The sequence below is a fragment of the Cricetulus griseus genome, chromosome 3, assembly GCF_003668045.3.
Source record: "Cricetulus griseus strain 17A/GY chromosome 3, alternate assembly CriGri-PICRH-1.0, whole genome shotgun sequence".
Taxonomy (NCBI): Eukaryota; Metazoa; Chordata; class Mammalia; order Rodentia; family Cricetidae; genus Cricetulus; species Cricetulus griseus.
In genome coordinates this window covers 112,156,791-112,228,879 of record NC_048596.1, presented here as the reverse complement: position 1 = coordinate 112,228,879, position 72,089 = coordinate 112,156,791, and the positions used below count along the sequence as shown (strand labels likewise).

General features: G+C 37.1%; 1 protein-coding gene and 2 pseudogenes across 1 annotated transcript; 1 reads left to right on the top strand and 2 right to left on the bottom strand.

Moving 5' to 3' along the window:
* Window positions 1-13,787: 13,787 nt before the first annotated feature.
* LOC100753278 lies at window positions 13,788-50,715 on the bottom strand (annotated as a pseudogene).
* A 3,076-nt stretch (window positions 50,716-53,791) lies between these two features.
* Window positions 53,792-54,862, bottom strand: LOC113834856 (igE-binding protein-like). Its single transcript, XM_027407486.1, has one exon. The coding sequence runs from the start codon at window positions 54,860-54,862 to the stop codon at window positions 53,792-53,794; it is 1,071 nt and encodes a 356-aa protein (XP_027263287.1).
* A 6,776-nt stretch (window positions 54,863-61,638) lies between these two features.
* LOC100773004 overlaps window positions 61,639-72,089 on the top strand; it is an 11,572-nt pseudogene continuing 1,121 nt past the window's right edge.

Sequence of the window (72,089 nt, the reverse complement as noted above, 5' to 3'; positions counted from 1 at the left end):
TAATCCACACCACCAGAGAAGCTAGGCAACAAGGAGGACTCTAAGAGAGACATGCATCATCCCCCAGAGAAGGGGAAAGGGATAAGATCTCCTGAGCAAATTGGTAACATGGGGGGAGGGGAGATGGAATTAGGAGAATGAGAAGGGGAGAAGAGGAGGGGTGGGGAGGACATAAGGGAGCAGGAAGTTATAGTAGGAGGGAGAATAGAGGAGAGCAAAATAAGAGATACTGTAAATGAGTTTTTCAAAACGTCTCTTCAATAATTTTGATTCCACGGCCAGGAGCTCACAACCTACCGAAGTACCTCAAGTGTCACCCACATTCAGTTAAGTCCCATGCAGGTCACCAGCTGTCAATCTGGAGTCACTGAGCTCCCACTTGCTAGGGTCAGCATCTCTGAGGGTTTTCCCAACTTGACCACTTTGCTCATATAATCGCTTTTCCCTCTCTACAATGGGACTCTAGGAGATCAGCCCAGTACTTATCTGTGGATCTCTGCATCTACTTCCACCATTTACTGGATGGAGGCTCTATGATGACTCTTAAGGTAGTCATCCATCTGATTATAGAGAAAGGGCAAATAAGGTAACCTCTCCACTATTGTTTAGATTCTTCTTTGGGGTCATCCTTGTAGATTCCTGGGATTTTCCTTAGTGCCAAGTTTCTTGTTAATCTCATAATGGTTCCTTCTATCAAGGTATCTCTTTACTTGTTTTCTCTCTGTGTCATTTCCCCAACTCAACCTTCCCAATATTTCATATTCTCTTCCCCCCTCCTCTTTACTCCCCAGGCTATTGGCATTCTCACGCTACACTCCCAATTTATCAGAAAATCTTGAATATTTCCCTTCTCAGGGAGGTGCATATATGTCTCTCTAGGGTCCTTCTTCTTTCCTGGGTTCTGTCAAATTGTGGACTAAGGGCTTGTTATCCTTTACATTCTGTTGAAAATGTACTTGTAAGTGAGTACATACCATGTTTGTCTTTCTGAATCTGGGTTGCCTCACTCAGAAGGGATTCTGATATTTTCACACATTGGTCTACAAATTTCAAGGTATCAATGTTTTGTTTGTTTGTTTGTTTGTTTTTTGCTGCTGCTGTTGTTGTTTTTACAACCGAGTAGTACTTCATTGTGTATAAGCATCACATTATTTCATCCATTCTTTGGTTGATGAATATTTTGGTTGCTTCCAGGTTCTAAAATAATGCTGCTATGAAGACAGTTGAACAAATGTCTTTGTGGTATGAGTGTGCATCTTTGGGTATATGTCCATGAGTGATATTGGTGAGTCTTGAGGTGGAGTGATTCCCAAGTTTCTAAGAAACTGCTATACTGATTTCCAAAGTGGCTGTACAGTTTGCATTCCCAATCATGAGTAGAAGAGTGTTTGCCTTACTCCATATCCTCTCCAGCAAAAGCTTTGATTAGTGTTTTTCAACTGAGTCATTATGACAGGTATATGATGGTATCTGAGAGTTGTTTTGATTTGAATATCCCTGATGGATACAGATGATTAGAAACTCCTTAAATGCTTTGGGCCATTTAAGATTCCTCTGTTGAGAATTATCTATTGAGATCTGTATCACATTTTTAAATTTTTTTTAATTTTCTCCTGTTTATTTAAACAAGAAACAAACTTCATCTACATGTCAATCCCAGTTCCCTCTCTTCCCCTCCTCCCCTGACCCTACCAACACCCTATCCCATCCCCTTTCTGCTCCCTAGGGAGCATGAGGATGAGCAAGATCCCATTGGGGATCTTAAGATTCTGTCATATCACCTGTAGCAGGGCTTATACCCTCTCCCATGTGTCTAGTCTGAGAGAGTATCCCTCTATGGGGAATGGGTTCCCAAAGTCCATTCATGTACTAGGAATAGTGAGCCAGTACCAGAGGCTCCATAGATTAACCAGACCTGCAAATTAACATCCTCATTCAGGGGGTCTGGGACACTCCTATGCTGATTACCCATCTATCAATCGGGGATCTGTGAGCAATTCCTTGTTCAGGTCAGCTGCCTTTGTGGGTTTCTCCAGCATGGTCTTGACCCCTTTCCTAGTCACTTTTTCCTCTCTGCAACTGGTTTCCAGAGTCAAGTTCAGTGTGTAGCTGTGGGTGTCTGAATCTATTTCCATCAGCTGCTGGATGAAGGCTCAAGGATGGCACATAAGGTACTCATAAATCTCATTGTGGGAGAAGGTCTTTTAAGGTAGCCTCTCAACTATGGATTAGGTTGTTAGTTGGGGTCAACTTTGTAGATCTCTGGACATTTCCCTAGTGACAGATTTCTCTTTAAAACTAAAAAGGCTCCCTCTATTATGGTATCTCTTTTTTTGCTCTCCTCTATTCTTCCCCTGACTCAATCTTCCTGCTCTATTGTGTCTTCCTCTCTTCTCCTCTCCCTTTCTTTTTCTTCTAACTCCCTGTCCCCTTCCCCCATGCTCACAATTAGCTCAGGAGATCTTGTCCCTTTTCCCATATCCCGGGGACCATGTATGTCTCTCTTATGGTCCATCTGGAAATGTGGATTATAGGCTGGTAATCCTTTGCTCTATGTCTAAAATCCATATATGATTGAGTGCATTCCATTTTTTTCTTTTTGTGACTGAGTTACCTCACTCAGGATGGTTTATTCTAAATTCATACATTTGCCTGTGAATTTCAAGATTCTATTTTTTTCCAATGAGTAGTACTCCATTGTGTAAATATACCACATTTCGACATCCATTTTTCAATTAAAGGCCATTTAGGTTGCTTCTAGGTTCTGGCTATTACAAAGGATGCTGCTAAGAACATTGTTGAACACATGTCCTTTTTGCTTGATTGTGCATATTTTAGGGATATGTCTAAGAGTGGAATTGCTGGATTATTCGGTAGACTAACTCTCACTCTCCTGAGGAGCTGCCATACTTATTTCCAAAGTGGCTGTATGAGTACTCCTACAAGTTGTGGAGGAGTGCTCATCTTTTCCAATCCTCTCCAGCATAAACTGTCATTGCTGTTTTTTATTATAGCCATTCAGACAGCATTAAGATGGTATCTCAGAGTTGTTTTGATTTGCATTTCTATGATGGCTAAGGAAGTTGAACACTTTTTATGTTTCTTTCAGCCATTTTAGATTCCTCTATTGAGAATTCTTTATTTAGTTCTGTATCCCAACTTTTTATTTGGTTTAGTTGGTGTTTTGGTGACAGGCTTATTGAATTCTTTGTATATTTTGGAAATCAGCCCTCTATCAGATGTGAGGTTGGTGAATATCTTTTCCCGATCTGTGAGCTGCCTTTTTGACATGTTGACTGTCTCCTTTGCCTTACAGGAGCTTCTTAGTTTCAGGAGATGCCATTTAATAATTGTAAATTTCAGTGTTTTTGCTACTGTTGTTATGTTCAGGAATCAGTCGCTTGTAAGAGTTTGTTCCAGGGTACCACCTAACTTCTCTTCTAATAGGTTCAGTGTGGCTGGATTCATGTTGAGGTCTTTGATCCATTTGGACTTATGTTTTGTGCAAAGTAATAGATGTGGATCTATCTGCAATCTTCTACATGCCAGCATCCAGTTATGCTGGCACCATTTGTTGAAGATGTTTTCTTTTTTCCATTGTGATCACAGGTATGTGGGTTAGTATGAGGGTTTTCAATTGGATTCTATTGGTCTACATATCTATTTATGTGGTAATACCAAGCTGTTTTCAGGACTATAGCTCTACCCTAGCATACTTTATTGTACAGAGTTGTTTTGGCTATCCTGGGTCTTTTGTTTTATTCTACCTGAGATCATGGAAGATCTTTCCATTTTCTGGTATCTTCTTTTATTACTTTCTTTAAAGACTTAAAGTTCTTGCTATACAAGTTTTCACTAGCTTGATTAGCATTATGTCAAGTTATTTTATATTGCTTGTGGCTATTGTAAAGGTCGTTGTTTTCTCTGATTTCTTTCTCAGTCCATTTATATTTTGTATATAGTAAGGATACTGATATTTTATAGTTCATCTTGTATCCTGTAAATTTCCTGAAGGTGTTTATCAATTGTAGGTGTGCCCTGGTAGAGTTTATCAGGACACTTATGAAAACTGTCATATCATCCATAAATCATGAAAGTTTCACTTCTTCTTTTCCAATTTGTAACCCCTTTATCTCTTTTGTTGTCTTTTTGCTCTAGCTAGAACTTAAGCACAATATTGAAGAGGTCCGGAGAGAATGGACAGCCTTCTCTTGTTTCTGATTTTAGAGGAATTATGTTGATTTTCCAGCCCACCTTCCTCTACCCTGCTTTGATTCACCTGTGGCCTGGGTACTAAGTAGTTTGATCCCATCCCACCACGTTCCACCCCACTCAGGGACTGCTAATGCCCCAGTACTATTCCCTGCCTCTATCCACAAGAAGAGTAGAGTCATCAGAGTTTTGGATCTGTTTGCACACACCAGAAGGGAACCTTGGTCCTGTACTCACCAGGAGATGAACAGACTCCTTCTACCCACACCAGAAAGGATGGGAAAAACACAAGATAAAAACATACTCAACAACAGAAAAAAACAATATAACACAAGCAGAGTCTAGGCACTCTACACCAGCAAGACATGAACATCCCAATGCAGATGAAGCTGAAGTGAAGGACCTTAAAAATCAACTTCATGAAAAATGAAAGAGGTACTCAAGGAGGATATGAGAAAATCCCTTAAAGAAATGGAAGGATAAACAAACTAAAAAATACAGTAAATCAACAAATTTCTTAAAGAAAGTCAGGAAAAAAACAATCAAATAGCTAAAGGAAACAGTTCAAAACCTGAAAACTGAAATAGAGACAATAAAGAAAACATAAACTGAGGGAATGCCAGAAATATGAAAGCTGAGTAAATGATGAGGAACCACAGATGGAAGCATAACCAACAGAATGCAACAGATGGAAGACAGAATCTCAGGCGTTGAAGATATACTAGGAGAAATTGATTTCATCGACCACAGAAAATGTTAAGTTCAACAATTCCCTAACACAAAATAGCCAGCAAATATGAGATACAATGAAAAGACCAAACCTAAGAATAAGAGGTATAGAAGAAGGTGAAGAAACATGACTGAAAGTTGCAGAAAACATATTTAACAAAATCATAGAAGAAAACTTTCCCAACCTAAAGAAAGTCATGCCAATGGAAGTAGAAGAAACTTACAGAATATCAAATATAGTGGACCACAAAAAAGTTCTCCTTTCCTTTTCACAGTTCAAAGTTGAATTATTTGATATTTTGGTGTCTATTTTCCTGAGTTTTTTCTATATTTTGGAGATCAGTCCTTTGTCATATGTGGTTGATGAAGATCTTTAACCATTCTGTACACAGCCATTTTGTCTTTTTGATTGTGTCCCTTGTCTTACAGAATCTTCTCAGCTTCAGAAGGTCCCACTGGTTAAATGTCAATCTCAGCATATGTGCAGAGTGCCACTAATACTCCTCAAATTGTTGCATAAAATAGAAACAGAAGGGGCATTGTTAAACTCTTTTTATGAGGCTACAATTACCCTGGTACCCAAATCAAACCAAGACAAAACTAAGGAAGAGAACTACAAACCATTCTCCATCATGAATATCAATGCAAAAATACTCAACAAAATACTAACAAATCAAATACAAGAACACATCAGGAAATCATCCACCATGATCAAGTAGGATTCATCCCAGAGATACAGGGATGGTTCAACATACAGAAATCCATCAATGGAATCCACCATAGAAACAAACTGAAAAAGAAAATAGTACATAATCATCTCACTGGATACTGAAAAAGCCTTTGATGAAATCTAACACTCCTTCATGATAAAGGTCTTTGAGAGATAACGGATAACCTGAACATACCTAAACATAATAAAGGTGGTATATTGTAAACCAACAGCCAACATAAAAGAAAAACTCAATGTGTTTCTTCTGAAATCAGGAACAAGACATGGTTTTCCACTCTCACTCTATTTCTTCAAAATTGTACTTGCTCCAGCTAGAGCAATGAGATAACAAAGTAGATGAAGGGGATACATTTTGGAAAGGAAGAAGTCAAACTTTCACTATTTGCAAATGATATGATGGTTTACATAAGTGACCTGAAAAATTCTACCAGGGAACTTCTACATATGATAAACATCTTCAGCAAATTGGCAGGATATAAGATTAACTCAAAAAATAATTAGTAGCCCTACTACATATAGATGATAAATTGACTATCATTTTCCTGGGTATAATACTTAGACAATGGGAAGTGATTTAATGTACTATATGTTCCTCCATACATCTTCTCCCATATAGGTTTTACATGTCTTCATTTCAACTTCTTTGTTTTTGGAAACCTATAATGTTCATTTAGAAATGTTTATATGTGGGTGGATATGGAGCATTTAATGGAATTCTGAAATACTACAAGTCTTCAAATTATATCAGAAAGAAATTAGTTACTTCATAGTATCATCATTTGTACCATCTCAAGTTGTAGTATACATCTACTCTCACAAAGAAAGTTTTAATAAAAATATTTAACTAATAGCTATAATGTGGACATGGATAACCTCTTACAGACTATTTAGCCCCTGTATTTGATGCTTTAGTCTATCTAGCTCATATATGCCTTGCTTAGTTGATTCCAAAGCCTTTTTTCTATTGGTGTCTTCCAACACCTCTGGTTTTTAATATGTTTTTGCCTACCCTTCTGTGCTATTCCCTGAACTCTGATAGGATGGATTTGATGGAGACCTGCAATTTAGACCCTGGCTCAACATAATGTCCAGCTGGGGGTCTCTGAGTCTCGTTTCACCTGTTGCCAGAAGAAGCTTCTATGATAAAGACTAGATCAGATACTGATCTGTGAGTATATCAGATAATCCTTAGGAGTCATTTCATTGTTTTCTTAGACTATTTTTTTTTATCCTTCATCTCTGGGCTATACAGTCTCTGGTTCTTGGTTTCCTAAACCTTGTCTGGTGTGGGTTCTTTTTCATGGAGTAGGCCTTGGCCAAGTCGGAAACTGGTTTGCTATTTATAGAAATTCTATGCCACAACTGCATAGTATATATTGTGGCAGTACAGATAGTAGGTTAAAGAACTTCCTAATGTAAGAGTGAAAGGTTCCCTGTCTCTTATGCCTGCTCTTGGAACTCTTTTCCCCATATAGGTTTCCTCTTTCTTATTCCATATTATACTTTTGCTTTACCTAATTATATTATATTTTGTAATATTTGGTTGTTATCTCTTAGCAGCCTTTTCTATCATACTGAGAGATATAATAAAGTGTTTCTGAAATTAAGGGTGAGCAGGGAGAAACAGATTGAGGAAAAAGTATAATGAGGATTTAAAATAATCTATTTTCCATACATATTTAAATTATAAATAGGAAAATATTTTAAAAATTTATGCTTCCTAATGGACAGTTCTATGTGATACCATACAAATAATATGATAATTTATTGACCAGCCTTTATTTTCTCACCATTTCTACTTTTTTTTTTTTTTGAAAATTTGGGGATACTGGGAAAACTTGACTCTTCATTAATACTCAAGTTGTTATTAAAGAATGACTTTTGAAACATAAGATAATATCTAGGTTAGACAGAATGGTGTATTTGCGGTTGTTTTTTTTAAGATTTTATTTATTTAATATGTATACAACATTCTGCTTCCATGTATATCTGCACACCAGAAGAGGGCACCAGATCTCATAACGGATGGTTGTGAGCCACCATGTGGTTGCTGGGAATTGAACTCAGGACCTCTGGAAGAACAGTGAGTGCTCTTAACCTCTGAGCCATCTTTTCAGCCTGAGCATCTCATTTTTTTCTCTAATTTTCTTTTTTTTTCTATTATTATTATTATTATTATTATTATTATTACTATTATTAATTCAAGTTAGGGAACAGGCTTGTTTCACATGTAATTCCCCTCTCCCTCTCCCTCCCCTCACCCCCATTCCTTCTCCCCCACCTCCAACCTACCCCCAACCCCATCCACCCACCACTCCCCAGGCAGGGTAGGGCCCCCAACCGGGGCTCCACCAAGTCCACCAAATCTTACTGTGCTGGGCCTAGGTCCCTCCCCATGTGTTCAGAGACAGAGTGCATCCCTTCAAGTCGGATGGGCTCTCAAAGTCCCCCACATACACCAGGGCAAAATGCCAGTCCACCTCCGGAGGCTCCCAGGAGTTCAGGGGCCTCCCCATTGGCATCCAAGATCAGGGGGCTGGATTAGTCCCAAACTGGCCTCCCAAAGAGCATCTGGGGTCGATATGCTTTCCCTTTTTTAGGCCAACTGTTTCTGTGGGTTTCTCCAACCTGGTACAGAGCCCTTCATTCTTCATTCCTCCCTCTCTTCAACTAGGTTCCAGATTTCAGCTCAGTGTAATTCTGTGGATGTCTGTCTCTTCTTCCATCAGGCACTGGATGAGGACTCTAGGATAGCATAGAGAGCAGTCATCAATCTCATTCTAGGGGAAGGGCTTCTAGGCCATCCTCTCCTCCACTGCCCGGACTGTCAGATCATGTCATCCTTGTAGGTCTCTGGAGATCTTTCTAGTTCCAGATCTCTTCTCAGACCTATAATGGCTCCCTCTGATATGATATCTCTCATCCTGCTCTCTCTCCTCTATTCTTCCCCCAACTCAATATATCTGCTCCTCCATTTCTTCTCCTCTCCTCTTCTTCTTGTGCTCTTATTGTGGCAGTACCCACTCCCCTACCCTCATGCTCTCAATTAGCTCGGGAGTTCATGCCACTTCCCATTCCTGGGGTCCATTTATCCCTTAGAGTCATTCATGATTTCTAGTTTCTTTGGGGAAGAGGATTATAGGCTGGTAAACATTTGCTCTATGTCTAAAAATCATATATGACTGAGTACATACCATATTTATCTTTTTGTGATTGGGTTACCTCACTCAGGATGTTTTCCTCTAGTTCCATCCATTTGCCTGCGAATTTCAAGATTCCATTGCATTTTTCTGCTGAGTAGTACTCCATTGTATAAATGTACCATATTTTCTCTATCCATTCTTCAGTTGAGGGGCATTTAGGTTGCTTCCAGGTTCTGGCTATTACAAACAATGCTGCTATGAACATGGTTGAACATATGTCCTTGTTGTCTGGACATGCAGTATTTGGGTATATACCCAAGAGAGGAATGGCTGGATCTTGAGGTAGATTGATTCCCATTTTTCTGAGCAACCACCATACTGATTTCCAAAGTGGTCTTACAAGTTCACACTCCCACCAGCAATGGAGGAGTGTTCCTTCTTCTCCGCAACCTCTCCAGCATAGGTTGTCATTGGTATTTTTGATTTTAGCCATTCTGACAGGTGTGAGGTGGTATCTCAGAGTTGTTTTGAGTTGCATTTCTCTGATGGCCAAGGATTTTGAGCACTTTCTTAACTGTCTTTCAGCCATTTCAGATTCCTCTGTTGAAAATTCTCTATTTAGTTATGCACCCCACTTTTTAATTTCATTGTATGTTGTTTTGGTGGCTAGCTTCTTGAGCTCCTTGTATATTTTGGAAATCAGTCCTCTGTCAGATGTGGGGCTGGTGAAGATCTTTTCCCATTCTGTGGGTGGTCGTTTTGTCTTACTGACTGTGTCCTTTGCCTTACAGAAGCTTCTCAGTTTCAGGAGGTCCCATTTATTGATTTCAGACCTCAGTGTCTGTGCTTCTGGCGTGATGTTCAGGAATAGTTCTCCTGTGCCAATTTGTTCAAGGGTTATTCCCACTTTCTATTCAGTGTGGATGGATTTATGGAGAGATCTTTGATCCATTTGCACTTAAGTTTCGTGCATGGTGACAGGTATGGATCAATCTGCAAATTTCTGCATGTCCGAATCCAATTGTACCAGCACCATTTTTTGAAGATGTTATCTTTTTTCCATTGTATGGATTTAGCACCTTTGTCAAAAATAAGGTGTTTGTAGGTGCATGGGTTAATATCTGGGTCTTCAATTCGATTCCATTGGTCTATCTGTCTATTCTTGTGCCAATACCACGCTGTTTTCAGAACTATGGCTCTACAGTAGAGCTTGAAGTCAGGGATGGTGATGCCTCCAGAAGATCATTTATTGTAAAGAGTTGTTTTGGCTATCCTGGGTTTTTTATTTTCCCATGTAAAGTTGAGTATTGTTCTTTCAATGTCTGTGAAAAACGGTGTTGGGATTTTGATGGGGATTGCATTGAATCTGTAGATTGCTTTTGGTAGGATTGTCATTTTTACTATGTTAATTCTGCCTATCCAAGAGCATGGGAGATCTTTCCACGTTCTGGTATCTTCTTTAATTTCTTTCTTTAAAGTCTTGAAGTTCTTATTGTACAGGTCTTTCACTTTTTTGGTTAGTGTTACCCCCAGATATTTTATGTTGCTTGTGGATATTGTGAAAGGTGATATTTCCATGATTTCATTCTCATTGAGTTTATCATCTGCATACAGTAGGGCTACAGATTTTTTTGAGTTAATTTTGTATCCTGCTACCTTGCTGAGGTGTTTATCAGCCATAGGAGTTTCCTGGTAGAGTTTTTCGGGTCACTTATGTAGACTATCATGTCATTTGCAAATAGTGAAAGTTTGAGTTCGTCCTTTCCAATTTGTATCCCTTTGATCACCTGTTCTTGTTTTATTGCTCTGGCTAGAACTTCAAGTACAATATTGAAGAGGTATGGAGAGAGTGGACATCCTTGTCTTGTTCCTGATTTTCGAGGAAAAGCTTCGAGTTTCTCTCCATTTAGTTTGATGTTGGCTATTGGTTTGGTGTATATAGCGTTTATCATGTTTAGATATGTTCTTGTTATTCCTGTTCTCTCCAAGATCTTTATCATGAAGGGATGTTGGATTTTGTCAAATGCTTTTTCACCATCTAGTGATATGATCATGTGGTTTTTCTTTTTCAGTTTGTTTATATGGTGGATTACATTGATGGTTTTTTGTATGTTGAACCATCCTTGCATCCCTGGGATGAAGCCTACTTGATCGTGGTGGATGATTTTTCTGATATGTTCTTGGATTCGATTAGCCAATATTTTATTGAGTATTTTAACATCGATGTTCATGAGGGATATCGGTCCATAGTTCTCTTTCTTAGTCTTATCTTTGTGTGGCTTGGGTATCAAAGTGATTGTAGCCTCATAGAAAGAGTTTGGGAATATCCCATCTGCTTCTATTGTGCAGAACAGTTTGAGGAGTACTGGTATCAGCTCTTGTTTGAATTTCTGGTAGAATTCTGCAGTGAAGCCATCTGGTCCTGGGCTTTTTTTGGTTGGGAGGCTTTTGATGACTGCTTCTATTTCATTAGGGGTTATGGGTCGATTTAAACTGTTTATCTGATCTTGATTTAATTTTGGTAAGTGATATTTATCCAGGAAACTGTCCATTTCCATTAGGTTTTTGAATTTTGTGGAGTACAGATTTTCAAAGTATGACCTAAAGATTCTCTGGATTTCCACAGTGTCCATTGTTATATCTCCCTTTTCATTTCTGATTTTGTTAATTAGTGTGCTCTCTCTCTGCCTTTTGGTTAGTTTGGCTAGAGGTTTGTCTATCTTGTTGATCTTCTCAAAGAACCAACTCTTTGTTTCATTGATTCTTTGTAATGTTTTCCTAGTTTCTACTTTATTGATTTCAGCTCTCAGGTTGATTATTTCCTGGCGTCTACTCCTCCTTGGTGAGTTTGCTTCTTTTTGCTCTAGTGCTTTCAGTTGTTCTGTCAGTTCTCTAATGTGACTTTTCTCTAGTTTCTTCATGCGGGCACTTAGTGCTATGAACTTCCCTTTTAGCACTGCTTTCAGGGTGTCCCATAAGTTTGAGTATGTTTTGTCTGCATTCTCATTAGATTCTAGGAAGTCTTTAATTTCTTTTTTATTACTTCCTCAACCCAGGAATGGTGCAATTGGGTGTTATTCATTTTCCAAAAGTTTGCAGGTTTTCTGCCTCTTGTATTGTTGCCGAATTCTAGTTTTAATGCATGGTTGTCTGATAAGATACAGGGGATTATTTCAATTCTTTTGTATCTATGGAGGTTTGCTTTGTTGCCTACTATGTGGTCAATTTTAGAGAAGGTGGCATGTGGTGCTGAGAAGGTATATTCTTTTGAGTTTGGATGGAATGCTCTATAGATATCCGTTAACCCCAGTTGGGTCATCACTTCTTTCAGATCCCTTGTTTCTTTGTTGAGTTTCTGTCTGGTGGTACTGTCTAGTGGTGTAAGGGGGGTGTTGAAGTCTCCTACTATAAGTGTGTGTGGTTTTATGTGTGGTTTGAGCTTTAGTAATGTTTCACAAATGTGGGTGCCTTCGTATTTGGAGCATAGATGTTCAGGATTGAGATTTCATCTTGATGGACTTTTTCTGTGATGAATAAAAAATGCCCTTCTTCATCTCTTTGATTGATTTTAGTTTAAAGTCCAATTTGTTAGATATTAGGATTGCTACTCTGGCTTGTTTCTTGAGGCCATTTGATTGGAAAATCTTTTCCCATCCTTTTACTCTGAGGTATCGGCTGTCTTTGAAGTTGAGGTGTGTTTCTTGTAAACAGCAGAAGGATGGATTCTGTCTTCGTATCCATTCTGTTAGCCTATATCTTTTTATGGGTAAGTTAAGACCATTGACATTTAGGGATATTAATGTCCATTGTTCATTGGTTCTTGTTTGTTTTGGATTTATTGTTGGTGGTGTCATTGTGTGTGGATTTTGCCCTCCTGCTTCTTTTTGTGTTTGGCAAAATTAGATTATCTATTGCCAGTGTTTTTGTGAGTGTAGTTATGTTCGTTGGGTTGGAGTTTTCCTTCCAGAGCCTTCTGTAGTGCTGGATTTGTGGATATGTATTGTTTAAATCTGTTTTTGTCATGGAATATCTTGTTTTCTCCATCTATAATGACTGGAAGTTTTGCTGGGTACAGTAGTCTGGGTTGACATTCATGCTCCTTTAGTGCTTGTAGGGTATCTATCCAAGACCTTCTGGCTTTCAGTGTTTCCATTGAGAAGTCGGGTGTGATTCGAATTGGTTTGCCTTTATATGTTACTTGGCCTTTTTCCTTTGCAGCTTTTAATATTTTCTCTTTATTCTGTAGATTTGGAGTTTTGATTATTATGTGTCGGGGGGACTTCTTTTTGTGGTCCAGTCTGTTTGGTGTCCTATAAGCTTCTTGTACTTTCATAGGCATATCTTTCTGTAGGTTGGGGAAGTTTTCTTCTATGATTTTGTTGAATATGTTTTCTGTACCTTTGAGCAGTGTTTCTTCACCTTCTTCTACACCTATTATTCTTAGGTTTGGTCTTTTCTCTACATTTAGCTCCTTCTAGATTCTCTCCTTCTCTCCTGTCACTACCTAATACTCAAGTTTATAGCATCTTATTTTTAATGTATTTCTTTCAAGTGGATGTATGTATATCCTGTAAATGAAAAATATTGGAGTTAAAAAGATGGAATTATCTTGTGTAACTTCCTCTTTATCTCATATCAAAATAGTCTCTTTATTTAGAACCATATCAATATACTCACCCAGTGTAATTATTTATTATAGAACACAACTATAATATAATTATACTTAAAAAGACATTAGATGTTACTTAATAAAATATAAACTAATGCACAGTTATTAAACTACTAAACTACAAACAAGGACATGGAGATAGAAACCAGCATTATACATGAAGAAATGTCTGATAGCAAAGCTTGATCTGGTCTAGGTCAATCTAATACATAGTTTATATTCTACGTTTTCTCAGATGATAAATTATATATTTGGACATAAATTAGGTAATAAGAAGTGCCTAATTATGGTCTATTAGTAAAAGTTAGTGAGCACTTTCCACTTTAAAATGCATAATCCTGAACTGTTGAAAGGAATTCTTCTCAGGTCTTGACAAAATAATGAAGCACTTTGGAACAAAATTGCAAAGAACATCCATGCACTGGAGGCCAAGATACAGAAGACTTCCACAGCTACCATTGCCTTCTCCTTGGTGCTATGGTAGACAGGAAGGAAGGTGATCCAAACACTGCAGAACACCAGCATGCTGAATGTGAGGGACTTTGCTTCATTTAATGTGAGAGGTAGATTTCCTTCAAGGAAAGCTACAGAGAAACTTCCTGTGGCAATGAAGCCCAAGTATCCCAAACACAATAGAAGAAAATAAGTGAACCTTTGTTACAGACTATCAAAATGTGTCCTTTTTCAACATAGACATCAGCCTCAAAAAGTGGAAGAGAAATTCCCAGCCAGATCCCACATAGAATCATTTGAATAATTGTGCAAATTGGAATGATGAAGTTCAGTGCCCCTGACACCAGCAGCCTCCTCATCCTTCTACCTGGAGTAGTAACCTTGAATGCCAGAACTACTGTAATTGTCTTGGCAAACACAGTAGAAGCAGTCACAGTGAATACTGCACCAAATATGGTCTGCTGCATGATGCATGTGATTATTGGGGTGGCCAATGAAGAGCAATGAACAGAGAAAGCAAAAGATGAGGGAGTTGAGTAGAACATAGCTGAGATCCTGGTTATTGGCCTTGAATGTGGGAGTGTCCTTGTGCATCAAAAAGACAACAAGTACAATAGCTGTGAGAACAGAGAAGCACAGGGTCAAGCAGGCTAGAGATATTCCCAAAGGGTCTTCATATCCCAGGAATGTCGTAACTATTTTGAGACAGTGATTTCTTCCAAGGTTGGCATACTGATCATCAGGGCACTTCACAAAGTAATTCGTGTCTGAAACAGGAAGCAAAGTACCATTAGGGTTACTATTTCTTGGTTATTCACCAGACATGCTATTTTAATGCATTAGAAATTATTTTTCAAGTTTTCCTTATCCATTGCGATAGATGGGAAGTTAAATTGGGGTTTTCTTTAAGAATTAATAGCAATTTCAAAAATCTATCATCTTTATGTGCAATTATACAAATCCATTGTTTATATTTGTCATGCATATTAAAGCATCTTCATTTGCTAAAAGAATTGGTTAGCCTGTCACAGTATATTCATGTTTCCATAACAAAATGTGTTAGTGAATATAAAAGCATGTTTATTCCTAATGTTTCTGTATTTTATGAAATACAAGATCATAAAAACAGCTGTTTTTAATCTGTATTTTGGTTTGTCTATCAGCTTCGAGACAAGGGATCACATACCAATATCCTTATATAGGTCTTATGTATTGAAATACAGTGAACCTCATATATTACTTAAAAGCCTTCATGGATAGTCTCAGCAAAAGCAGAGGCTTCATGAATCTTTTACCACCTAAAGTCTCTACATGTTAAAAATATAGTATTTATTATTAGGTTTCAACATATGAATTTTAGTAAGAACCAGTACCTACTAGTTTTAATATTTTATCTAATATTGAATTATCAATTTGCTCAATAAAAATATATTTGTAGAGAAACAGCATGAAGTGACATTTTTCTACATATAAGACATTGATTAGTTACATAAAGGAAAGAGGGAAGAATTTCCATCCCACAAATCATCTAATTAAAAGCATCATATCTTTAACTGTGTTCAATTCAATGTTTATAACATATCATACTTGAAAATAATAATATTATTCCAATAATGAGTCTTTACATTCGTGACTGAACATTCCTTATCAATTACTTATGTTCACTCTTATTTTAATATGTGATGTTATCTAAACTGTTGGGCTATATTACTCATCTTTTTAAATTTTTTTCTAATCATTTTATAATTATTTGTTATAAAAATGTTTTATTTTCAAAATTTTAAAATGTACTTAAGCATCTACCAAAATTTAAAATTATTGGTGTATTATTTTTGTATTCAAATATTCAAAAGTTAATATATCTAAATCATAATTTTCATCAATTTATTTTCTATTAAGTATTCCATGCAACTTTCCCCCCATTATTCACTTGGTTCTCTGAAAAATGTGTTTAATGTTTGACTGGAATTATTTGTTTCTGAACTCCTCATGAATCTCCAAATTTATTATTTTAAAATTGGATGGAGTAATTTACATCTAATCTTCAGATAAAGTAGCAAATTTTAATTTATGTTTGTGTCATCACTTGCAAAGCATGTACTTCCATCCTTTAGTTACCTATTATGTTACCAATAGCATCACTACCAAATAAGCTATAGAAACCTTGTCACTAATAAGATATTCCCACCTATTCAACCTGAAAAGTTTTCATTAAAACTTTCTTTCAATATTAAAATTGAAAGTTTTGAGCCTCCAAAGCCACAAAAAAAACCTGTCTCGAAAAACCAAAAAAAAAAAAAAAAGAAAAAAATTGAAAGTTTTGATTTCTTCTTCTATATGCAGGCTTCCAAACTCACATGTGGGCAAGTCTGCAAATGAAAGTACAACCTAAAAATGACAGAATTATTTACCATAAACACACTGCAAAGCCTATGCCTCTCAAGCAGGATGTAGCATCAATGAGCATCTACAATTTATCACAAATCTCATAGCGTAAATAAAGAAAGATAAGGATGTGAAGCTCCCAAGTCTTAGACAAGATGAAATGTAGATGTGTTATATAGAAGTGAATTCCAAGCAAATAATAAATATTACAGTGACATTCAGCACTCTAAAGGAGTTTATAAAGGAAACTTTGGTGAATAATTGCTACTAAATGATTCAATAATATTTCAGGACACATGTTGTGTAATTTATAGGGAAGAATATTGGTTTCAATTACATGATCGGATTTATCTCATCAATTTGCATAAGACATTATTGAGATTCATGTAAAAATTGTAGAAATTATTTAATCTGATTAATCTTTTCAGATGCAATATATTTATCTGTCATGTTGGTAATTTCATTCTCTGGATATGAGGTACAATCAAAACAGTAGACTGCCTTCCCTGGCTGAGGGCATTTTCTGAATTCTGGACTGCAAGGCACACTGCCTATTGAGGGTGGAATCTGAGAAAAATCATAAAAGGAAGTATAAAGAAAAATGTTTACATACTTGGTAATAGTTATCATGACTTACCACATTGCATTGCTGAAAAACATCATTTTACATATATGCACCAAATAAGAAGTACCATTTATTTATTTTATTATTAAATGTTGATGATGTATTTGATTTTCATAGTGAGAAGACTATATTTATTCATGTGTATTTATATTATATAATCTATGTCTACCTAATTTACATAGCTACGGATACATAGATTTGTGAATATATAGATATATGAAAATGTATGCTACTGAAAAAATATATTCTCAGGAATATAGGATGTGAGTTCATGACTTTATGTGAAAATGCTCTCATCCAGAAGAATGCTCAAGTAAATCTTGAGATTTTTGATATTCATGGTGCATGTAGAATTTTTTAAGTAATTCCAACACACCTGCCTGTGGTTTATGTTCCACTCTATCACCTCTTCAGGCATATACAATTATTGACCATGGGGTAAATGTTTGGAAAACTTTCCTATTTTCACCTTGAGTCCAATATTTGGCAAAAATTCCATAGTATAGTGAATGTCATATTCCATATCCTGGTTTTCTTTCTGATTCATATTTACTTCATTTCCAACAGGGTTTATAAATTGTATGTTCTTCAGGAAAAGGACCATCAGAAACATTTATTATGCTAGTTTTAATTATTCCTATACATCTAGAGCAGCTATATGAAAAATAGATTGCCTCTAATTTCTATTCATCTATCAAAGAAATGTGAGCGAATGCCTAGTACTACTACATTAGATGGAAAAATCTACATATGTGGAACAACTTTATGTTTTGAAAATACCAGCTTCTCACTGAGGTTAATTCTTTTACACTTACATACCAGAATGATATTCCAATGGAGTTGTTTAGACATTAACCATCTTATGTCTTCTAAATGCTACCCACAATCAGCTAAGGAATTGATGTCGTCTATGTTAAAATATAGAAGAATTACTTGCTTTTATTTAGTGCATTTTACTTAATTGTTCACAAGTGCTTCAATCTCTTAAACAGACAGTCAGCTTCCTCAGGGCTTTAGAATCTTCAGGAGAATCAGTGGTTTGTGTATAAGATATATTAAATGTGAGATGCATATTGTTTTCTTTTTTCATTCATTTATTTAGTTCATAAATAAAGTCATACGCAATTATGATACACAATACAGTATGTTCACAATGGCATGGCTAAATTAAACCAATTAACATGTTATATCACACATATTCATCATTTTTGTTTTGAGAACACTTAAAGTATACTATCTAACAACTTTTAAAATATAGCATATTGTTACCAACCATATTTATCATGCTCTCAGTAGGCCTCAAGACTTCACAGAGTCCATGCCTCTTGTCCAACTGCAGTTTTATATCCTTAAACCAATCATTTCCCCATTGTTAAAAAACCCACATTGAAGCCTAATAGCCACAATTCTGCTCTCTGTTCCCATAAGTTCGTCATTTCTAGGTTACACATAATATAAGGCAACAAAAGGAGATCAAGGGAATACAATTCGGGAAGGAAGAAGTCAAACTCTCACTATTTGCAGACAATATGATAGTTTACATTAGTGACCCGAAAAACTCTACCAGGGAACTCCTTCAGCAAAGTGGCAGGATACAAGATTAACTCAAAAAAATCCATAGCCTTACTATACACCGATGACACATTGGTGGAGAAATAAATCAGAGAAACATAACCCTTTACAATCACCACATACAACATAAAGTATCTTTAAAGACTCAAAGTTCTTACTGTACATGTGTTTCACTTTTTTGGTTAGTATTATATGCATCACATTAAACATAAACCTATTTTTTTTTAAGTCTGCATTGGTATGAAAATCAGAATGAAATGAAGCATTTTTTCATAAAAAAACAATCTACCCTATCTTAGGTGTAGAAGAAGGTGAAGAAACACTGCTCAAAGGTACAGAAAACATATTCAACAAAATCATAGAAGAAAACTTCCCCAACCTACAGAAGGATATGCCTATGAAAGTACAAGAAGCTTACAGGACACCAAACAGACTGGACCACAAAAAGAAATCCCCCCAACACATAATAATCAAAACACCAAATCTACAGAATAAAGAGAAAACATTAAGAGCTGCAGAGGAAAAAGGCCAAGTAACATATAAAGGCAAACCAATTAGAATCACACCCGACTTCTCAATGGAAACTCTGAAAGCCAGAAGGTCTTGGATAGATACCCTCCAAGCACTTAGGGAGCATGGATGTCAACCCAGAATACTGTACCCAGCAAAAATTTCAATCACTATAGATGGAGAAAACAAGATATTCCATGACAAAAACAGATTTAGACAATACATATCCACAAATCCAGTACTACAGAAGGCTCTGGAAGGAAAACTCCAACCCAACGAACACAACTACACTCACAAAATAACTGGCAATAGATAATCTAATTTTACCAAACACAAAAAGAAACAGGAGGGCAAAATCCACACGCAATGGTACCACCAACAATAAATCCAAAACAAACAAGAACCAATGAACAATGGACATTAATATCCCTAAATGTCAATGGTCTTAACTTACCCATAAAAAGATATAGGCTAACAGAATGGATACAAAGACAGAATCCATCCTTCTGCTGTTTACAAGAAACACACCTCAACTTCAAAGACAGGCGATACCTCAGAGTAAAAGGATGGGAAAAAATTTTCCAATGAAATGGGCTCAAGAAACAAGCTGGGATAGCAATCCTAATATCTAACAAATTAGACTTTAAACTGAAAGCAATCAAAAGAGATGAAGAAGGGCATTTCATACTCATCACAGGAAAAGTCCATCAAGATGAAGTCTCAGTCCTGAACATCTATGCCCCTAATACAAAAGCACCCACATTTGTAAAGAAACATTACTAAAGCTCAAACCACACATAAAACCACACACACTTATAGTAGGAGACTTCAAAACCCCCTTACACCATTGGACAGAAACACTAGACAGAAACTTAACAAAGAAACAAAGGATCTGACAGAAGTTATGACACAACTGGGTTTAACAGATATCTATAGAACATTCCATCCAAACACAAAAGAATATACCTTCTTCTCAGCGCCACATGGAACCTTCTCAAAAATTGACCACATAGTTGGCAGCAAAGCAAACCTCCACAGTTACAAAAGTATTGAAATAACCCCTGTATCTTATCAGACCACCATGCATTAAAGCTAGAATTCAACAGCAATACGAATTGCAGAAAACCTACATTTGCGTGGAAAATGAATAACACCCAATTGCACCATTCCTGGGTTGAGGAAGAAATAAAAAAAGAAATTAAAGACTTCCTAGAATTTAATGAGAATGTAGACACAACATACCCAAACTTATGGGACACCCTGAAAGCAGTGCTAAGAGGGAAGTTCATAGCAATAAGTGCTCACATGAAGAAACTGAAGGAAAGTAACATTAGAGAATTGACAGAACAACTGAAAGCTTTAGAGCAAAAAGAAGCAAACACACAAAGGAGGAATAGACGCCAGGAAATAATCAACCTGAGAGCTGAAATCAACAAAGTAGAAACTAGGAAAACAGTACAAAGAATCAATGAAACAAAGAGTTGGTTCTTTGAGAAGATCAATAAGATAGACAAACCTCTAGCCAAACTAACCAAAAGGCAGAGAGAGAGCATGCTAATTAACAAAATCAGAAACAAAAAGGGGATATAACAACGGACACTGAGGAAATCCAGAGAATTTTTGGTCATACTTTGAAAACCTGTATTCCACAAAATTGGAAAATCTAAAGGAAATGGACAGCTTTCTGGATAAATATCACTTACCAAAATTAAATCAAGATCAGATAAACAGTTTAAATCGACCTATAACCCCTAACGAGATAGAGGCAGTAATCAAAACCTCCCAACCAAAAAGAGCCCAGGGCCAGATGGCTTCACTGCAGAATTCTACCAGAAATTCAAACAAGAGCTAATTCCAGTACTCCTCAAACTGTTCCGCACAATAGAAGCAGATGGGATATTGCCAAACTCTTTCTACGAGGCTACAATCACTTTGACACCCAAGCCACACAAAGAGAAGACTAAGAAAGAGAACTACGGACCGATATCCCTCATGAACATCGATGCTAAAATACTCAATAAAATATTGGCAAATCGAATCCAAGAACATATCAGAAAAATCATCCACCATGATCAAGTAGGCTTCATCCCAGGGATGCAAGGATGGTTCAACATACAAAAATCCATCAATGTAATCCACTATATAAACAAACTGAAAAAGAAGAAACACATGATCATCTCACTAGATGCTGAAAAAGCATTTGACAAAATCCAGCATCCCTTCATGATAACGATCTTGGAGAGAACAGGAATGACAGGAACATATCTAAACATGAGAAATGCAATATACACCAAACCAATAGCCAACATCAAAGTAAATGCAGAATAACTCAAAGCGTTTCCTCTAAAATCTGGAACAAGACAAGGCTTTCTACTCTCTCCATATCTCTTCAATATTGTACTTGAAGTTCTGGCTATAGCAATAAGACAAGAAAAGGGGATCAAAGGGATACAAATTGGAAAGGATGAAGTCAAACTTTCACTATTTGCAGATGACATAATATTCTACATTAGTGACCCGAAAAACTCTACCAGGGAACTCCTACGGCTGATAAACACCTTCAGCAAGCTAGCAGGATACAAAATTAACTCAAAAAAATCAGTAGCCCTACGATATACAGATGATAAATCCAATGAGAAAGAAATCAGGGAAACATCACCTTTCACAATATCCACAAGCAACATAAAATATCTTGGGGTAACACTAACCAAAAAAGTGAAAGATCTGTACAATAAGAACTTTGAGACTTTAAAGAAAGAGATTAAAGAAGATACCAGAAAATGGAAAGATCTCCCATGCTCTAGGATAGGTAGAATTAACATTGTAAAAATGGCAATCCTGCCAAAAGCAATCTACAGATTCAATGCAATCCCCATCAAAATCCCAACACAGTTTTTCACAGACATTAAAAGAACAATACTCAACCTTATATTGAAAAATAAAAAGCCCAGGATAGCCAAAACAACTCTTTACAATAAAGGATCTTTTGGAGGCATCACCATCCCTGACTTCAAGCTCTACTATAGAGCCATAGTTCTGAAAACAGCTTGGTATTGGCACAAAAATAGACTGATAGACCAATGGAATTGAATTGAAAACCCTGATATTGACCCAGGCACCTATGGATACCTTATTTTTGACAAAGGTGCTAAATCTATACGATGGAAAAAAGATAGCATCTTCAACAAATGGTGCTGGTACAATTGGTTTCGGACATGCAGAAAATTTCAGATAGATCCATACCTGTCACCATGCACAAAACTTAAGTGCAAATGATCAAAGATCTCAGCATAAATCCAGCCACAGTGAATCTTCTAGAAGAGAAAGTGGGAATTACCCTTGAACAAATTGGCACAGGAGACCACTTCCTGAACATTGCACCAGTAGCACAGACACTGAGGTCTGCAATTAGTAAATGGGACCTCCGGAAACTGAGAAGCTTCTGCAAGGCAAAGGAAACAGTCAGTAGGATAAAATGACCACCCACAGAATGGGAAAATATCTTCACCAATCCCACATCTGACAGAGGACTGATTTCCAAAATATATAAGGAGCTCAAGAAGCTAGCCACCAAAACACCAAACAATGAAGTTAAAAAGTGGGGTGCAGAACTAAATAGGGAATTCTCAACAGAGGAATCTGAAATGGCTGAAAGACACATAAGAAAGTGCTCAAAATAATTGGCCATCAGAGAAATGCAACTCACACCTGTCAGAATGGCTAAAATAAAAAATACCAATGACAATCTATGCTGGAGAGGATGTGGAGAAAAAGGAACACTCCTCCATTGCTGGTGGGAGTGTGAACTTGTAAGACCACTCTGGAAATCAGTATGGCGGTTGCTCAGAAAAATGGGAATCAGTCTACCTCAAGATCCAGCCATTCCTCTCTTGGGTATATACCCAAATAGGGCATGTCCATACAACAAGGACATATGTTCAACCATGTTCATAGCAGCATTGTTTGCAATAGCCAGAACCTGGAAGCAACCTAGATGCCCCTCAACTGAAGAATGGACTGAGAAAATGTGGTAATCTATACAATGGAGTACTACTCAGCAGAAAAAAGCAATGGAATCTTGAAATTTGCAGGCAAATGGATGGAACTAGAGGACACCATCCTGAGTGAGGTAACCCAGTCACAAAAAGACAAACATGGTATGTACTCACTGATATATGAATTTTAGACATAGAGCAAAGGATTACCAGTCTATAATGCTCTTCACCAAAGAAACTAGGAAACAAGAAGGACTCTAAGTGATAAATTGTCCCCAGGAATGGAAGTGGCATGAACTCCCGAACTAATTGGGAGCATGAATGTGGGGGGGGGAGAAGCTGCTACAATAAGAGCAAAAAAAGAGGAGTAGAAGAGAGGAAATGGAGGGGCAGAAACATTGAGTTGGGGGAAGAATAGAGGAAAGAGAGCATGATGAGAGATACCATATCAGAGGGAGCCACTATAGGTTCAAGAAGAGATCTGGAACCAGGGAGATCTCCAGAGACCTACAAGGATGACACCAGCTGACAATCCAGGCAAGGTGGAGAGGATAACCCAAAAGCCCTTCAACTAAAATGAGATTGATGACTTCTCTTTATGCCATCCTAGAGCCCTCATCAAGTGGCTGATGAAAGCAGAGACAGACATCCACAGATATACACTGAGCCACAATCTGCAATTTAGTTGAAGAGAGGGAGGAATGAAGAACGAAGGGGTCTGTACCAGGTTGGAGAAACCCACAGGAATAGTTGATGTGCTCTCCCTGAACAAGGGAGAGCACATTGACCCCAGATGCTGTCAGGGAGGCCAGTACAAGATTGCTCCAGACCCCTGAACATGGATGTCAATAAGGAGGCCTCTGCACTCCAGGGAGCCTCTGGTGGTGGATTAGTATTCTTCCCTGGTGCAAGAAGGTACTTTGAGAGCCCAATCCATGTGAAGGGTTACACTCTGGCCCTGGACACATGGGGAAGGGCCCAGGACCAGCATAGGAAGACTTGGTGGACTTTGCAGAGCCCCTGTTGAGGGCCCTACCCTGCCTGGGGAGTGGTGGGTGGATGGGGTGGGGGTGGGCGGGGGGTGGAGGAGGATGTTGGGGGTGAGGGGAGGGAGAGGGAGAAGGGACTTGAAATAAGCTTGTTCCCTAACTAGAACTAAAAAAAAATCTACCCTATCTTACTTCTGGCCTGTTGGTGATGTACAGAAGTGGTCCAAGCATAATAGATGATAGCCATATAGTCCTGTAAGTACAACTAAGTATCTTCTTTGATTTATACAGTAGAAGTTAGGAAGAATTTCACCTATTTTTGTAGATAAACTATTCTTTCTCCAATCATCCAGTAGCCTGTATTCGACTTCAACTAGTAGAGAAATGTTGGGCAGAATATGTAGGTCCTTGTTGATATCTTCAAGAGCAAAATGGAGACAAAATCAAGGGGATATTCTTATTTGATAATCTAAAAAGTAAGCAAAGAGACCATTAGAGATTTGCTCAAAATATAATAACATGAAGTCATAATAATAGTATTCCTTTATGAAATGCTCATTTTTCCCATTGTTAAAGTTAGACAAGTCCTGTTACTGTGCTATATGAGAATGTGAGATAGCTGATATTAAGTAATGGTATTTTAAAAGGTTTTGATGTGCTGCTCACTCATGTGGGATACATTGATTTTGAACTTTCATACAGTTTTTTTTCCTTTGTGAACATATTGAGAAGCAGGTCCTAGAAGATATTGAATCTGATCATTTTTAATTTTAGAATTCAATACATAGTGCATATGAAAAATAGGTAGATATTATTTGCTACTTGTTAGTGATACAGTTTTACACAGAAGCAGCAATTTCATGACTCAGTTACAAATACAGGGAATGGGTAGCCAAATATATCTGTTGATATATCTACAGCTCTGAGAATCGTTTAAATCTATAAGTAATGCAAATAACACAATTATGTCTACTTTATACATACTTGTCTTCCTTCATTTATTTTGATGCTGTATAATCTTTGGTGATATGTTATTTATTATAACAGTGATGATTTATTAGGAGAACTGAGCTTTATTCTTGTCACATGGTCCCTTTGATTATTTGATAAGCTAATTCGTACTCATTCATCTGAACATCCTATTCATGATCCTAGATTTCTGATTTAAAAACAAACTTCATTCTTTCCTAGTGACCTCCCATTCTGTGATTATTTTATTGATGGATGATGATGATGTCTCCAGGTTAAATTTGAATTTTCCACTTAAAGTAGTGGTGTTACTATGGTGGGGAATTAAAGTCTTAAATTACAGAAATTTTAGTTTTCCAAATAAATTTTTATAATTTACACTTGTTCTTATGGATTCAATGTTCAATTTCCTTGAACTCTTACTGTTCATTCATTTCATATTTAAATGTATCCATATCACATTTTTGATTATTTACTGATATTCATGTAACATCATTAATATTTTTGCATTTCCTAATTTATTGATGACCCTTTACTCATGAGATCGGACTTTTCATTTTAATCTCCAGAAAAGCTGAAGTTTACTGGAGATTATTTCTTCCTCAACATACCACATTGTCTTCTGCTCCAAAGCATGAATGTGATGGGATATTATTAAATTTCAAGATTCTGTTCATTTTTCAGGCCAAAATTTGTTTCCACCAATTTATTAAAACATAAAGAAAAATCCATTAATTTCAGTACTTCTATTGGTCCTCAATAATTTTATAATCTTCTTTTCATATTTGGTTCTAATTATCAGTATTTTGTAGGTTTCATTTGCTTTATTCAAAGTCATGAATTTGCTGTGCTGTGTAAAACTTCTATCTATATATGAAACAAATAATCTAAATTCAAATCCCCCCTCCATAGAAAACATTGTTAAAATGGATCAATAGTATACATTAATACATCTTAAAGACGAGAGTCAGTTTTTAAGGGTGTGTCCTCTTGTGGGTTTTTCATTTTCAAGTGGATGGACACATATACAAGTGTTTAAAGTAAGTTCGAATTATAATTGATGTTTAAAAAAAAGACTTGAAGGAGTGGAACAATTTCATCAAAATACATTATATCAAATTGTTAACCAACAATCAAAACAAATGTTCCTTATTCAGTTATATTCAAAACATGACAGTTGTATATGTGCTTACATATTTGGAGTTTTAACTTGATGTGAATACAGGTTGATTGACAGTTTTGCATCCCTAACAGCACTATGATTCTTGATGGTAGAAAATGTTGGCCAAAAGTATTTATATCATGTCCTTAATAAACAAGAAAAAATATCAGAAAAAAATGGGATTCTGCAATCCCAATAGTATAAACACACCACAATGTGTGTATCAAATCCTCATATCAAAGGTGCCACATAAAAAAGGCCAAACTGAAGTTTGGCTCATCAGTATGCAAGAAGTTTAGTGAACCTCAAATAAAAACTATAGTAATTCTGGAAATATAAAAAGTCACATGCATACAATAAACTACCCTTTCTTTGAGGGTAATCTCAATCATTGAGATTACCAGTTCTAGTGAATAACTAAAGCCACAAAAGGCTATTGCTTAGTCACAGAAATTTTGTTTAAGTAAGTCAGTAGAGGAGTGGGCACCTGTGACTTCTGATTTGTTTTACCGCACACAAAGAAATACTAACTCAACTCAGAATTGTAATACCATGGGCAGGAACTGGGTATAACACCAATCCTTCTGAGGGACTCTATTTGTGAAAACTGTGGATGCAGAATATTAATACAGTATATTAAATACATTTTTCAATTCAAGTTAAGAACTCATACCAGCTGTTTCATTTATATACTAGAATTCATCACAATATTAATTAGTAATGTTCAACAAGGCATGTGGAAACAAACTTTGATGAGGTTTATGGCATATCTACATAGGCCAGACTTAAATATGTTTATGAAAAACATTAAACACAGCGACATTTATTTAGAGAACAAATACAAAAGCATTTTCCCAGTTGGTAAATAATCTTTGAAAATGAAAGACATAAAATAAAACAGAATATTAAGGAGTGATTCATGCAGTGCTATCATCTAAAATTGTGTAGATAAACATAATCATTCCAAACATGATTTAGGAGATTATTAATCCTAAAAGTTAGAAGGGTGAAAATTAAGTGTGTAGGATATAGGGTTCTGTAGCCAAAATTTTAAATATTATTAGTAAGTATTTAGGCATAATACCAAAATGTTTCCCACAAGATATAATATACATGCATATATATGCATATACATATGCTATCTATATTATAGCTGTGTTTTAGAATTGAACATTTTATCCCCTTTACTATAAAATTATATCTCAATTAAATTTCAAAAAGATCATGTAATCATGATCCTACAAGGTCACACCTATTAATAGTACCACTCCATTTGAGGACTACTTTATTTCAAAAGACCACAATCCACTAGCTGGCCCCCAAAGGCTTATACACATATCACAATACAAAAAAAAAAATACATTAAGTGCAACTTCAACAGTGCCCATAATCTGTAAGAGTCCCAAATTGTTTTAAAGTCCAAGACTCCTTTGAGATTCATAACAGTCTCTTAACTGTAATCCTTCTATAAAAATCAAAATAAAAAACCAGATCATATATTTCCAACCTATAATGCCACAGGATATTCATTACCAATCCAAAACCAATGGATGGGAGCACAATAAGGAAATACCTGACCAAATAAGACCAAAACCCACTTGTGCATGCTCCAAACTCTGCATCTCCACCTCTGATGCTGAGATGCTCTTCAGGTCCCTAATTCCATTCTCCAATTTCATTTATTGACTGCAACACATGTCTTTCTCTTGGTCTGGTTCTGCTCCCTGTTAGATGCTATGCTTAGCCATTATTCCAGGATGCTTGCATTTCTAATACCTGGGGTTTCTCCTAGGCAATCCAGGGTTCAGTATCACAGCTTCACAAAACAGCCTCTCTACTAGGCCTCCATTCAGGGACACCTCTAACACTTGCTTAGCCTCAGAATCTTTCTTTGCACATGGAAGCAAATTCCATAATTTTTTCTTCTATCCTCAACTCTAAAACCAGATCCACATGACTAATCCTGCCAAATTCTGACACTTACTGGGGCTGGAACATGACTCACTGTTCAATTAGAATTTCACCAGCTTTATGTTTTCCTAATCTTGTATGTCCTTGAACTTTCTCTTTAGACCAAACTTAGAGATCTGTGAGTTTCCTCTGCATTCTGGATGCTGGGATGAAAGGTGTGCCCCGCCACAGGTGGCTCTATGATTTTCTATACCTCCTTTTCAAAAGTTGGAAACTTACCTAAGTGGTATCTTGCCCTGAGTTTACCCCTCCCATTACTTAATGGGTATCTCCTTGACCATAGGATTTAGAACCATTCCACTTCCTGGTATTCTTTATCTCCTTGAAATTTATATTTTGTAATTTATCCTGCTCACCTTGGTCCTTTTGAATTTTTATTAGAGTTAACACTCAAAACCATATGATAGAATCTATACTAGGCTGTCTTGAGATTACTACTGCCAATAGAATCAACCAAAAACTGCTCATTTTAACCCCAGTTAGACTCGTTGGAAAAGGGCAAAGGCAACTATATTCTTCTCCAGAACATTACTAGAACAATCTCTAGGCAACATACAAAATTCTTATCTAGAACCTCTTAATTGAGTCCACAACTGTTCAAATAACACTTAGCATCTTTGGCTTTCATGTTATTATTAGCATGGCCCTCTAACCAGTGTTTAAAACAATCCACTGCTTTCCAAACCCAAATTTCCAAAGTCTAAATTCCTCCAAGCGAAAACATGATCAGGTCTAGCATATTAATACCCCAGTCCCTAGTACCAACTTCCTCTTAGTTTGGGTAACTTTTTATGGGAAAATACACTGTGAATTCGGGTGGCTTGTTTGCCATTTCAAAGGTTCAGATTCATTATCTTCATGTCAGTGAGTGAGCATGGCAGCAGGAAGGCAGATGTGGTGATGGAGCTGAGACTACTAAATCTTGGCTTCCAGGCAGCAGGAAGTTGACTGACACCAGGAGGAAGCTTGAGGAAAAGACTTCAAAGCCCTCCTCCACAGTGACACACTTTTTCCAGCAATGCCACACTTTCTCCCACGAGGCCCCATCACCTAATATGCCACTTGTTTGGGGGCCATTTTCTTTCAAACCACCAAACTATCACTAACACTGACACTTTCTATCCTGAAACTTTGTGATTAGTCTGCTTTGCATCTATAAGAGTAGCACTGGACCCCAGCAATGTGGGTTTCAGTGAGGAGACCTCAGAAATCTATGGGGCTTCCTGTAGTAGATCAGATCACTTATCCCTAGCATAGGTGTGGACTTTGGGAGCCCATTCCACATAGAGGGATACTCCCTGAGCCAAGACACACAGGGGTGGGACTAGGCCCTGTCCCAAAGGATATGATAGACTCTGATGACACTGTGGAAGGCCTCACCCTTCCTGGGGAGCAGAAATGATATGTGATAGGTAGGGTTTTAGTTGGGCAGGAGTGATAGGGTCAGAGGGGAGGGAGAGGGAACTGGGATTGACGTGCAAAACAATCTTGTTTCTAATTCAAATAAAAAATCTGCAAAACAAAACAAAAAATCAAGTAAACAACAACAAAAGAAAAAGAGTAGCACTGGAACCCAGCAGTGGTGGTGCATGCCTTTAATCCCAGCACTCCTGAGGCAGAGTAAGTCGGATCTCTGTGAGTTCGAGACCAGCCTGGTCTGTAAGAGCTAGTTGTTCCAGGACAGCCTCCAAAAGCCACAGAAAAACCCTGTATCGAAAAAAAAAAATCCAGAGTAGCACCGCCTTTCTTCATTTCTATTTTTGTGATTGAATAGTATAGATCTGTGAATTGGCCTGAGTTTTATTAATTAACTTCTAATGTTGGTAGTATGTATTATTGTTTTTTATAATGAATAACTAAAGGGGAAGAGTATAAACGTATATGCTTAATGATAAAGAAACTTTAGTTTTGATTGGAGCAAATAGAACTTGAGATTATACAAATGATGTTACTATGGAATAGGTGTATTTTTCCTAATTTAATTTGAAAATAGGTAATAGTCTAAGCTACATTGAATGTTCCCAGAGCCACTCACATATTAACATCTCTCATAGGACATAGGAGATTATCAGTAAACAAAATAACAGGTTGAGAGGAGATAATGTTGAAAAAATAGATATAGAATAAGTGGTATGTTGAAACTTGTAATATGTTTAATCACATCCCATTGTTTAATGTCCTCTACATAAAGAAAATGGATAACATGGTAGAACTAAAAAGAAACAAGCACAAAATTGTAATTACCATAACGTGTAAGAGGGGTCATAATATGGGCAGTTTGAGGCTTGAAATAAATATTTAAGTATTATACTACAGACTAGGTTTTCAAACAAATACACAGACATTGTTCTCATTATGGTACTTAACACCACTTTATTTCTTTACATATACAGTTACCAAAGTCTCACTCATTACTATAAAGAATATGGGAGGCTTAATTTGATAATGACCAATTAGCCTTCACAGAAAAAAAATCTTGTCCCTTCTTGCCTATTGTTTTCAATATTCCCAGAAGAAAGTCAGTTATGTTTGTCCTTTTCTAGGTTGAATTTAGCATGATTTTCTTACATTAGTTTATACCATTCCATCACACCAAAACAGAAGCATTCTTACTTGCAGAGGAACAACAGATTGAAGATTGGAACTGTTCCCATAAGATATTATACAATCATTTGTAAATTTCTGTTAAGTGATTAAGTGTAGAAAAATATCTCTCGTCTTGAGATTGGATTGATTTCCTTAGACTGAACAAGATGTTATTCATACATAGTGGTATGATTTTCTGAGATGTGCAGGAAATACATAATTGCTATACTCATGGTACAAAATAGCTTGGTACTCATTTTATCCTCCAGATTTTCACTTTACTCTAAAGATTTCAAGTTTCTTATTAAAGTCCTTGAACATTATTACTAATACTGCCGCAAAATGAGTATAGTGTCACATAGTGTTAAATATAAGAAAGATGATGTGGTTTAAGAAAATCTATCAGGGGGCCAGGCATTGGTGGCACATGCCTTTAATCCCAGCACTCTGGAGGCAGAGGCAGGCAGATCTCTGTGAGTTTGAGGCCAGCCTGGTCTCCAGAGCATGTGCCAGGATAGGCTCCAAAGCTACACAGAGAAACCCTATCTAGAAAAACCAAAAACAAAACAAAAAAAATCTATCAGGGGATATAAAACATTTGTCTTTAGTTCAATGTCTTGTTATATGCTCAAGAATACTGTGTCATAAGTATTTCCTAAAGTGTCCCAATAAATATAATCTACACATATGACAGTGTCATAGTTCAGTGTTGCATTCAATGGCATGAATATTTGTTTGTAAAAAAGAATATAGACCAAATCTAGTTTCAAAGAAAAATGAGTTTCACCTTTTTAGAATATCAGTTTCAAACTTACACCAATATTTAAAAGTACCCTAAAGTAGATTAGAAGAAATGGAGGGATTAAAAAACACTATTGTTCCTAATACAGAGGTGCAAAACTGGCGCAAAAGTTGTTCCTAATTTTCTTCTTTTTCACACATTCCAGGGCAGTTGTGGTACCATGAGAATGACTTAACTGAAATGTGACCCAACTAAGTATTTAAAGTGGGAAGCTTGGGGATTATTTTGTCTTTTATTAATATCAAATTCATACACAATGATTATAAGACAGTAGGGGAAATCCATGTCATATCACCAGATGCTCTTATATTCCTGCTGGATAACCAGCTCTCCTCCACTGTGTTGTAACTATGTGTTTATCAGCTGTAGTAGTTCCCTGGTAGAGTATTTAATATCATTTATGTAAACTTTCATATCATCTGCTAATAGTGAAAGTTTGACTTCCTCCTTTCCAATTTATATCCATTTGATCTCCTTTTATTGTCATATTGCTCTATCTAGCACTTTAAGTACAATATTGAAGAGATAGGACAGAGTGGGCAGCCTTGTCTTGTTCCTGATTTTAGAAGAATTATATCAAGTTTCTCTCCATTTAGTTTGATGTTGGCTATTGGTTTGCTGTATATTGCGTTTATCATGTTTAGGTATGTTCCTGTTGTTCCTGATATCTCCAAGACCTTTATCATGAAGGGATGTTGTATTTTGTTAAAGGCTTTTTCAGCATCTAGTAAGATGATCATGTGGTTTTTCTTTTTTCAGTTTGTTTATATGGTGCATTACATTGATGGATTTTCATATGTTGAACCATCCCTGCATTTCTGGGATGAAGCCAACTTAATCATGGTGGATGATTTCTCTGATGTGTTCTGGGATTCGATTTGCCAGTATTTTGTTGAATGTTTTTACATCCATGTTCATAAGGGATATTGGTCTGTAGTTCTATAGCATAGTTGTGTATATTTGGTTTGGGTGCCAATGTAATTGTAGCCTCATAAAAAGAGTTTGGCAATGAACCTTCTGCTGCTATTATGTATAACAATTTGAGGAATACTGGTATTAGCTCTTCTTTAAATTTCTGGTAGAATTCTGCACTGAAATCATCTGGCCCTGGTCTTTTTCGTGGTTGCTAGCCTTTTGATGACTGCTTCTAATTCATTAGGAGTTATATGTCTGTTTAAATTGCTTATCTGTTCTTGATTTTAATTTTGGAAAGTGATATCTATCCAGAAAATTGTCCATTTCCTTTAGATTTTCAAATTTTGTGGAGTACATGTGTGTCCCTCCTGAAGCTGCACACTAGGTCAAAGAGGTCGACCTTCCCCAAGTAGAGGAGGACATGTCTTTGATCAAGGTTATATGAGTGACCTGTGTTCCCCTGCTAGAACCTCCAAACAAACTCTCAAGGACTATTTGAAATTTTCTTTTAACAGGATGCTTGGATTTAAAGAATGAGAGAGCCGAATGCCAACACAAAGCCAGCTTTATTTTTAGTTGGGTTGGGACTACAAATGTTTTGAGAAGTAAAGAAATTTTCCTTTAGCTAGTGAGATTTTTACCATGTAGAGAATAATTGTGCAATTACCCCAGACATTTTCTTACTTTGTAATTTTTTCCATAGTTTTCCCTTCTGCTTTAGGTGTCTATATGTCCAAAACACTTTGACTTCTTCAATGTGAGTATTTCTGTTTTCCCATAAAGACAAATACAGAACTCTGCCCCAACACTTATTTTGTATGTTTTCCTTTCAATGTGTTGAATTGTCACATCAGTTGATCAACTATCATTTCTCCTTATTAAGAGGTCTCTCCTGTTCAAACCATATCTTTTTCAAATTTGATGATATCTGTAATTTTTTCTCCTGTGGAAACAAAAGCAAAACCCAAGATAGCACATATCCTGGTTTCCATTTTGAGGTCAACACTTCTTTAAAGTACACTCACTGATTTATTTCAGTAGTTTTGTTTTTTCTATTTTCCAATGTCTCTCCACAGCTGACATTCCTTTCTCATTAGCATTTAAAAATTAAAAGGTATTAATACATTATGTATTATATATCTGAAGGTCTTTATTACCACTTTACGTTTATTAAAATTATTTTAAAATGTGATTAGATATTTCTACAACCTCTCGTCATATTGGATTTTGTGGCAAGCCTGTAATATGCTTTATAATGTAAAATGCAAAAAGTGCTTCATTTTACTAGAGACATATGCTAGAGCATTGTTAGCCTTAATTTGTATATATATCCCCATGACGGCCATGACTTCAGCCTGTTCAGAAGGGAAATTTGGAAGTGGATATATTTCATTTTGCAGAATTTGAAAAATTAAAATATGTATACCATACCATAGATATTTACTCAGGATTTCCTAGAACAAATGGTTTGCCCTCTATATCCTGAATAAATATCTATGGTATAGTATACATATCTTAATTCTTCAAATTCTGTAAAATGAAACATATCCATTTCCAAATTTCATTTCTTTGCTTACCTTTAGGGTTACTTCCTGCAGATAATGAAGTTTGATTATACAAGGAGAAAGTAGCACAAGTTTTTACAATTTCCTTTGCTTGTTGACAGGTAATGGAAAAATCCCTTCTTAAATTTTGCTATTGATATGGAGCTTTTATGAAATTCCAAGACCTCTAGAAATTTCCAACTAATAACTGACCATTTTTTTATCATTATCTTGTGCTAGAAGACCTGGCAGGTCCATATATGATCTTATGTGTGATACACGTAAACATATGGAATGATTCTTATTCCTGACTATTTCCTAGAATGGTATAAATAAGAAAGTCAATTCTGAATCACAATAAATAAGATCAGCAGTTTTTATGGGTAAAACAATTCTTTCTGCATAGAGTCAGCAACTATATTGAGAGTTGCTGTAGAATCCATTAGTACATGAGAATGGCATATAATTCTGTCTTTTGAAATGAATCATAAGGGCTTTCAGTAACTTTACTTAAATTTTCTAATTTATAAGCTTTCTTTCCTGATTTATTTGCATCAATATAGAATGTAGTGTTTCAGTAATTGGTGTTCCCCATACCATGTGAAGAAGGACCCAGTTGTTTTTTTTTTTTTTTTATGAATCAAAATCTCTTGTTTTGAGGATATCTGTTGTTAATCTCTCCCCAAAAGTCACTCAAAGCTCTTTGCCAATGTTCATTTTCTACCCATAAAAAGGCAATTTCAACATTAGTAAAAGTTACTATAATTTCTCTTAGGCCATTACTTTTACTTGTTGAAGTCTCCATTTTCCCTTTAGAATCAACTCAAAAGCTTTTCCAAATAACTTTTTAATTTTTTACTCTATGTGGTAAAAATATCCATTTTTAAGATAATATATTTTCTGTGCATTAAAGTCTGTGTAGGGTAAGGCATATAGGGTAAAATAACCAAAATTCAGTCAAGCTCTGTATCCAAATGATCCACATGTTCATCCTGTAATTATTTTCACCAAGTCCAATTCTCTGTCAGAGTCAGCTAATAATTCCCTTGGTCTACTTAAGTCCTTGTCATCTTTTAATGTTTGAAACAAATTACTCAGTTCTTGAAATATTACTCCATTAGTGACCCATAGGCAGGTAACATCTCCCAGCAATTTTTGAAAGCCATTCAGAATATGCAATTGATTTGTACAATATGCCTCCTGATTTGTACCATTTGTGGTTGAATTTTTTGTAGATCTATTTTATATCTTGTCATTAATAGAAACTCCTGTTTGTACTTTTAAAGCAATTTGTAATTCCCAGCAAGGCAGGACTTTCTTCACTTCTTCAAACCTTTCTAAAGTATCTACACTAGAATCAGCTAATAAGATATAATCCATATGGAAATTGTACAAATTATTTACAATGACTCTCAAGCAAACTATTGACATGGGGAGGAATTATTTCATATTCATTGTGGGAGAGTCTTCCATTTATATTTCTTAACAGGCTGTTACTTATTGTAGATAGGCACCAAGAAGGCAAATTTTCCATGTCCTTTAATTATAGAGGTATACTGGAAAAATCATCTTTTAAATCAGTAACTGTAATAGATGATCCTTTAGTAACAGAGAAGGCAAAGAAATTCCAGACTGTAGACAGCCTATCAGCTGAATTACTTGATTTAGGGTCTCAAATCTGTCAGCATCCTCTATTTTCCAGATTTCTTTTTAATAACAAATTCTGGAGAATTCCAAGGACTGGTTGATTCTTCAATGTGTTGAACATTTAGCTGCTTCTGTACCACCTGTTCTAAGGTCTTTAGCTTTTCTGATGTCACAGATCATTACTTAACCAAGATAGCTTTGTCAGTTAACCATTTTAAAAGTAGGGGGCTGTTGGTACCTCTGAGAGGTCAACAGTTGTTGTGCCCTATTTTTGTACTGCCTGAATATTTGGTGGCTGTTTTATATATACTCCCTTTTAATATTTTTCCCAGACACATTTTTCAGTTTATTGTCAGTTTCTAAGATTGAAGGAATATTATTCTGGGTATTCCATAGTTGTAATAAAACATGATCCCATTTATTCACTGCTATATGAGCTATGTATTGCCTCAATCTTGCTCTCTGTCCTTTTGTCTGTATACATTCAACCCATGTTATGCTCTGTTTTATCTGAGATGAGGTTCCAATCCCTAAAAATCAAACATTCACCCCCTGATAAGGCCAATTTGGATTCCATAATTCAGGTGTAATCAGTTAGATCTGCCCTAGTGTCCAAGATACCTTCAATGACAATGTCATTTATTTGAACTCTTAGCTTTGGTCTTTGACATTTTGTAGAAATCTGCCAAAATATTCATTTTTTTGGCTTCTCATGAAACATGTGTTTTATTTTCCAAAGCTCTTCTATCATTCAGAGGAGCATGATGTTTTAAAAATAGGCAGTAGGTCATTTAGTTACTCTGGGAGAAATTTTTCACAAACTTACTGGATATAACTCTACAATATTTGACATGGGAGCCTGCCTGAGATCCCACCCCAAGGTATTTCCCAATGGGAAAGGGTTTCCTTGTTTGTCTCATGTCATTCTGTATTCATTGGTTCAATTTCATTCTTTGCTGCACCTTCTGCTTACTCCACAATGCAAGGGCATTCTCTTTGGATTAGAAAAACATTGTTATTAGGAATGCTCTGTCTTTGATCTCTTTTTAGATGATCCTGTTTGCCACAATTAAAACATTTGGCATTTTGCTTTCTCTTTAAGCCTTTGGAAATCATTTCTCCTCCTCAAACCTCATCACAGTCAAGAGATTCAATATTGATTGTATATTTATCAATTCTTCCATAGATACTCAACTGGTCTTTTAGGGCCCAAATATCTTTTTGAATTACAAACTAGCATTTTAAAAGCCAAATGATGAATTAGTCTTTGTCTGACTTCTGAATCAGTAGTAGTTCTATTTACAGCTTTAGTCGATCTTTGCAAAAAATTAGTGAAGATTTCATTTGAGCTTTCGATAACAGTATATTGCTCAGTTCTCTTTTCTGATTCTTGAATTATGTCCCAAGCATTTAAACCTTCTGTATGGCATAGGGACAAAGTGGGTTCATCAAATATAGCCTGACTATTTATATCAGCATAAATACCCTCACCAAGTATTTGATCTTGGAAACTCTCAAAACCTTTAGCCTTATTTTAAAGTTCAAGAGCCTTAGTTTGTTCTCTCAACCATCTTTTCTTCATAACAGAGGAGCATATTCTAATACTGCTGAGACCAATTGATTCTAATCTTTTGGAGTAATTTGATTCCTTATTTATTTTTCTAATTACAATTAGACCAATTTTAAATTAGAAACAAGCTTCTTTTACATGTCAATCCCATGTCCCCCATGATTTTGTATTCAATATCTGCCTCACATAAGACCAATGCATATCATAGGAAACTGTCACTTACTTAATAATTTTTAAATCCATCATATTATAAGTCCTCATTTACATACACATACCATTTGAAACAATTTTCGTTTGTTGGCCTTTCATAAACAGTAATAGGATAAATCAAGGCTGGTGTACTAACAAACTTAGGCCTCTCAGCTCTAATTCTATAATGTAGTGGTGAGGTGGATTCCCCTCTGAATTATTCCACCTGTGTCTGGATGCTCTTATTATCAGTCCTAATGAATTTTTCCAAGGCTTGGAATTTACCAATAGCTGCCTTTTTAGGCCTTGTTCTAAAGTCTTTATATAACCATTCAATTTCTTTTTCTCCTAATGTGTAAACATCTATAAGTTTTAACTTATAAGCCAAAGATGTCTTGTTTTCTTTAGTGACTATCTGTATGGCTTGCATATTGCTTTCCAAAGTTAGCATCATTTTGGATAATTTCTCATAACCATTTTGCATGGTGTGTATTCTTTTAGTCAGTTTCACATTTTTGACATTGTGAATCACCCCATTCCCAAATCCCAAATCAGATGAGTATCAACCTGCCAGACGAGCGCTTCTGTAGTTCACTGCCAGTTTGCCTATACACAAGACAGTATGGACTCCTCCTCTCTGGATTTTGTCTGGTTATGTACCTCCAGGAAAGACCACACCCTTGAGCATTCTCAAAATATGTATGTTGGATAAATCTGGCAGCATTTATAATCAAATATATTTTAGCAGCTGCTGCTCCTTCTTCTGCAAACAATTCAAAGACAACAAAACAACATACAGTTTTCTCTGTGTGTTTTTCATCTTTACATGCCTTTTAAAAAATACTCTACTTCTTTATTTTTATTTTTTTCATTTTTTGAGATAGGTTTTCTCTGAATTTTTTTTTGACTGTCTCAGAATACACTCTGTAGACCAGGCTGGCCTTGATATCACAGAGATTTGCCTGCCTCTGCCTCCCGAGTGCTGGGATTAAAGGTGTGTGCCAAAACACACACACACACACACACACACACACACACACACACACACACATTCTACTTGTTTTTAAGAAATTTCTCTATTTTCTTTTTTCTTCCTACATACATATTTAAACAAACTGTAAGCAGTTTAGTTTTCCTATGAATCTGTCTTTACTGTATATCTTTCCTTTTCCAACAACTTGAGTCTTTATTCTCCTATACTGCATGGGTAGGATTAAAGCAAAGGTTTTGGCTGTTGGATCTACCCAGTTAGGCTTTACATCTTGATGGGAGTGTGTTTACTACCATCTCTGGGGAGCTGTGCAAACTGCTTCAAGTGTGGTCCATGCCTCCATTAAGCTGCTTGTAGCACACTGCCCATAAACCTTTTTTGTCTGTATGGGTAAAATCTAAATCTGTCATACAGCAGGCTGTGTGACTTGGAGACAGCCTTTATCTACTTTGGCATGAACTTGCCATTCTCTGCTCAAGCCAGAATACCACAATATCTATTCTCCATGGCCTACATGAGACTCTGAGTCTAGGAAGCCTAGAGCAGCTGTGTTTCTGAGTGTTCAGAATCCTTTTTAAGATTTGTTAGATTTTACATAAATCCTTGCCAAACATTTGGGTACCCCATGTAGATGAATGTTTCTGTGCTACATGGCAGGCTGAAGCTGTGGGCCTGATTAGATGTACCGGCTCTGGGAAGTCATGAAGTCTGGGAGTGTGTCCCTTAGTCTAAATAAAAGCTGGGTCAATGAACCAAATTCAAATCTGCTGGCACTGTGTGGAGGGGAGTAGCAGGTAGGCAAGTGCAGCCCACTTGACTGAATGAGCCCAAGACAACTTGTGGCTTTCTCAGAGCTGGACTGTGGCCATTGTTAGGTGTTTTGCCCATGTCCTGCAATTACTGTTCTTGCCATGTGGGGTGCCAAAATGTAAATGGAACTAGTAGATAATTTGTCTAATTAATAAAAAATCATAGTCAGATATAAAGGAAAATGCTGAGAGATCAGAGAGAAGGAGCAAGCTGCAGCTACACCTTACCTCTTAGAGTCTCAGCAGACAAGAAAGTAAGTTCCTCTTTCTCCCTGATTATATCCTGTTTCTGCCAACCTATCTCACATCCTGTCTGTATAGAACTCCAGACCTCTATGGTTAGCTAGTGGCAAGCTGCATTCTCTGACCTTCAGACAGGCTTTATTTGTCCAAGCAAGATATCACCACAGAGAATAGCTTTTAAAAACTTGACATAGGAAAAGACTTTGTTGAACAGAATACAACTCATCCAAGTACACAGATCAACAATTAACAGATGGGACATCAAGAAATTGCACAGCAAAGACACTGCCATTGGGATAAAGTGGCAGGATATAGAATGAGAAAATATTTTTAACAACTGCATACATTACAGGGCTGATATATCTCTTTCTGTTACACACACTCATATGTATATATAATTTGGCTAATATTCTACATATAGTATTTAAAAACTCAAGGTACTAGCTATTAAAAAATCCCAAGAAGTAATTGAGTACCAATCCAAACAGAATTCTCAAAAGGGGTGAAAGACCTCAGAAGAAGTACTTTCGTAGAAGGAGACCCGCACCCAGGAATCAGCTAAACCACATTTGGATGCAAAACCGCAAGAGGCTTTATTAGTAGCGCTGGTACCCGGGGTCTTAGCTTTTGTTAGGCTAAGCCCCGAGCCCCGAAAGGGGAGTCCTTTTATAGGGGAAAAAGGCACTGTAATAGTCAGGCGACTCGGCCTTTATCTTTTGCCGCGTCCAGATGGCTGACCTTGGGACGGAGCGATCCGGCGGGGCCGGCAGCTGTGGGGATCAAGGGTCGGGGAGTGCAGGGGAGGATGTATTCCCCACGCGCTCGGCCAGCTGCGCACGAGGGGAAACTTAAAAGAAAAAGCTAAGGGTGGGGGTCTCTCAGGGGGAGCTCAAATGGCCAAGAAGTATTTAAAGGTATGTTCACAACACTCTTAGTTGACACCATCAGTTCATTATTTTTCAGTCAAAATGTTGAAGTTTAGTTAAACAAGTGACAACACAAGCTGGTGAGAATGTGAGGTAAATTAACACTAATCAAATGAAGGTTTGAATGCAAGCTAGTGAAGTGTTCTGGACTGTGAACAGAGGCAGCCATACAATCCCGGTCTGATTCTGAGAGGAGGTGTGTGGACTAGGGAAGTTTAATTACCCAATGATGCTAATGATGAGACAGGAAACACCATATCATCTCAGCAGGGCTCCCAGCTGATGCTGAGCAGGCACAGTTTATTGAGAAGTCCTTTTAAATAGTCCTCCAAGGGTAGGGACAACATCAGGAAGCATCTATTATAAAGTATATATCTAACATCAAGTGATTCTATTACCTAAACAACTCTTGGTCACATAGGCAGAGTCCTCAGCCCTCAGCATGGGCCTACTCAAAGCTTAAGCTACAGAGATGCAAATTAGGAAGCATATTACCCTGAGGCCATGGTAAACAATAGTAGCTCTACTTGCAATTGACAATACAATGGTGAGCTGGAGCTTTCCAGTGTTCCATGTATACAGGAGCTGGAGACTGGGCCCCAAAATATTCCATAACAGAATTATTTGGTCCCCCACAGTGAAGTTAAGGAAATCATTGTAGTAACTCCTTGGAAAATGGGAATTGGTTTACCTCAAAATCCTCAGCTATTCTACTGAGGGACACAGCCCGCATCAGCCTCTCAGCAGTTCAGATTACCTGGAGAGTAGATGCCAATAGGCAACCTATTGATCACATGCACAGGCATACATGGGAATTTATATGATTGAAAGGCTTAAAAATTAGCAAAGAAATATAGCCTGGAAATTTACCAAGGCTACTACTATGACTTAGTGCCTGAAATTTACCAGCTGCTAGCAAGGTAATCTTATGCTTACAAGGCCATAAGATAACTAGGTACCAAGAATTCCCAGATGGCCACCCTCCCCGAGGGGCTCATGAAGGAAACAGATTGCCCCACTGGCCAATGTGTCAATAATAAACAATTAAGGGTCCCTTTGAAACAAAGAGATAGCTACCATTAGTTAGCATATTCTGAGGTCTGCAGGTTTTACAACTGGTGGTGTCAAGAGGCCATCTGATTCACAGGCCTCCCCTCAAGATAAAGGGCCTCCTAGGAACCCATGACTCTGGTCACTTATTCAAGGACAGAGAGTCGAGGCCCCTCCCTAAGCTTATGGTTTTGCCTTTAAAAACGCCTGTGCCTGGGGGATGGGGCTGCTTTCTAGCCTGCATGCTGAGAGAGCCTGTTTGTACAAATGTCCACCTTTCATTAAAGCCTCTTGCTGTTTGCATCAAGTTTCCACCTCCGCATGGTGATTGGGGTGGCCACAGTCCTAGGAAAAGATCCTAGAGGCCTGAGTTTCTGGGGGTCTTACATAATGAGGGCCAAACCTTGATTCTTCATTTTATTTTCCTCTCTGTTAACTGTTCTTCTTCTGTTCTGTTCTTTTACCCTGTTGTATTTCTTCTACATGCTATTTCCAGTTGTTCTCCTTTATATCTTTCCTGCTATTACCCTTCCTTTTATTCCCTCACACTGTTCCTTCTACAACTTTTCTCATACACTTTTTTTTCATTTTTTATCAATTTATACTCCCTAATGCAAAGATTTTTATGCAAATAAAGATTACCTCATAAACCCAAGTTACATATTCTCAAAAAACTAAAATCTTTACATAGGAAGAAGATCACAGATTAGTTTATTTCCTTAGAAGACTAAAAGGATTTACAGAATTTTCCTTCTATTAATTTAGTAATCTTCATAATGATCTGCAAGAAAATTGCCCAGTGAGAAGTAAGGTTTTTGAAAACAACAATCACACTCTACTTTATAATGTAGTATACTTTCACATAGTAATCACACCATGCCAAATATAGTAGAAACACAACAGCAGCAAGTAAGAAGCAATTTGGAAACAATGTCCTGGAGCTTTGCATCTCCAGGATGTACCCAGAGTATCTTTGTTGTCCTCTAGCCTGTATTTCATAAGCTCCACTGCTCCAGCTCCTCTGACATGTCCACTTGCACAACTTATATCCAAGGGTTGCCTCATCATAACACAACACTGTCTCAAACATGCCCATTCTTGCTATGTTCATAATTGACAGAAATTATAATCTACATGTTCCTCAAGACATATTTGAAATATATATATATATATATATATGTATATATATATATGTATGTATATATATACATATATATATATATATTTGATACTATTAATCAGTCAAAAAATAAAAACAATGAAATCATGAAATTCACAGATAAATGGATGAAAATAAAATATATCATTCTAAGTAGGTAACCCAGATACAAGAGACAAATATGCTACACATTAGCTTACATGTGGATATTAGCTCTGGAGTAAATGATAAGTAAGCTAGAATCCACAGACTTGGAGAAGCTACATGAGAAATAATTGACTAGTAAACACAGATACATTTTCATAGCAAAAAGAAATAGAATATATAACTATGGATGAATGGGGGTGGATCTGGAATGGGAAGATCAAATTAGAGGTAGCAGAGAGTGGGACTAGTTAGAAAACAAAGAGAGAGGCAGTTAATTTGAAGATATTTGAGAGCTGTTATGGAAATCTAATAAAATAAGACCTCTCTAAGTTATATGCATGCATGAAGGTAATCTAAGTGAAATATCTAAATAATGTGACAGATAGATCAGCAACAGTATATCACTCTTTCACCAAATGAAGCTTCTTGTCCCAGGATTAGATTGCATCTAATTGATGTGTAGGGCAAAGAGGTTCAATAGCAACAAGGGTGTCATCAAGGGTGTAGATTGTTCTGTACACCCTGAGAGCAAGGTCCCATTCCTGAAGACAACATATACATAATTCACTGAAAATATAGAACATTCACCCCCATATGCTAGATTCATTAGTACTAAAATCTATTCTACACACCATCAAAGGAGAAATGTAAATACCCACATACCCCAAACCCTTAGATCTACACTGTAATCCTCCATATAATGTATGCTAACTCAATGGTATAACAAATCTTGTGGGAATAACCCACCAATGTCCTTATTGAAAGCACACTCCCCCAACTGGAACTCAACACTACAGGGTGACAAGAAAACCAGAGACTCAATACCCAAGGGATAATGGTAAAACCAAATACAATTGTTCAAAAAATTAGAGAAATAAAAATTATTCCAAATAATAATCTTCTTTAAAAGACATTGGAGCCATGCTCTACAATCATCAGAAAAACTAACCTCTGTAGCCAATAAGAACTCATTCAGAGTCTTACAGCAAGACATTATGGCAAAACTGAGAAACCATGGAACACATGGCTATAGACAAGTTGTCTCTATCAAATTCCTCCCTTCCAAACTCAGGTAACTCTACAGAAGTGCAAGCAAAAATGTAAAAAGCTAGAGGCTATAGAGGAAACTAAGACCCTCAAATAGAACATGATTGATGAACATATGGACTAAGACTGAGGAAGAATGCATTGATTTATCATGGGTCTTCAATGGATGAAGTCCAAGAGCTTATAGGAGATGGAGAAACATGCCCCCATCTCCAATTACTAATCACTTTAAAAGGAGGTACACTGGGAAAAAAGCACTCTTAATATTATGAATATGAACTTGAAGTCATACTTCTTACTGTGTTTTTAAATTTTTATTATTTTTTTCTTTCTTTTAATTATGTATTTGTATTTGCTCTCTCTCTCTCTCTCTCTCTCTCTCTCTCTCTATATATATATATATATATATATATATATATATGATTCCAATTTAGTAGCTTTTCATCAGTGTTTGAGCAAGAGGATCTCTGAATCATGTGCCTTCTCTTGAGTTCTTTTCCTTCTGTTTATGCATTTTATCTAATTACTATAAGTTAGTTTTCTTTTAATCTAATTAATTTATATTTTATTATATTGTCACTTTTAGGCCTGTTTTTTTCTAATGGAAGACAGGAAAATGACAGATCTGGATAAAAGTGTAGGTAGATAGAAAATAAGAGTAGTTTATGGTAGAAAAACCATAATAATGATATATTTTGTGAGAAAAGGAGCTATTGTTTTAATTCTTTAGTTACTACTTATATTTACATATCCATCCCCCGATTCCCTTGTCCTCCTATCCTTCCATCCTCCCACCTACCCCCCAAACCACACCCCAACTCCTCCCCAGGGATAGTGAGACCCTCCACAGGGGAACTTCAAAGTCTGTCATATCAATTGGGGGAGGGCCTAGGCCCTCCTTGCTGTATCTGGGCTTCAATAGTATCCCTCCATAGGGAATGAGCTCCCAAAGTCCATTTGTTCTCTAGGGATGAAGAGTGGTTTCACTATTAGAGGTCCCATAGACTATCTTGGCCTCCTATCTGGCACCCATATTCAGAGGGCTTGATTTGGTCCAATGCTGTTTCTGCAAGTTTATGACTAGAGTCGCCATGCTATCAGGTGGTCAAGTCCACTGTTTCTGTGGGTTTCTCCAGCCCCTTACTGGCTCCTTTGCTCATCCCTCCTTCCCTCTCCACAACTGGATTCCAGTAGTATGGTTCAGTGCTTAGCTGTGGGTGCCTATTTATGCTTTGAACAGCTATAGGATGAAGGCTCTAGGAAAGGTAACCAAGGTAGACACCAATCTTGATATAGAGAAAGGGCATCAATGGCATTTTCTCCACGACTGCTTTTATTCTTAGTTGGAGTCATCACTGTGGATCCCCTAACATTTCCCCTGTGCCACATGTCTCTCCATACCTGTATTGTCTCCCTCTATCAAGGCATCTCCTTTCTTGCCCTCATTTATTCCTCCCCTGTCTCAGTCCTCTTGTTCTCCTCCCCTCTCCCCCTCTTCCCTTCCCACCTCCTCCCTCTCCACCCATGCCCCACACTCCAACTTTGTTCAGGGGTTCTTGTCCCCCTCTCCTTCTTTGAGGGACCATGTAATCTTCTCTTGGCGTCCTTCTTGTTTCCTAGCTCCTCTGGCAGTGTGGATTGTGGACTGGTAATCCTTTGCTCTATCTCTAAAATCACATATGAGTGAGTACATACCGTGTTTATCTTTTTGTGACTGGGTTACCTCACTCAGGATGGTTTCTTCTAGTTCCACCCATTTGCCTGCAAATTTTTTTCTGCTAAGTAGTACTCCATTGTGTAAATGTACTACATTTTCTCTATCCATTCTTCAGTTGAGGGGCATCTAGGTTGCTTCCAGGTTCTGGCTATTACAAATAATGCTGCTATCCCCATCAAAATCCCAGCACAATTCTTCACAGACCTTGAAAGAACAATTTTCAACTTTATGTTGAAAAACAAAAGACCCAGGATATCCAGAAGAACCCTATACAATAAAGGAATTTCCAGAGGCATCGCCATCCCTGACTTCAAGCTCTATTACAGAGCTATAGTCCTGGAAACAGCTTGGTATTGGCACAAATATATACAGGTAGACCAATGGAATAGAGTTGAAAACCCTGATATAAACCCACACACCTACAAACACCTGATTTTTGACAAACAATCCAAATTCATATGCAGGAACAAAGAGAACATCTTCAACGAATGGTGCTGGCATAACTGGATGCAGATATGTAGAAGACTACAGATAGACCCAAGCCTATCGCCATGCACAAAACATAAGTCATTATGTTGAATCATCCTCTTATCTCTGGGATGAAGCCTAGTTGATCTTGGTGGATGAGTTTTCTGATGTGTACTTAGATCCTATTTACTTAACTGATCACCAAAATTTTGAACATTTAAAAGGCAAGTCAGCTTATTCAGTGCTTTCAAATATTCACGAGAATCTCTAATTTTGTTTCAGATATTTAAATATGAAATGCATATGTGGTAGAAATGTTATGGAAAATATTATTGGCTTAGAACATGAAAATTGTTTCCTGGATTAGAGTCTACATGAATCTCAATGATATCTTATGCAAATTGATGAAATAAATCTCATCATGTAATTAAAATCAATATTCTTCCCTATAAATTACACAACGGATGTCCTGAACTATATGATTGAATCATTATTCTAGCAATTACTCACAAAATATTTCTTTTGTAAACTTCTTTAGAGTGCTAAACATCATTGTAATGTTTATTGTTTGCTTGGAATTCAGTATTATATAATACATCTACATTTCATCTTGCCTATGAGTTGGGAGCTTCACATACTTATTTTCATTTACCCAATGATTTGTGATAAGATGTAGATGCTCATGGATGCTGCATTGTGCTTGAGAGGCTTGTGCTTTGTAGTGTGTCTTGTGGTAGATAATTCTGTCATTTTTGAGTTACTTCCATTTGCAGATTTCATTTACACCTATAAGTTTTGAAGCCAGCATATAGAAGATGAAATCATATCTCTTTATTTTAATATTGAATGCAAGTGTCAAAGAAAATTTTCAGACTGAATAGATGTAGATATCTTTTTACCTACAAGGTTTCCATACAATATTTGGTAGTGAGGTTATGGGTAATATAATAGGTAACAAAAAGATGAAAGTCCATACTTTGCATGTGATGACACAAACATAAATTAAAATTTATTGTTTAATCTGCAGATCACAGTGTAAATTGTCATGTACAATTTTCACATAATTTATTTGGAGATTAATGTAGAGTTCAGAAACAAATAATCCTAGTCATATGTTAAGCACATTTTCAGAGAAGCAAGTGAATAACTGGGGTGAAAGTTGTCTGGAATAATTAATGGCAAATAAAACATATGCTTTAAATACATTAACTTTTGAACATTTGAATAGAAAAATAATCCAGCAATGGTGTTAAAATTTTGGCAGTTGCTTATATCCATTTTAAAATTTTGAAAATAAAATGTTTATAACAAACAATTATAAAATGACTAGAAAAATAAAACAAGTTGAATAATATTGCCCCACAGTTTAGATAACACTACATATTAAAGTAAGAGAGAACATAAGTAATTGATAAGGAGTGTAGAATCATGAATGAAAAGACTCATTATTAGAATAATATTATTACTTTCAAGTATGATCTGTTGTATCCATTTGATTGAACACAGTTGAATATATGGTATTTTAAATTACATGATTTGAAGATAAGGAACTCTTCCCTCTATCCTTTATTGTGCACTTTATCTATGTTGTTAAAGGTAGAAAAACATCACTTCATGCTGTTTTCTCAATAAGTATATTTTTACTGAGCAAACTGACAGTCTAATATTAAGAAATTAGTAGCGCTAGTAGGTACTGGTTCTTACTGAAATTCATGTGTTGAAATTGAATAGTAAATGTTATATTTTTAACACACAGACACTATAGATGGTAAATGATTCATGAATTCTCTGCTTTGGCTGAAACACTTCATGCAGACTTTTAAGTAATGTATGAGATCAAAGTATTTCAATATGCAAGCAATTAATTAAGGACATTGGTACGTGATCCCTGTCCTGTAGGTTATAGACAGACCAAAATACACATGAAAATTAGCTGCTTTTATGATATTGTATTTCACAGAATATAGAAACATTTATAATAAATATATATTTCTATATTATCTTTACTAAAATATTTTATTATGGAAATATGAATATACTGACAGGCTAATAAATTCTGGTAAGCAAATAAAAATGTCTTGAATGTTCATAATAAATATAAGTAATAGATTTGCATAATCATGCATAAATATAATAGATTTTTAAATTGCCATTAATTCATAAACAAAACCCAAATTTAATTTTCATCTACCACAATAGATGCGGCAAATTTGACAAAGAATTTCTAATACATTAATATAACATGTCTTGTTAAGAATCAAAAAATGAGCCTAGAGTTGGTGGCTCATGCCTTTAATCCCAGCACTAGGGAGGCAGAGGCAGGCGGATCTCTGTGAGTTTGAGGCCAGCTTGGTCTCCAGAGCAAGTGCCAGGATAGGCTCCAAAGCTACACAGAGAAACCCTGTCTCAAAAAAAAATAAGAATCAAGAAATATTAAAACTAATGATACTTTGCTTCCTGTAGCAGAAGAGAATCACTGTGTGGAATGCTCAGATGATCAGTAGGCCATCCTTGGAAGAAATCACTGCCTCAAAAAAGATGTGACATTCCTGAGTTATGAAGACCTTTGGAAATGTCTCTACCCTGTTTGGCTTTGTGTTTCTCTGTTGTCACAACTATTGTACTTGTTGTCATTTTGAAGGACAAGGACAGTTCCACAGTCAAGGCCAATAATTAAGTTCTCAGCTATGTTCTAAGAATCTCTCTCATTGTTTCCTATCTTTTTTATTGTTCTTCATTGGCCACTCCAATATATACACATGCATCTTGCAGGAGACCATATTTTCCATAGTGTTCACTGTGTCTGTTTCTCCTGTCTTGGCCAAGACAGTTACAACAGTACTGTCCTAATATTAATTACATGATCTAGAAGAATGAGGAGGCAGCTGGTGTGAGTGGTACCTAACTTCATCATTCTAGTTTGTACCATGACTCAACTGATTCTATGTGGCATCTTCCTGGGAATTTCTCCTCTATTTGTTGAGACTGATGTGCATGTTGAAAAAGGACACATTTTGTGTCTGTAACAAAGGTTCAATTATTGTATTTTATTTTGTTGTGGGATATTTGTGCTTTGTTGCCATGGGAATTTTCACTGTAGCTTTCCTTGCCAGATATCTACCTGACACATTCAGTTTAGCTAAGTTCCTCACATTCAGCATGCTGGTGTTCTGCAGTGTTTGGATCACCTTCCTTCCTGTCTATCACAGCACCAATGGGAAGGCTATGGTGGCCTTGGAGATCCTCTGTATCTTGGCCTCCAATGCATGACTGCTTCTTTGCATCTTCCCCCAAAGTTCTTAATGTTTTAAGAGCTGAGAGAAATTACTTTCAATACTTCAAGAATATACATTTTAAAATTAACATGTAAAACAATCTTGTTTCTAATTTAAATAAAAAATCAAAAAATGAAAGTGCTCAAGTGTCCCGCGCAATAGTCTCGCCAGCAAGAACCACACAGGACACTCGGATCCTTCTGCAGGAAAGCTTTAATGCGTTTTGAGAGGAGAGCATAAGCTTACCAGAGCGGAGACCCCGAGCCAAGAATCCCGTCCCCTAATAAAGGCTGGCAGCCCCGCCTGGGACGTGTCACCCTATGATTGGCTTCAGCTCCTCAGGCCATATGAGCCATGGAATAGGCAGAGATCAAGGAAATGGAAAATTACCCAGCGCCTGTGCAATAATTTACATTTAGTGCCTGCAGGCACCATCATTGTAATGGAGAATGCAGGGACGGCTCCCTACATCTCCCCCTTTTTTTATTAATTAATGATAAGGCTTTATATTTTTACAAGCAAATAGGTCACCCATATGTTGAGGGATAGAGGCAGAGGTTGTACCTTCCCAATCAAACATTAAGACTGTGTACAAGAGTCGCCATCAGGCTGTTAGCTTGACCCGAAGCGCTCTCGACCTGTCCTCTGCCATTTTTCTGGGAAAGGGAGACTAGGGCAGGCAACCCTTATGCAGGACAACATGCCTCCCAGAGAAGCCTGCATACTGGGCAACTCTCTGTGCGATGCCTTGCTCAACATCCCTCATGGGCTGCTCAAACCAGACACTCTACCCTGTGCAATGAGCCTAGGCTCCGGGTGTGCAAGAGCTGTCTGGCCGGCGGCCTATTGCTTAAGCATAGTTAGCCAAATATCAGTGGAAGCCCCTTGTTCCAAAGCTACAAGCGCTTGGGCGATAACCATCTTGTCTCTCTTAGTTTGAGCCCTGAGCCTACAGACCAGCCAGAGAAGTAACACCAATCCGCAGCAAACAGCTGCACCAAACAATCCCATCCCCACCCCTTAAGCGATCTATGATGACAATCTCTCCATCAAGGACAGGAGTTAATCTGGATAATAGTGGCTCTCAACTCCCGGGGAGAGGGTGGAGTTCCGACTTTTGAAGGTCCGAAGGGGCTCTTCGGGTGAGTCTTTTCGGGATCCACAGGGGATTCTCTTCATCCTGTGGAAAAACACATATAGCTCCCCTGGATCTTATGAGAATAGGATCTGGGCCTCTCCAAAGACCAGTTAAGATATCTTTCCATTTTACCATTTCCTTTGGCCTTTTAGGTTTTGAGGTGTGGCGCTTGGCCGCAGTATGGCCCTGAGCATCAATGTTTAGAAAATTAAGGGTAAAGAGTGCCATGGATATTGCAACTCTTGGCACCGAGGGTAAGGATGCTCCCATTCCCTCCTTTTGTTTGATTAAATAAGACTTAAGTGTGCGATGGTCATGTTCCACAATGCGTTGTCCTTGAGGGTTATAAGGTAGGCCAGTCAGATGGGTAACTTCCATCTGTCTGTAGAAGTGCTGGAACTTTTGAGAGGTATAAGCCGGCCCATTATCTGTTTTTAGGATATGAGGCTTTCCCCAGGCATCCCAGGCCTCTAAGCAGTGTTGAATCACATGTGCGGCCTTTTCCCCGTCAAAGGCGTGGCACAAATTATGCCTGAGCAGGTGTCCACTGAGACATGAACATATTGGAGTTTTCCAAAGGAGGCAACATGTGTAACATCCATTTGCCACATCTGTAGCGGCCTAATGCCGCGCGGATTTGTTCCTATATGAGGTGTAGGTAAAAATTCACAGCAGTTTTTACATTGAGTAACAATTTGTCTAGCCTCCTGCTTTGTCAAAGCAAATCGACGGCGCAAGGTTTCAGCCGTCACATGAAAGCGCTGATGAAATTGTTGTGCAGCTTGTATCTGGGTGGACAAGGCGGCAGCCATCAACTTTGTGGCCCGGTCTGCCAAATCATTCCCAGAGGACATAGATCCTGGGAGTCCCGAATGTGCTCGAACATGGGTGACAAAAACAGGGAACCTCCTGTTTGATAGGGTAATTTGTATTTTTTGAAAGATACCTGTAACTCTGCTGGAGGGTCGTATTATACCAGCAGTTTCAAGGAGGTTGACTGCATTAACCACATAGGAGGAATCTGACACAATATTAAGTGGCCCCGGAAAGGCCTCAAGGACTTGCAGCACCACTTGGCATTCAACGATCTGGAGTGAGGTTTCATTGAATTGTTTAGAAACTACCTTATTCCCTATAACATAAGCCCCTACACCGGTTTTGGAACCATCAGTATAAACCATCGTCCCATTCGGGATTGGATGCCTTGCTGTCATCTGTGGAAACACTATAGCCTGATTTTGTGTAAATTGTAGGATTGGATGTTTTGGGAAATGATTATCAATTTTCCCTGAAAAGGAGGTAACCAACACCGCCCAGTCATTAGATGTAGCTGTCAGAGTCTGAATTTGTGCAGCAGTGTAAGGTACAACCAAGAGATGAGGGTCCCTGCCAAAATGAGTGACAGCTGCTTTTATTCCCCGAAGTGCGAGCTGCGCGACAGCATCAGGATACCAATCAATGATCTTAGCGGGGGAAGCATTTGGGTGAACCCAAAGCAACGGCCCATGCTGCCATAAGACGGCGGTCGGTAACTTAGCCGTTTTAAAGACACATTGGCTGAATGGCAATGTCTCATCTATGCGATGCAATTGTGTATCCTGTAAGGCCTTTTTTACCTTTTGTAGGGCTTGACAAGCAGCCGGAGTAAAGCTTCTGGGGGAAGAAATATGAGGTTCACCTTCCAGGATGTCGAAAAGGGGTTTTAAATCTGTAGAGGGGATCTTTAAAAAGGGTCTCAGCCAATTTATATCCCCCAAGAGTTTCTGGAAGTCATTTAAGGTTCTCAGATGATCCTTGCGTATTTCTATTTTTTGTGGGATTATTTTTGTTGGGGTAATTACTGAGCCCAGGAAGAGACCAGTATCTGAGACCTGGACCTTCTCTGACGCTATCTCCAGTCCCCATTGTTTTAATTCAGCTACCAGCATGGGGAAGGCTTGTTGCAGGACCTCTATCTTCCTATGGCAGATAAGAATATCATCTATATAGTGAATCATAATCATGGATGTAAACTGCTTCCTAACAGGTTCCAATGCCTTTTGGACATACAATTGGCATATAGTTGGACTATTAGCCATGCCCTGTGGCAACACCTTCCATTGGAATCTCTTGTCTGGCTCCATGTGATTGAGTGAGGGAACAGTAAAGGCAAACCTTTGCCGGTCCCGAGGAAAGAGGGGGATGGAGAAAAAACAGTCCTTAATATCTATAATAATAAGCTTCCAATTTTGGGGTAGCGCAGAAAGCAAAGGGAGGCCTCTCTGGACAGGGCCCAGAGGGCGCATTTGGTTATTAATAGCCCGCAGGTCATGGAGCAACCTCCATTTTCCAGATTTCTTTTTGATAATGAAAATTGGGGTGTTCCAGGGAGAAGTAGAAGTTTCTAAATGCCCCAACTGTTCTTGCTCCTGTATAAGTCTTGTGACTGCTTCCAGCTTTTCAGAGGATAATGGCCATTGAGAGACCCATACCGGGTCCTCTGTATTCCATGGTATGGGTCGTGAAGCCTCAACGGCCCCTAAATAAAACCCAGTCCTTTTCTACTTTGATTCCCTTTTTGTTCAATGGGCTCTATTCTACCTTGCTCCCTTCTGCCCAGGCCCCTTCCTGGTACATAGCCCATTTTTGTCATTATAGCTGATGCCTGAGGGGAATACTCATTGGTCAGGGTCATGCCCATGGCTTGTAACACATCTCGCCCCCACAGATTTACTGGGAGGGGCAAAACATAAGGGGTAAAGCGTCCCTGCCTGCCCTCAGTGCTCCGCCAGACCAAGGCCGCAGCACTAACAGCTGGAGAGGATTGATATCCAAGGCCTTGAAGAGAATGAGATGAAACCACAGTAGGCCAGGATTTCGGCCACCAATGCAATGAAATGATGCTTTTGTCCGCCCCTGTATCTGTAATCCCCTCAAATTCTTTTTCATTAACCAATAATTTCATAGTTGGTCTCTCATCTAGGGGTATGGCCAGATATGTTGAATCATTACCGGTAGAGCCCAAGGCTCTTTTTTGGGAGGTGCAATTCTCTCTATCCCCAGGGGAGGGCAATAGCACAAATTGTGCGATCTTATCTCCCTGCTTTATGGAGAACATGCCCTGAGGGCTGGAGCAGAGGACCTGGAATTCTTCCTTATGATATGGATCTACGATTCCAGGATACACAATGAGTCCTTGTAAGGTCAAGGAACCTCGGCCCAAAATGAGCCCAATGGTAGCGGGGGGTAAAGGCCCCGGAGACTGGATTGGGACCGGCTGAACATTCATTTGGGGCATTAATAAGAAGTCAGAGGCGGCACACAGGTCCACTCCGGAGTGTCCTCGGGAGTCCCTTCCTTCTCTGAGTTGCTTTTCTGGAACTGGTTCCCATATTTCTGAGGGCCCTGGGACCATGGGCCCCACGGCCCGTTTTTTGGTTGGGACGCTTTAGGTTCCTCCCTAGGGGGTAAAAGCCTACCTTTTATGTCCCTTGCATTCGCTGGCCCTATGATAACCTTTTCCACAGTGCTTGCACCGCTCCATTTCCCTAGTCTTTTCAGGGGCTCTACAGTCCTTTTTAAGGTGCCCTGTTTTTCCACAGTTAAAGCAGGCAGACATATTTTGGCGCCTTTGGGTTTGTAAGATGGCTGCGGCCAAGCCTGCATTAGTAAGTGGCCCTCCGAGTTCTCTGCAGATCTTTAACCAGTCCTGTAAACCTTTACTTTTCCGGGGGGCTATGGCTGCTCGGCATTCTTGAGTTGCTTGTTCAAAGACTAATTGTTCAATCAGAGGCATGGCTTGTTCTGCATCACCGAATATCCGGCTAGCGGCCTCTGTCATTCTGGCCACAAAGTCTGAGAATGGCTCCTGGGGCCCCTGGACTATCTTTGTAAGATGTCCACCTGATTCATCCCTTTTTGTCAATGCCTTCCATGCTTTAATGGCGGCAGCTGATATCTGGGCATATACGCCCCAAATGTAATTAGTTTGATTGAGGGCATGTGGCCCCTGTCCTGTCAGCATTTCAAAGGTCCATTGTCTCTGATTTTCATTTTCTGCTGTGACATTGGCCTTTGCCTGTGCCTGGGCTGCATCATACCAAAGAGCCTTCCACTCCATATATTGTCCCATATTGGGGAGCACTGCCTTTACTGTTGTCTCCCAATCAGTGGGTGTCATAGCATAGTTTGCTAGTCTTTCTACTTGTATTGTTGTAAAATTGGCATTGACCCCATACTTCCGGACTGATTTAGCCAATTCTTTAATCTGATTATAGTCTACGGGAGCATGTACTCTTGCCCCCTCATTTTCAAAGACTGGAAAAGCCATCTGCAATTTCCTTCGCTCCTCTAATGGTAAAAAGGAGTCGGTACCAAATAATGGGGGTGCTGATGGAAGTACACCCGCTGGATTAACAGGCGATGGCCTCATATTTGTTTTCACTTTTTTATCAGGGTGGTATCTGTCTTGCTCTAGCTCTGTTTCCTCGCTAGAGTCTAAAATCTCAGAGTCTGAGCTGCTCAGCTCCAAGGCCTCTAGTTTCATTGTAGGGCAGAGGCTAGATTTTGAGTCTTTATTTCTCTTAAATTTACCGGGGTGTGACCGGTTATTCCCTATTTTCTCTCCCCCTTTTTTTGTATCCTGGGGAGGGCCTTTTTCCTTAGACATGTCCTTTCTTTTTTGAGCTCCTAATCTCTCATCTCGTTTGGTTTCTGATATATTATCCTGTACCTCTTTAAGCGTTTTTTGACTCTCTGCTACCATGGGATGGCAAGCCTCAATCTCTAGACAGTTTTTAATTAGGTCTCTCTGTTTTGAAGAGCCCATTATGCTGGAGGCTACCTGGGGTAAGCTTGGTCTCGAACTGGAACACCAGCCACGGTGGGCATAATATAAGACCAATGTGAACAAAATTAGAATAAAGACTAGAATTAAGGCCTTTCCATCCCATAGTGGTGACAAATTAAAAGCAAAGTCAAAAAAGAAGGTGTCAGAATAAAGCATACCTCTCCGAACTTACCACCCTGCAGTTCTGAATCCGCCCCGTTAGAGGGGTCTCCGCAATGCCGGCGATGTTAACAAGTTCCCGGGTTTCGGCACCAGATGTCCCGCGCAATAGTCTCGCCAGCAAGAACCACACAGGACACTCAGATCCTTCTGCAGGAAAGCTTTAATGCGTCTTGAGAGGAGAGCATAAGCTTACCAGAGCGGAGACCCTGAGCCAAGAATCCCGTCCCCTAATAAAGGCTGGCAGCCGCCGCCTGGGACGTGTCACCCTATGATTGGCTTCAGCTCATCAGGCCATATGACGCCACGGAATAGGCAGAGATCAAGGAATGGAAAATTACCCTGCAGGCGCCATCATTGTAATGGAGAATGCAGGGACGGCTCCCTACAATGTTGATCCTACTTATCCAAGAGCATGGTAGATCTTTCCATTTTCTTTCTTTAAAGATTCAAAGTTCTTGTCATACAGGTCTTTCACATTTTTGGCTAATGTTACCTCAAGATATTTTATGTTGTTAGTTGCTATTGTAAAGGGGGATGTTTCACTGACTTCTTTCTCAGTGCATTTATCATCTGTATATAGTAGGGCTATTGATTTTTTTGAGTTAATCTTGTATCCTGCCACTTTGATGAAGGTGTTTATCAGTTGTAGGAGTTCCCTGGTAGAGTTTTTCGTATCATTAATGTAAAAAACCATATTATCTGTAAATAGTGAATGTTTGACATCTTCCTTTCCAATTGGTATCCCCTTGATCTCCTTTTGTTGTCTTATTGCTCTAGCTAGAACTTCAAGCACTATACTGAATATATATAGAGAGAGTGGATAGCCTTGTCTTGTTCCTGATTTTAGAGGAATCACTTTTTGAGTTTCTCTCCATTAAGTTTGATTTTGTCTGTTGGTTTGCTGTATATTGCTTTTTACCATGTTTAGGTGTGTTCCTGTTATTCCTGATTTCTCCAAGACCTTTATCATGAGGGAATGTTGAATTTTGTCAAAGGCTTTTTCAGTATCTAGTGAGATGATCAAGTGGTTTTTCTTTTTCAATTTGTTTCTATGGTGGATTACATTGATGGATTTTTGTATGTTGAACCATTCCTGCATTACTAGGATAAAGCCAACTTGATTATGGTGGATGATTTCTCTGATGTGGTCTTGGATTCTATTTGCCTGTAATTTGTTCAATATTTTTACATCGATGTTCATGAGAGATATTGGTCTGTAATTCCCTTTTTTAGTTGTGTCTTCATATGGCTTGGTTACCAAGGTAAATGTAGACTCCTAAAAAGAGTTTGGCAATGTCCCTTCTGCTTCTATTATATGGAACAATTTGAGGAATATTGGTACTAGCTCTTCATTGAATTTCTGGTAGAATTCTGCATTGAAACCATCTGGCCCTGGGTTGTTTTTGGTTGGTAGACTTTTGATGACTGCTTCTATTTCATTATGGGTTATAAGTCTGTTTCAATTGCCTATCTGTTCTTGTTTTAATTTTTGTAAGTGATATCTATTCAGAAAATTTTCCATTTTCTTTAGATTTCAAACTTTGTGGAGTACAGGTTTTCAAAGTATGACCTGATGATTTTCTGGATTTCCTCTGTGTCTGTTGTTATATCCTCCTTTTCATTTCTGATTTTGTTAATTAGCATGCTCTCTCTCTCTGCCTTTTGGTTACTTGGGAAAAAGGTTTGTCTATCTTGAAGAACTAACTCTTTGCAGATGATATGATAGTCTACATAAGTGACCCAAAAAACTCAAGCAGGGAACTCCTACAGCTGATAAACACCTTCAGCAAAGTGGCAAGATATAAGCTTATCTCCAAAAAATCTTTAGCTCTACTATATACCGATGACACATTGGTGTGAAAAAAATCAGAGAAGCATCACCCTTTACAATTGCCATAAACAACATAAAATATCTTGGAGTAATACTAACCAAAAAAGTGAAAGACTTGTTCCATAAGAATTTTGAGTCTAAAGAAAGAAATTAAAGAAGATACCAGAAAATGGAAAGATATCCCATGCTCTTGGATAGGCAGGATCAATAGAGTATAAATGGAAATCTTGCCAACAATCAAAATCCCAAAACAAATGTTCATTGACCTTGGAAGAACAATTCTCAACTTTAAATGGAGACACAAAAGACTCAGCATAGCCAAAACAGCCCTGTACAATAGAGGAACTTCTGGAGGCATCACCATCCCTGACTTCAACCTCTATTACAGAGCCATAGTCCTGAAAACAGCTTGGTATTGGCACAAAAATAGACAGGTAAACCAATGGAATAGAGTTGAAGACCCTGATATTAACCCACACACCTATGAACACCTCCTTTTTGACAAACAATCCAAATATGTATGTTGGAACAAAGAGTACATCTTCAACAAATGGTGCTGGCATAACTGGATGCAAACATGTAGAAGACTACAGAAAGACCCAAACCTTTCACCCTGTACAAAACTTAAATCAAAATGGATCAAAGACCTCAACATAAACCCAGACACACTGAACCTATTAGAAAATAACTTGGGAAATACCCTTGAATTAATTGGTACAGGAGACTGCTTCCTGAACATAACACCAGTAGCACAGACACTGAGATCAACAATAAACAAATGGGACCTCCTGAAACTGAGAAGCTTCTGTAAGGCAAAGGACACAGTCAGCAAGACAAAATGGCAGCCCACAGACTGGGAAAATATATTCACCAAACCCACATCTGACAGTGGGCTGATCTCCAAAATATACAAAGAACTCAAGAAGCTAGTCTCCAAAACACAAAACAATCAAATTTAAAAATGGGATATAGAACTAAATAGCCAATTCTCAATAGGGGAATCTAAAATGGATGAAAGACACATAAGAAAATGTTCAGCATCCTTAGCCATCATGGAAATTCAAATCGAAACAACTCTGAGATACCATCTTACTCCTGTCAGTATGGATAAAATAAAAAACACCAATGACAGTTTATGCTGGAGAGGATGTGGACAAAGAGGAGCACTCTTCCACTGCTGGTGGGAGTGTCAACTTGTACAGCCACTTTGGAAATCAATATGGCCAGTCCTCAAGAAAATGGGAATGAGTCTACCAAAAGATCCAGCAATTCCACTCCTAGGCATATACCCAAAAGAAGCACATTCATACAACAAAGCCATCTGATCAACCATGTTAACTATCTGTAATATCCAGAAACTGGAAGCAGCCTAGATGCCCCTCAACCGAAGAATGGATGGAGAAAATGTGGTACATTTACACAATGGAGTACTACTCAGCAGAAAAAAATAATGTAATCTTGAAATTTTCAGGCAAATGGATGGAACTCGAAGAAACCATTCTGAGAAAGGTAACTGAATCACAAAAATAAACATGATATGCACTCACTCATATGGGGATTTTAGACATAGAATAAGGGATTACTATCCTACAATCCACACTGCCAGAGAAAGTAATAAACAAGGAAGACCCTCAAAGAGACAAACTTTGTCCCCCAGAAAAAGGGAAAGGGACACCATCCCCTGGGCAAATTGAGAACATGGGAAGAGTGGGGAGGAATCTCCGAGAGTGAGAAGGGAAGAAAAGGAAGGATGCAGAGGTCATGAGGAAGCAGAAAGTTGGAGTCAGATATAAATTAAAAAAAGGACATATGATAAGTAGGAATTTAGTTGGGGGGTGATAGGGGAGGACAGGAGGGAGAAAGGAACTGGGATTGTCATTTAATTCAATCTTGTTTATAATTCAAATATATAAAAAATAAAAACTAAAAAAAAGAAAGGAATCAATCCCCTTTCCATGGGGGATCTACAAATCTGCCATATCACTTGGAGCAGGGCTTAGGCCCTCTCCCATGTGTCTAGGCTGAGAGAGTATCGCTTTTTGTGGAGTGGGCTCCCAAAGTCCATTCCTGTTCTAGGGATAAATACTGATCCACTACCAGAAGCAGATACTCACAGCTAAACCCTGAGGTGAACTCTGGAATCCAGTTGCAGAGAGGTAGGACTGATGAGCAAAGGGGTCAAGAGAACCCCACAGAAACAGCTGACATGAACAAGGGGTTGCTCATGGACCCCAGATTGATAGCTGGTAAACCAGCATAGGCCTGTTCCAGACCCCCTGAATGTGGATGTCAGTGTTGATGTTTGAGGTCTTGGCAATCCATGGGGCCTCTTTTAGTGGAAATATATTTTATTGTTACCCTGGGTCAGGGTCTTTTTTCATGCAAACAGTGTAGAGAATGAGTTCCTTCTTGTGGAGTGGGCCTCAGGTAAACTCAGTTATTTGTTGGTTATGAACATAAGAGGTGGCCACCATTGCCACAGCTCATCTTTCATGCAGGACACCCTTGTATATAAAGGATTTGTGCCTTTCTTGGTGTTTATGTTTTTCTTTTCAGAGCCTGCTATATAGTTCCTTCATCAAAGAAACTGGAACATAGGAAAAACAATGATGTCAACTGACTTGACATATTCATTTTCAGTGAAGTGTGTAGTTGTTGCTTTCAGAAGTGGAGCCTCACTGGCAGTAGTGGAGAGCAAATTATACAGTCAGACACAGCCTGGGTTTTTCTGGACTCCACATGCATCATCTTTGGCAAACAACTCAATTAAATGTAATTCAGTCTGGGTATTGAAAGCCCTATTTGGTGAAAGGAGATGGGCATTTGGTAATTCCTTTAGAACATTTTTATTAACATATGAATTAAAGAATTTCCACCTGTATTATGTTTATATATTACCTCTCGAATCACCCTTGATTTTATATATTTCACTACATAATCTGTCAAGCAGCCACCTCCCTCCTTTCTGTGCCAACTTGATCCTCCCATTTTATGCCTCTACCCCTATCCATTCATAATCATATATTCTACATGCCTTTCCTGAGGTATCTTTCTGTTCATTCCAGTACCTTATTCTATCCTTACTATCTGTGGTTCTCTCAGTTGAACTTGGTTATCAATGAGATCTCAGCTAACATCCAGTTATAAGCAAATATATGCCAATTTATCTTTCTCTTTCTAAGTTACCTCATTCAGGATGATTTTTCTTTCTCACTATACCCATTTACCTAAAAAGTTAATAATGTTTTATTTTGACAGTTGGGTAATACACCATTGTGTAAACATACAATATGTTCTTTATCATTTTTTCACTTCAAGAGAATTAATATTGTTTTTAATTCTGACTATTATGAGTTGATCAACAATGAAAATAATTTAACATTTGACTCCTTGGTAGGAGCAACCATCCTTTGGATGTATACCCATGAGTAGTTTAGCTGGATCTTGAGATAGATTGACTTCCATTTTCTTGACAAACTGCCATGTAAATTTTCATAGTGATTGTATGAATTTGTACTCATACCAGCAATTCATGAGTCTTCTTACTTCTTATCATTGCCAGCTGTGCTTTCACTTGTGGTATGGATGTTGGTCATTCTGACACATATAACTTGAAATTTCAGTATAGTTTTGATTTGCATTTTAATAGTTGCTAAGGATTTTGAACATTTTTTCTTCCTCAATCATTTGGGTTTCCTCTATAGAAAATTTTATGCTTAGATCCATACTCTATTTTTAGATTGTTTTATTGATACATATTTTCTTGATATCTTCAGAAATTTTGTACACTGTTCTTCTATATAATGTGTAACTAATGAAAATATTCTCTTATCCTGTGTGCTGCTGCATTGTCTAAATTACTGTGTCCTTTGAGATGCAGAAGCTTCCAAACAAACAGACTCACAAAATAGCATTCAAGCAGGCACAGATCATACTCATACCAAAGATAATAAAGATACTACTTCCTATCCTGAACATTACTGGTCATATTTCTTGTATATCTGTAATAAACTTGTTCTGGGAGAAACTTATTTTGAGACTTCTACCTCAAAACTCATTTGGGATATCTAATGTAATTCAAAGTTGGCTAGTACAAATCGTAATTAGAGAATTGGTGAACTAGGCTTGTTAGGAAATTTTCCCAAGAGGAATCATGTCCGGGAACTTTATATCAAATGACATGGATCTAGTCATAAGGGATATGGGGGAAAATAATCATAAATGAAATTATTACCCCTTAATTGTTACAAAGACACAGGACCTCATATGTACAGCCCCAGGCCAGCGTGTGCTTAAGAATCCTCCAAAGATAAACAGCCAGCTGAAAAGAAAAGCACTGAGAGAAATACCTGAATTCCTTAGCAGTAAGTACAATCATAAAAAGAGACTCATGGATGTGTTCATGCATAATTGATACATGACTTCCTCTGTGACCCTTCATGCTGCACTTTGCTCAGCCTCTCATCTTAGTTACCTGACAAAGATGTTGTCTTTTATCTTCTTGGTCCTGAACTTTTCCTTCCCTTTCTGCAGTTTGACTGACCCTGTGTGCTTTTGGAGAATAAAAGACAAGAACAACTGGGAAGGAGATAAAGAGGTTGATTGTTTATTTTCCATTTATATGGAACAAAGATGCATGAAAAATTATTACTTCAGTGGGAATTTAGATAAGCAGTAAGTTCCATTTTCATTTGTTTTTGTTTGTTTATTATGGTAGATGATGCATTCTAGGGCTGCTGAGAGGTAGACCATTATTCTGTGTGTCTTCTGTCCATAATTCCCCACTCATTTAGGATATAACCCAAATTTATGCTTACTGCAATATATTTCCATATTTCTGATTATTTAGTTGTTAGCTTGTCCTTTGTGTTTTTCACGTCACAAATTCCAGACTGGCAGCTTAATAAATGGTCCACACTTTCTACTTTGCTTCTAAAGACAATCATTTCATATGGCAGTTTCCAACTGATATCACTTGATATCCTTTAAAATATTAAATATTTTACTATTTGGTTTCTCTCAACAGTTATTTCTGCCACTATTTCACTAGCATGTCTACAGAGGGTCAAGACTGTAGATCATTAGGTTTGTGTTTATCTTGCTTTTTTCAGAGTATTTTGAGTACTATGTGCAGTAGTTAGTAGGCATGAACACCCTAGGTAGATTAATTTCTTCTTTCTGTGATTTCCTGTCCTAACTTTATTCTTTTGTGAACAGAGATATAGAATTATATGTATGGCAAATAAACTCCTTCCCCCCTATCTTGCTTTTTGATAATAGTGTTTCATTGCAAAGTTAGAAACATATGAGATATCTGGATTTTGAAGTAGATATACATTAATCTTCCTAAGGAAGTTTGCATTCCCACAAGCAATGGATGAGTTTTCCCATAAGAATGCATTTACAACATGAACTGTCAGTTTTTATTGACATTGCCATTCTGAATATAATGGATAAACTTTCAAAGTACATTTGATTTACAGTACTTTGATGAGTGAGGATCATTTCCCATCCTTTAGCCTGCTACTCTTTCCCAATGATGGTATTCTTTGCCATAGAGAATCTTTTCAGTTTCATAATGTCTCATTTACTTATTGTTGTTTTAGTACCTTTGCTATCAGTGTTCTCTTTGGAAAAATGTTTGCCTTGACTATGTGTTCAAGACTATTAACCAGTTTTCTCTTTTAAGAGACTTAGAATATCTTGTCTTATGTTGAGGTCTTTGTTTCTCTTGGAATCAAGTTTTGTGCAGGATGATAGTGATGGATCTATTTGTGTTCCTCTCCATGTAGTCATCCAGTTTGTCCAAGTGCCATTTATTGATGATGTTTTATCTTTTCTACTGTGTATTTGTGGCTTCATTATAAAAAAGTAGATGTCTATAGGTGTATATACTTAAGTCTGAGACTCCAATTCCATTCTATTGGTCACTATGTCTCTATTGGTGTCAATATCATGCAGTATTTTTTACTACAGCTATGTGTTACATTGTGAGATCTGAGTGATATTCCCAGTGTTTATTTCATTAGTTAGTATTGTTTAGCTATCCTGGATATTTCTGTATTCATTATGAGGGTAAAAAGTCTCCTTTCAAGTTACAAAATACCTAGTTTGTAATTATTGTCTATTCTGTATTATTTTTCATATTAATGTTTCACATAAAAGTAATTGCATTAGATAGTAGTACATATCCATTTCCAGTGCAGAAAAGCAATGTGGAGAAAATGTGGCATTACTTCAGGTCTTTCTTAAGGAGATGACTCTGAAATAAAAGAATAATGCACTCCCAAAAAACCTGCTTCAAACATGAGCATTAGAAAATTATGGCAAAATAAATGGTTCAATAATTTCCATACCAGAAAGAAAGCCCCAAGTTATATCTAATTACTTGAATATTTATTGTCACAAAGCAATAGAAAAAATATGGATGAGGCAATACTTAAAACACTCATAAACAACAAACTGAAATGGTATTGTTAAATAAGACCAAAATGCTATAAAACACAGTTACTTCCTATTAAATACCTTGAGTACAAGACAGAAGCTAAAGCAAATATATTACACAGAATATTTCAGAAAAAATCTGAACGAACTTGAACCCAGGGCCAGTTCTGTGATATCACACATATCATATAGGTGAAAAATTATTAGTAGGGCATAAGGGTCCATGTGAAGAGAAGGGAGCTCATTCCTCACTGGAAACAGGTATAATTATATTCAAAATTATATTCCATCTTATATAACTCAATAATGCATAACCACAAAAACAAAATGAAAAGAAGAAAGTATGTAAAGAAGAGGGAGTATAAGAATTATTATGCTATTTGCATTACCTATGAATTCCTTAGCCTATTTAGACTCTTGAAACAGACAGATTTGGCAACCTCATCTTCACACCCATAACATTGTGCAGTGCTACCTCTGAACAAAACTATAGCATTCTATACAGCATATAATACCTATTTATTTTCTACATATGGTAATTGTTAGAAGTATATGAAGGAGACAAAAGCAGATTCTGTTTTGGCCAGTAAAATCTTTTGCAGTCCTTGAATGGGAGGCATATGTTTCAAAAGTGTATAGAAATGAGGGTGAAACTGTAGGAAATTTCAAAGTGACAAAATCAATATCATTGGTATGAAATCCACCCCTGAAATAAACACCCTTTAAGAATCCTAGTATTCTTGCTCCCCAGATTGATAGCTAGGATACCAGAATGCGACTGATCCAGACCCCAGAAACATGGGTTTCTGTGAGGAAACCTCTGAAATCTACAGGACCTCCTGTAGTAGTTTAGTACTTATCTCTAGCATAGGTGTGGACTTAGGAGCCCATTCCACATAGAGGAATACTTCCTGAGCCAAGACACATGGGGGTGGGCCTAGGCCCTATCCCAAAGGATATGATAGACTCTGATGACCCTATGGAAGGCCTCACCATCCAGGGGAGCTGAAAGGATATGTGATAGGAGGGTTTTAGTTGGGGGAGTGGCAGGGGAGGATGGGAGGGAGAAGGGAACTGTGATTGACATGTAAAACAATATGTTTCTAATTCAAATTAAAAAAAAGAATCCTAGTATTCTCCTACAGGTCTCCTTTGCTCCTATATCAAAGTAATAGAACTTATACCATCATAACAATGGGTTTCCAAAACACAAGAATCAAGTGCTATTCTTATATTGAGTGTGATTTAAAATTAATATTTTTGGAACCTAATCTCTCATTAATATTGTGCTCTGTTTTCAGATTGACCCTTATGAACATTCACTTGATTTCCTCTCTTTACTTTGCCATGGAAGAAATAAATAGGAATTCTCATATTTTACCAAACATTTCTCTGATGGTTAATATCAAATGTAACCTGCTGGCTTATCAAAAACATCTGGTTTATCCACAAAAAGAAGTGTAAATTTTCCTAACTACTACTGCAAAAATCAGAGAAAGTATATAATTGTACTTACAGGACCCATGTGGTTACTATCTGCTGTTCTTGGACCATCCCTCTACATGTCAGGAACTCCAGAAGTAAGTTGGGGTAGGTTAATTTTAATGAAATACTGTCTCCTTCAAGTTGACTGTGAGTACCAAGAAAGGTTAAAAGGCAGAGACTGGGTATATATCTATTCTGTTCCATCAAGAGAAAAAAAGTTCAGATACTTGCTTCAGTAAACATAATATGTGTATCACAAATAGACACAAAATGCAGGAGAAATGAAAAGTATTTTATGAAAAATCTTAGTTTTTTTTGTTTGGATAAGTGCAGGAAAATGGATATAATTTTAATAATGAGGTTAGAATCTACACTTTCTAACACCCACAGTATTGCTTAGCACACTTTGGTCTTAGGTTGGGTATTATTAATTCCATCTTCTTCATGTTATGATTATGTTCTATGTCCTTCAGCTATACTATGGTCATTTTCAACCTCTCCTGAATGCCCATGAACAATTTCCTCATCTCTATCAGATGTCTTTCAAGGATACATCTCTACCACTTGCCATGGTGTCCTTAGTGGTTCACTTCAGATGGAATTGGGTGGGAGTGATCATTTCAAATGAAGACAGTGGAACTGAATTTCTTTCTGAATTAAGAGAGGAGATGCAAAGGAATATTGTCTGTTTAGCATTTGTGAGTATTATCACAATTGATGCCATATCATATTTTAAAATGGCCGATAATTATTATAACCAGATCATGATGTCATCAGCAGAAGTTGTGATTGTTTATGGAGACAAAGATACTCAGCTATAATGGAACTTTATACTATGGAATTATGTAGAAATTCGGAGAATCTGGGTCAGTGTGTCACAACTGGATAGGATCACAGTTATGGGTGATTTTTTCCTTAACTCCTTCTATGGGACTTTTATTTTTTTCACATAAGTATACTGAGATGTCTGGTTTTAAACAATTTTTTCAAACAGTGCATCCTTCAAACTATAATGATGAAATTTCACTTGGTAAATTATGGTGGATTTATTTTGATTGTTCTTTGTCTTCATCTAATTGTACGAAACTTAAGGATTGTTCTACCAAAACTCTATTGAAATGGTTATACAGGAACCAGTTTGGAATGGCCATGAGTGATATAAGTTTTACCTTGTACAATGCTGTGTATGCTGTGGCCCACTCACTTCATGAGATGCTTTTGCAACATGTGGACACATGGTCAAAGAATGATGGGAAAGAACTTGAGTTTGACTCTCAGCAGGTAATTAGTCTTCCATTGCATATATGTCATAGTGATTACTTTCGTGAAGGGAACTCTATGTTCTAAATCCATGAAAATTGCAAACATTTCTCCCAGATGCATATATTTCTGTACTCTTTTGTGGCATGTGATAAAGATCATCTTATTGTCTTAAATAATAATAGAGCTGGTACTGGCACACAAGTCAGCATTTTACAATCTAAGTCAAGATATTGTATCCAGAATATTTCATGCACACATGAATCTTATGGTTTTAAAATTTGGAAAAATTATTTTTCATGAGATTCTTAAATGGCAAGAAATAAACAACTTTTCTTTTTGTGATAAAAAATTTTCTTATCACTGTAATAAATAGATTGCAGATAATATTTGGAGTACTGCCACTTTTTGAACAATTAAGCAACTGAATTACCTAGGTTATGATTAAATAATATTATCAGAAAGAAGTAGAGAACATGTCACTCCTGTATAAGTATATCAATTATGTATATATGTGTTAAACTATCAACTCCTGTGAGAAAATTTTAGCTTTTAGATGTACTGAAACTCTAAGTCTATATGTAATGTCTTTTGTTTACACTGACTACTTGTAGCAAAGTTTCATTTAGGAGAGTCTAATGAAAATAACATTTTGACTACTTGTAGCAAAGTTTCATTTAGGAGAGTCTAATGAAAATAACAGGAATTATATACTTTATATTTTCTGTCCTAATGTGTAGGCACAGTTGAAACTAAAATGACAAATGTGTTTTAGATGTTCTCTATTCTGAAGAACATACAATTTATAAATCCTGCTGGAGACCTAGTGAACATGAACCAGAAAGCAAAACAGGATACAGTGTATGACATTTTCTATATCACAGATTTAAAAAATCAGAATGCACTTAAAGTGAAAATAGGAAAGTTTTCTGGACACTTTCCATGCAACCAACAATTGTACATGTATGATGAAAGGATAGAGTGGACCACAGATTTTATTCAGGTAATTTGATCTTAAGTCAAATGCTATAAATGTACCTAAAATACTCCAAAATCTCATGGACTACCTGTGCTTCTTCATCACAAAAGCATTTAACATTTACTGATTTATTCAATCAGTTTCCACTGTTGTAGGTCTCTCTCTCTCTCTCTCTCTCTCTCTCTCTCTCTCTCGCTCTCGCTCTCTCTCTCTCTCTCGTCCTCTCTCTCTCCTTTCTTATGTGTATTTATTTATGTATTCACAATATATACATTACCATATACTCAAAATATTTATTTAAAAAACAGTGAAATTTTACTGTATAATATGATACATGTGATTAAAAAGAGGATTTTCAGTGGTTCCATGTTGTGAATCACTACAGCTTGTGTAATTTACAGTAAATCCCTTGTTTCTAAAATTTATCTGATTTTCCTCAGACACCACCATCCATATGCAGTAGGCCTTGCAGTCCTGGACAAAGAAAATCCCCTCAGGAAGGAAAGGCTGTCTGCTGTTTTGACTGTAACCACTGTCTAAATAATGAAATTTCTAACATGACAAGTAAGTGATTATTTACCAAAATCATAAAAGATTGTTTATTTTCTTATAAATTTAAATAGTTGGGAAAAAGAAAAAGAAAAATTCCATTGTGAAGTTGAAAGCATCACCAATACTGATATTTTCAATAATACACTCTCAGTCATTTAAGTATACTTTTGTCTGATCAGTCCAGAACATATGAACATAATATTTTCTCCCAGAAATTATATTAGAGTACTAAATTATATTAGAGTACTAAAGATTACTCCTAAAACTCATCTTCATTATATTATTCAGCATATTTATAATAAGTTGAATCAAATTTTTATTTTATTTAAGATTTATAGACTATGCATCATTATGTTCCCAGTGGCCCCCAGGGTTTCTAACAAAGAGCAGAATTCAGTAATGTTCTACCATGTTTCAGAAACAATTTTTTATTCTGTGTGCTATGGTAAACCAATGCTATCATTGATAGTTAGTATTTTCAGTTCCACTCTTTCAAAGGTGAGTTTCAATGGCATCATATTGAACTCTGAATTAAAGATAGTATCATAATGTTCATAAAACTAATGCACAGTGAGTTTCTTAATCAAATAAGTGGTGAAATATACATCGATCTACAGAAACTTCAAGAAATATGTTTTTCATATTGTACAAGTTTCTGAAGGATGAACTTACTGATGTAGTGAAGAGAAATAGCTCAATAATTAATAGACAGTTTTATTTAGAGCCAGACCAGTATGTAAAACTAATTCTATATGACTTGAGCATTCACATTGTGAAGAAATAGTACAGATTTTTGGAAAAAATCAAAATAAAATTATAAACATATTTGACTACTAAACACAGTGACTAATGGATGAAAACAAACCACTTGAATAGAATAATGCAAAAATTTCATTGATTAAAATAATATTATCACAGATATAATTAATTCAAAATTCAAATTTATTGACTTTTGTGTTGGTTGAACAAAAGGATACTACACACACTTTTATTATATTCTCCTTGCTCCTACTTAGAAAAGCAATGGAGGGATCAGGAAAGGGAAGCTGTGGACAGAGTACATTCTATCAGGCAATAAAATAAAAATAAATAATTAATTTTAAAAATTAATTTTCAATAAATATTAAAGTTGAAACATTTTAATACGTGTTTCAAGATTTTATTTGATATAGAAATATATACTTTATATTGGTATGGATTTTGGTTTATTGATTCAAATTTAAGGTCAATTTTGTTATGTGTATATTTCCCCTCTTGTTTAGTTATTTTACTTATACAGTTCTTCAAAAATATTATGTAGAATTAAATGCAAATTATTGATCGTCACCTATAATAGTCAAAACTTATCTAGATAGACAGAGATATACTTCAAATGTATAGACATTCTTCAAACCTTTCAAAGACCTACAGAATATGGCATTTGATATGAGTTAGGGTTTTTTGTGACAATGAGACACAACTGCTCCTGCCAATACCAATTATGTCAGAGAGGAAGATGGGCATTGAAGATGTTTGTTATGGAGTTTGCCTTCAACATGTCAGAAGTTGCCATTTGGGCAAGAATCTTCTCTTTCCTGACTATATGCTGTATAAACTGGACATGAAGGACCCAGAGGAAATTGATGGCTGAACTTGCAAAACAAGATGGGACAGTCAGTTATTCAGGATTCCTGCTTCATCTAGACATTCTTCAGGACACAGAGAAAAATGACAAAATTCTAATACAGGTGAACAGTTAAAAATGTCCTGCTTTACTGAGAAGTCTGCCACACACATTATGGCCTGGTGGCTGAAGATGGATGCTTAAACATTACAGAAACCTTTTGGTATCTTTCCAGGCAGTGAGATGTCTCTGTCAATTCTAGAGGGTATATTATCCTTCTAAGGTCTTTGATGGAGCTAAAGACAGATAGTTACATTTATAGTTTTCCTTAGTTATGATAACAGGTAAGTTACATATAAAACTTAAGACTCACAAAGATCGGATAGATGACACAATATTTTGTTTAACTTTTGCCAAATGTTAATGAACGAAATATTGTTAACTATACTTCTTACTTGATAACTGTTTTGTTATATATACTTTTACTATGTTAAAGTTAAAATATTTATTTTTGTTTAGACAGAAAAAAAGAGGTGATAGAATGTTCTTATCTATATATGTTTCTCTTATTGGTTGAAGAATAAAATGCTGATTGACAAGGCAGGAAGTATTGGTGGGGCTACAAGAGGAAGGAGAAGGTCAAAGAGGGGCAGAGTACAGGAAGGAGTAAGAGGCCTGGACCCTTATCCTGTAAGAGAAGTCCATGTGGAAATAGATATATCTATAGAAATGGGTTACTAATTAATACAGTGCTAGCCAATAAGAAGCCCTAGCCATGTGCCAACATTTTTGCAATTAATATAGTATCCTGTGAGTTTATTTGAGGCTGAAAGGTGGCAGAATCTGCTGGGATAAAAATAACCAGTTATATTTATTTATTTACTTAGTTATTTATTATTTATTATGTATACAGTGTTCTGTCTGCATGTGTTCCTGCAGGCCAGAGAGGACACCAGATTTCACTATGGATTTTTGTGAGCCTCCCTATGGTTTCTGGGAATTGAAGTCAGGACCCCTGCAAGAGCTCTCCAGCCTGCATTTGAAGTACTTATATTCACTAGTTTAGATGACATTGCTTAGCAAAATTGGAGAGAATTTAAAAACTGAAACAGATTGTAAACTTTTTGATGGATAGGCTCAGGACTGGATTGGAATCATCACTTTTCAGTTTGATCTGTTGGGTCTACACGACTGACAGAAAAGTAAATATATTGAGGTATAAATTATGAAGATGCAGCTGAGTGGTGGTGGCACTTGCCTTTAATCCCAGCACTCAAGAGGCAGAGGCAGGAGGCTCTCTGTGAGATTGAGACCAGCCTTGTCTACAAGAGCTAGCTCCAGGATAGCCTCAAAGGCAGAGAGAAAACCTGTCTCAAAAAACCAACCCCCCCAAAATTATGAAGATGTAAATGGAAGACACTCCTTAGCCACATCCAATATTATCTTTCAAAATTATGCCCTTGAGATATGGCATATTAACTTGATTTTGCTATTTTCTCAATAAATACTGCAACCTTGGTGAAGCATTGAATGATTAAATCTTATGAAATTACTAAAATTTATGACAATATCTCCAACCAAAGATGAATTATTGGAAGATAAAACTAAATGTGATATTTTTGACATAGAGAGAATCTGTCCATGGTGCTTCTGCTCTCTTTTGGCATTAGCTATGCTAGTCCCTTTTGCTTTTTTCTTATTATTGAGATTATAATATAATTACATAATTTCCGTTTTCCTCATTATTCTTCCAAATCCCCCCATATAATACCTATTCTTGCTCTCTTTCAAATTCATGGGCACTTTCATTATTAATTGATATATATATATATATATATATATATCAATCAATTATTATTAATTATATATGTATATATAATTTCTAAATACAAACTGTACAGTCTATAGTCTGTACAATATTACTTATATGTTTTCAGGATTGTCCATCTTGTTATCCAAAGATAATCTTGGAAAGACAGTTCCTTCCATGTTTAATATTCCTTAGGTGTTTGTAGTTCTCTATGTAGAGTTGAGGCTTGATTGTCTCTTCCCCATCCACTTTACTATGTCCATTGATTTTGTCTTTGTCAGCTCCAGTTTAAGCAGTCATGTCGATGAGACTTTAGGACTGTAGCTTGCAGTATTTCTAGGATCCCTGATCCCCTAGATCTTCAATGTTTCCTGTGAATTAATTGAGGCAATATTAGTATAGATGTATCCATTAGATGAAACTCCATAATTTCACATTTTCAATGGTAGTGATTTTTCTCTATTACTCTCTGTTTTAAAGATAGTTTAGAGTACTTTAATAATCTGTGTATAGGCACAGATACTTTGAATATTGTTAGGAATCATATTGCTTTAATTAATTGGTGGGTATAGGTTCCTTCCAAGATATTGAGTGGGTAAGGTTTGTATGTCAAAGGAGAGACATGAGGACATTTGTATGTGCAAACTAACTTGTTGCTGATAGATTATGTTATTAAAGGAAGTAGCTCATTCTGAGTTGTTTGTCATAGTAGGCAAAATTTTGAATAACAACTGTGTTTCCATGAATGACTCAATCCAAGGTTGGTTACTGTGGCCACCTGAACATTATGTGAAAGTA

Excerpts from the sequence above, each read along its gene's own strand:
- LOC113834856 (XM_027407486.1), bottom strand. The coding sequence starts at position 54,862 with ATGAAACTAGAGGCCTTGGAGCTGAGCAGCTCAGACTCTGAGATTTTA.